General features: G+C 42.6%; 3 protein-coding genes across 4 annotated transcripts; all 3 read right to left on the minus strand.

Annotated features, from left to right (window-relative positions):
* Window positions 1-911: 911 nt before the first annotated feature.
* Window positions 912-5,829, minus strand: LOC106583109 (uncharacterized). Its single transcript, XM_014166936.3, has 3 exons — window positions 5,681-5,829; window positions 3,576-4,704; window positions 912-2,353 (listed from the first exon to the last, which is right to left on the minus strand). Exons 1-3 carry the CDS (start codon window positions 5,796-5,798, stop codon window positions 2,185-2,187), a joined length of 1,416 nt encoding a protein of 471 aa, XP_014022411.1. The 5' UTR covers window positions 5,799-5,829; the 3' UTR covers window positions 912-2,184.
* A 13,210-nt stretch (window positions 5,830-19,039) lies between these two features.
* LOC106583108 (solute carrier family 45 member 3) lies at window positions 19,040-26,290 on the minus strand. 2 transcript variants are annotated; one of them, XM_014166934.3, is made up of 9 exons: window positions 25,938-26,290; window positions 24,004-24,135; window positions 22,446-23,169; window positions 22,055-22,296; window positions 21,484-21,596; window positions 20,825-21,294; window positions 20,374-20,639; window positions 19,966-20,232; window positions 19,040-19,851 (listed from the first exon to the last, which is right to left on the minus strand). In XM_014166934.3, exons 3-9 carry the CDS (start codon window positions 22,585-22,587, stop codon window positions 19,660-19,662), a joined length of 1,692 nt encoding a protein of 563 aa, XP_014022409.1. In that variant the 5' UTR covers window positions 22,588-23,169; window positions 24,004-24,135; window positions 25,938-26,290; the 3' UTR covers window positions 19,040-19,659. The 2 variants fall into 2 exon arrangements, with proteins under 2 accessions (XP_014022409.1, XP_014022410.1); XM_014166935.3 differs by lacking the exon at window positions 24,004-24,135.
* A 5,615-nt stretch (window positions 26,291-31,905) lies between these two features.
* nucks1 (nuclear casein kinase and cyclin dependent kinase substrate 1) lies at window positions 31,906-44,410 on the minus strand. The gene is given in 8 exon segments (NM_001140155.1): window positions 31,906-33,908; window positions 34,067-34,225; window positions 34,527-34,673; window positions 34,757-34,906; window positions 36,519-36,565; window positions 36,771-36,867; window positions 36,968-37,017; window positions 44,161-44,410. Coding segments are annotated over 8 exon segments (954 nt in total). The 5' UTR covers window positions 44,178-44,410; the 3' UTR covers window positions 31,906-33,621.
* Window positions 44,411-72,089: the final 27,679 nt, after the last annotated feature.

A 72,089-nucleotide genomic window follows, 5' to 3' on the forward strand; every position in this document is an offset into this window, starting at 1 on the left:
AAATGAAGGCTATTCCATGCAAGAAGTTGCCAAGAAACTAAAGATCTCGTACAACGCTGTGTACTACTCCCTTCACAGAACAGAGCAAACTGGCCCTAACCAGAATAGAAAGAGGAGTGGGAGGCCCCGGTGCACAACTGAGCAAGAGGATAAGTGCATTAGAGTGTCTAGTTTGAGAAACAGACGCCTCACAAGTCCTCAACTGGCAGCTTCATTAAATAGTACACGCAAAACACCAGTCTCAATGTCAACAGTGAAGAGGCGACTCCAGGATGCTGGCCTTCTAGGCAGAGTTCCTCTGTCCAGTGTCTGTGTTCTTTTTCCCCATCTTAATCTTTTCTTTTTATTGGCCAGTCTGAGATATGGCTTTTTCTTTGCAACTCTGCCTAGAAGACCAGCATCCCGGAGTCGCCTCTTCACGGTTGATGTTGAGACTGGTGTTTTGCGGGTACTATTTAATGATGCTGACAGTTGAGGACTCCCACTCCTCTTTCTATTCTGGTTAGAGCCAGTTTGCGCTGTTTTATGAAGGGAGTGGTACACAGCGTTGTACGAGATCTTCAGTTTCTTGGCAATTTCACACAGGGAATAGCCTTCATTTCTTAGAACAAGAATAGACTGATGAGTTTCAGAAGAAAGTGCTTTGTTTCTAGCCATTTTGAGCAAGTAACCGAACCCACAAATGCTGATGCTCCAGATACTCAACTAGTCTAAAGAAGGCCAGGTTTATTGCTTCTTTAAATCAGAACAACAGTTTTCAGCTGTGCTAACATAATTGCAAAATGATTTTCTAATGATCAATTAGCCTTTTAAAATGATAAACTTGGATTAGCTAACACAACGTGCCATTGGAACACAGGAGTGATGGTTGTTGATAATGGGCCTCTGTACGCCTATGTAGATATTCCATAAAAAATCTGCCGTTTCCAGCTACAATAGTCGTTTACAACATTAACAATGTCTACACTGCATTTCTGATCAATTTGATGTTATTTTAAAATGGACAAAAAAATGTGCTTGTCTTTCTATAACAAGGAGATTTAAGTGACCCCAAACTTCTGAACTGTAGTGTAAACAGCATGTAATAGAAGTACCCAGACACTTTTTTACAATCAATTGTTTTTGAGAAACTTACACCACCAGCGGTATACTTCCTCATGTTCGTTCTGCAGTTGCAGGGGCGCAAATGAAACATGAACAAAGGCTCCAAAAACATCCAAATACGTCATTTTAGAAACGGCAACGCTCTCAGTATAGTGATGCCGGTCTTTAGATGTTTCAGACATGAAATTGTGTCATTGAGAACTATATCTGCACGTTGTATTCCATTTTGTGCGACTCGAGCGATAATTGTGTAGCCCATAATACTTTTCCACACGGAGAAGCAGCACATCTGCAGAGGGGAAACCGCTTCAGTCGCACAAAATTGAATATAACGTTGCGGATAAAGTTTAGAATGACACAGTATCATGTGTCTGGGCACTTTTACAACATACCATTTACCTTCAAAATACAGATTTGGTTCAAATAAAGTGAACTTCTTCTTGAAGCTGAACAATCACATCCCTGAGATGGCCGTTACCTGTTAGTTCACTGTGTAGCACCAGGACAAGCCCTCATCTGCTCCGGTAGCAGGAGGGAGGGGAGGTGGCAGAGGCCGGTTAGGGTCTGAATCAGATTCAGAGCCCTATCCCAGGGTCCTGGGGGCCCCTCTGGTTGCACATTTTAGTTATTGCCCTATTACTACACAGTTGATTAAACTAACCAACTCATCATCAAGCTTTGATTATTTTAATCACCTGTGTAGTGCTAGGGCAAAAACCAAAACGGGCACCTAGGGAAGGCCCCAGGACCAAGTTTGGGAAACCCTGCACTACGTTCTGGCCCAGGACTGCTTCTATAGCACCAGAGTCCTGATGAGGACCCAGACTCTCTGGCAAGGCCTCCCCGGGGCAGGGCTGGGTGGATGAGTCTCATGAGTCTGTCAGCCCGTGGTGGGGTTGAGATTGTACTGAGCTGGGTTGGGCTGGGCAGGCACAGCCAGGGTAAAGGTAGGGGACCAGGCTGCACTGAATTCTGGATGCAGGTTCTTATAATTCTGCCATCCTGGTCAAGTGCTGTAACAGGGTTAAGGGTGAGTGAGGGTGGGTGGGTGGCATCAGGATCCAGACTGGGCTGGCTGGGTCAGACGGTAGTTCTGATGTTTTTGCCAGGCCGGGGGCTGCGGTGCACCTTGGTGTGTTTGGAGAGGTGGTCGCTGCGGGCAAACTTCTTCTCACACAGAGAGCACTCGTAAGGCTTGACCCCGGAGTGGGAGCGCCGGTGACGAGACAGCTCATCAGAACGAGAGAACCTACAGAGACAGAGGAGCACAGGTCAACACCCAAAGCCCTGCGATAAAACAAGTTGGTGTTTTGATCATTTCTCTGAATTGGAAATGTTTGAGTTAAACATTCAGTCGTTACAGCTAAGTGTGTCAGGAATCCGGTTATTCCCACTGTTTGATAGCTACCAGACTAGTGCTCAGACTCAACTCTGAGGGAAATAGGAACACTAAATGGTGGGTCAAACAGTATTTACAATATACACTGAGTGTACAAAACATTAGGAACACCTTCCTAATATTGATTTGCACCCCTTATGTCCTGAGAACAGCCTTAGTTCATTGGGGGCATGGACTCCACAAGGTGTCGAAAGCATTCCACAGGGAGTCAACATGCTGGCCGATGTTGACTCCAATGCTTCCCACAGTTGTGTCAAGTTGGCTGGATGTACTTTGGGTGGCAGACCATTCTTGATACACACGGGAAACTGTTGAGTGTGAAAAATCCAGCAGTGTTGCAGTTCTTGACACACTCAAACTGGTGCGCCTGGCACCTACTAAAATACCATATTCAAAGGTACATAAATCTTTTGTATTGCCCATTCACCCCAAATGGCACACATACACAATCCATGTCTCAAGGCTTGAAAATCCTTCTTTAACCCGTCTCCTCCCCTTCATCTACACTGATTGAAGTGGATTTAACAATTGACATAAATAAGGGATCATAGCTTTCATCTAGATTAACCTGGTCAGTCTACGTCATGGTAAGACCAGGTGTTTCTAATGTTTTGTACACTCAGTGTAAAAACAACATTATAAGCATATCCTTTCACATCCTCTAACTACCTCAATAACCCTAACCCATTCCTTAGGAAGCTCACTGCAGTTGCTAATAGGGATATTAGAAACTGTGCGTGTGTTGTAATATCTCATATTTGCAGAGCCTCTATATTGTCTTATAAAAGCTCTAATCCCTACCTCCACAGACAGATATAATTTTTCTTTATGCTAAGCTTTGCAACATAATTACAGAGGAATACTGTGTCAACATCCTAACAAGGGGTATAGAGCATTTTTTTCTACTGTCATCATTATACCCACTTCATTTTGAACCAGTCATTACAGGCTTTCTTCTCTCTGTTTTATTATCCTATCACATGTTAATAACTAGCCTATATGATAATGAACTAAACAAACCTAAGCTTCCTGTTTCCTGCATGTTGACTAGCATTGTTATGATATAACCCACCTCCAGCCACAGTCAGGCCAGCTGCAGGTGTAGGGCTTCTCTCCGGTGTGTCTGCGAAAGTGGGCCTTCAGATGGCTGCTCTTGGTGTACATCTTCTCACAGCCTGGATGAGAACACTTGTGCACCCTCAGCGTCTCTGTAGGAGGGGGTCTGTTCACCTTATGTGGGGCCACGGCTTTCACCACGGCCCCTCCACTGTGACCCCCAACCACCGTTGCCCCAGCAAGCCCCCCGGCAATCCTCAAAGTGATCGGTAGAGGGGCAATCTTCACGTACTTCTGGTCTGGAACTCCGGCGTCCATGCTGGCTACGTTGAGAAGGGTGGCTGGGGCAGAGGGCACCTGTGAGGCAAGCAAGGTAAAGTTCTGCCCTCCGTGGAGCCCCAAGACCAGGTGGGCCAATCTCAGCCCACTGGACGCCCCAGGAGGAGAGCCTGTCTGGGGGAGAGGCTGGGCCAGCGGCAGCGACTGGACCTGGAGTACCAAGGGTGCTCCCAGGAGCATTGAGGGGGTGGAGGGGGATGGGGAGGGGCACGGGGCTGCTGGGCTGTGGGTGTGAGGGATGTTGGGGGTTTGTGGGGTGAGGGGTGACAGGGCAGCGCTGGTCCCTGGGTCACTATGTCCTCCTGGGGAGGAGAGAGGTTGTTCCATGGAGCTGGAAGGGGAGGGAGCGGGCTCCTCCATGGGTTCACTAGAGAAGAGAACCCCCTCTCTCACCAGCTCCATCTTCTCCCTGAGGAACTCCTCGATGTCCTCAAGGGTGGGAGAGAAGGGCGAGGGCAGGCGGGGGCTGAAGTCAGGCAGCCTGGGGTCCTGCAGAATGCCTTCTTCTCGCTTCTCCCTATCCCGCTCTATGGGGGTAAAATCATCCTCCTCCTCTTCCTCCTCTCCAGGGCTGAAGCTGAGCCGAGCACCCATGTCCCCGGCATCTGGGCTGTAACCGGAGGCAAAGCTATCTCCCTCGCTCCTCCCCTCACTGCCCTCTCCCTCCACAAGCTCCAGGGACACCACACTAACACTGTCCCTAAAGAGGTCATTATCAGAGACCAGCGCTCTGCTGCTTAACGACACCATTGATACAGTCCAGATACACAGGAGAGATGAGCAGAGAACCACGCTTCTCACTACACCTGCACAGAAAATGTGAGGGATAGCGCAGTTAAAAATGTGAACGGTTAAATATGAATAAGAATGCAATATTTAATACTGATATGCTGTTTAGGAAAGTTGCACCTAGCTGTATTTGAAGGAACAGTGGACATGTGGAATGGTCCAATGGAAATGCGAGTGCAAGGTGAGAGGATGTGTCAGCCAAGGTGGTGTGTGAAAACAGCATAAAAGTGTATCTTTTGGATTTGAAAGATTCTTTCTAGCTTATACTAACGTTAAATTCCAAAGGTTTCCAAAACCATACTGCAAGTGAAGCGTATATGCGTTTAGACAGTTTTGGAATTGTAGTACACATGGAGCCAGCTGTGGTCCATACCATCAGCTGAGAACCCAAAAGTGGGGCCGGCTGTAAAATGTGTATACCCCCATTGGGTTCTCCAGAGCTAGGTAATAATAGGCTGAAAGCTAACAATCAACAAATGATTAGGCCAAACATCTAATCCGAATGGGATTAAGGCCTAAACACATGTGCTAAAACAGAGCAAATATATCTATCATCAAATTAAACATAATAAACCTAATGTGTCATTTGATTTCATTAATTCGACCATCATAACAATAAAGCGACACGCGGGATAATTAAATGGATACATTGTGCACAGTGACGCGTCCAGCGTAAACACTTCCCACATGACGCCCATATGTGTCTCGGGCGCTAAACAACATGGTGCAGGACTGTAATAAATGCGTAATTACACCAAAGTGAATCATGTTATACAATCGAGAAACGTTATTCGACGTCAGCAAACAGTATTATTTAAAACTTCAACTGTGTTTAAACTCAGCGCATGGGCAGGCGAGGCGCATGGCAAGCCACCTGACTGCAACAGCCAGACAGGAATTCATGAGTCTCAAGTTCGGAGGGTTCTATAAATACAAATCTAAGCATCCAGCGCAAACGAAAAGAACAACTAACATCAGTAATGGCGAACTTACCGTCTATAATCATGAAATATATTAAGAGCTTTCGAAATACACCGTCCTCGAAGTTTTTGTCCGTCGTGTTATTGTTGCAGAGAGGGATCCCGTCATTGCCAAGGCTCCATGTTGGCATTCTTTATGAGCCCATCACATGACTGCATTTCTGTACGCTCGGAGGCAAGGATCCAATTCCGGCTGTTTGGTTGGCTAAGGTTACGGAGGCTCGCCCTAAAACAAGAGATTTAATTGGTTTCCGCTTGATGGACGCTGTTTTTCCCCCAATATTTTGGAAACGTCATTGATCTAGGCCTACTGTCCCTATGCCACCGGGAAAATTAGAATTAACGCCACCACAGTTATGTATCCAGTGTTCTCAAAATGATATCGTACATACAACGTGGCTCATTCAGAAACCATGTGTCATGAACTGACAAGATGGCAGAGTTTTGAACTGCAGCAGGTGGTACGATGGACATTTTGTTAAATTATAGCCTATGAATTGCTTAATTAGGATTAAGAATTATAGCCGTTTTCATGGTTAACCAAATGTTGGCGTGTCGGTCAGCTCTGTGGAGAGCACATGTATAAACACTAGACTCAGACTGGTCTCATAGACTAGACATAACATAGTTCATGTAAATCCGGGATACTCAAATTATTATATGTCACGTTTGGTATGGTTACATAAATTAGAAGGTAAAAACGAACGGAGGGTGGTTGGTCGGGGTGGGTGGGTGTATGAAGCAAACATCTAGAAACCCTTGGGGTGGGTGGGGGCGTATAGAGCGAATGACTAGCAAGCCAAAGGTTGTCTCTTGACAACAAGGTAGACGAAATTCGAGCAAGGGTTGCCTTCCAGAGAGACATCAGAGACATCAGCATTCTGGATCATTGCTACTCTAACTTCCGCGACGCATACAAAGCCCTCTCTCGCCATCCTTTTGGCAAATCTGACCAAGACTCCATGTTGTTGCTCCCAGACTATAGACAGAAAATATAACAGGAAACCCTGTGCTCAGGTCTGTTCAACGCTGGTCCGACCAATATGATTCCACGCTTCAAGACTGCTTCGATCACGTGAACTGGGATATGTTCCGGATAGCCCCAGACAACAACATTGATGTATACGCTGATTCAGTGAGCGAGTTTATTAGCAAGTGCATCGGTGATATTGTACCCACGGTGACAATTAAAACCTTCCCCAACCAGAAACCGTGGATTGATGGCAGCATTTACGCAAAACTGAAAGCGCGAACCACTGCATTTAATCATGGCAAGGCGACTGGAAACATGACCGAATACAAACAGTGTAGCTATTCCCTCCACAAGGCAATCAAACAAGCTAAGCGTCAGTATAGAGACAAAGTAGAGTTGCAATTCAACGGCTCAGACACGAGATAGGTGGCAGGGTCTACAGTCAATCACGGATTACAAAAAGAAAACCAGCCCCATCGTGGACACCGACGTCTTGCTCCCAGACAACCTAAACAACTTCTTTGCTCGCTTTGAGGACAATACAGTGCCACTGACACGGCCCGCTACCAAAACCTGTGGGCTCTCCTTCACTGCAGCCAACGTGAATAAAACATTTAAATGTGTTAACCCTGTCAAAGCTGCCGGCCCAGACGGCATCCATAGCCGCGTCCTCAGAGCATGCGCAGACCAGCTGGCTGGTGTGTTTACGGACATATTCAATCCATCCCTATCCCAGTCTGCTGTTCCCACATGCTTCAAGAGGGCCACCATTGTTCCTGTTCCCAAGAAAGCTAAGGTAACTGAGCTAAATGACTATCGCCCCACTTTTGTCATCATGAAGTGCTTTGAGAGACTAGTCAAGTGTCATATCACCTCCACCCTACCTGACACCCTAGACCCACTCCAATTTGCTTACCACCCCAATAGGTCCACAGACGACGCAATCGCAATCACACTGTACACTGCCCTAACCCATCTGGACAAGAGGAATACCTATGTAAGAATGCTGTTCATCGATTACAGCTCAGAATTTAACACCATAGTACCCTCCAAACTCATCATTAAGCTCGAGACCCTGGGTCTGAACCCCGCCCTGTGCAACTGGGTCCTGGACTTTCTAGGACTGGGCCGCCCCCAGGTGGTGAGGGTAGGTAACAACATCTCTACCCGCGAATCCTCAACACTGGGACCCCACAAGGGTGCGTTCTCAGTCCTCTCCTGTACTCCCTGTTCACCCATGACTGCGTGGCCATGCACGCCTCCAACTCAATCATCAAGTTTGCAGATGACACTACAGTGGTAGGCTTGATTACCAACAACGACGAGACGGCCTACAGGGAGGAGGTGAGGGCCCCTGGAGTGTGGTGTCAGGAAAATAACCTCATACTCAACGTCAACAAAACAAAGGAGATGATCGGGGATTTCAGGAAACAGCAGAGGGAGCACCCCTCTATCCACATCGACGGAGCAGTAGTGGAGAATGTGGAACGTTTTAAGTTCCTCAGTGTACACATCACAGACAAACTGAAATGGTCCACCCACACAGACAGCGTGGTGAAGAAGGCGCAACAGCGCCTCTTCAACCTCAGGAGGCTGAAGCAATTTGGCTTGCCACCGAAAACACTCACAAACTTTTACAGATGCACAATCGAGAGCATCCTGTCGGGCTGTATCACCGCCTGGTACGGCAGCTGCTCCGCCCACAACCGTAAGGCTCTCCAGAGGGTAGTGAGGTCTACACAACGCATCACCGGGGGCAAAATACCTGCCCTCCAGGACACCTACACCACCCGATGTCACAGGAAGGCCAAAAAGATCATCAAGGACAACAACCACCCGAGCCACTGCCTGTTCACCCCGCTATCATCCAGAAGGCGAGGTCAGTACAGGTGCTTCAAAGCTGGGACCGAGAGAGTGAAAAACAGCTTCTATCTCAATGCCATCAGACTGTTAAACAGCCATGACTAACATAGAGAGGCTGCTGCCAACATACTGACTCAAATCTCTAGCCACTTTAATGATTAAAAATGGGATGTAATAAATGTATCACTAGTCACTTTAAACAATGCCACTTTATATAATGTTTACATACCCTACGTTACTCATCACATGTATATACTGTACTCTATACCATATACTGCATCTTGCCTATGCCGCACGGCCATCGCTCATCCATATATTTATATGTACATATTCTTATTCATTCCTTTACACTTGTGTGTATAAGGTAGTTGTGAAATTGTTAGATTACTTGTTAGATATTACTGCACGGTCAGAACTCGAAGCACAAGCATTTCGCTACACTTGCATTAACATCTGCTAACCATGTATGTGACCAATACATTTGATTTGATTAGATTAGCGCTAGCTAATGTTAGCATTAGTCACCTAGCTAACGTTAGCCACAACAAATTGGAATTCATAACGTATCATAATTTTTTCCTATTCGTAACATAGTTTACTTTTTCAAATCCCTAACAAATTGTACGAATTACAATTCGAACATATACGAATTGTAATTCATAACATATCAAACGAAATGGATGATGGACATCCACAAATTAATACATACCATACCAAACATAACAGATCATAGTAAATAGATCATAGTAAATAGATCATACTAATGGCTTTACGTACAGAATAATATGAAATGACCTGAGACCACATTGCAAGACCAGAGCCTACCTCCATTATCATGTTTGGGAGTGTTTTAGCAATACAACGGGGACCTCTGCTGGAGATTCAGGATATTGGCCACAATGATCCAGTCTGCTGTGTTTTTAATCCCTTCATTGTGTTGGTGTGGATTTGGGTGGTGTAATCTGATTCCAGCCCAGTCCTTATGAATAACTTCTGTATCAAACATAATGGACAGTCAAATTCAAATAATTTAGTTTACATATGAAAAATAATGTTTGATGTTTAAAATATTTTATTCACAAGATAAAAGGAAGGAGAAAGAAGCTTGCAAATAAAAATGAAATTATGTAAGGCACTACTACGTGCTATTACCTTGTGTAACAACTTAACCTTTCCCTTGATACAATTACAAACTGTTTAAAACCATAAAAATATATAAAACAATCCAATATATTATCAAAAGTGTTTGAGCATTAGGTAAAATTCAATTTATTGGACATGATTTGGAAAGGCACACACCTGTCTATATAAGGTCCCACAGTTGACAGTTTATGTCAGAGCAAAAACCAAGCCATGAGGTCAAAGGAATTGTCCGTAGAGCACCGAGACAGGATTGTGTCGAGGCACAGATCTGGCGAAGAGTACCAAAACATTTCTGCAACATTGAACTTCCCCAAGAACACAATGGCCTCCATCATTCTTAAATGGAAGAAGTTTGGAACCACCAAGACTCTTCCTAGAGTTGGCAGCCCGGCCAAACTGAGCAATCGGGGGAGAAGGGCCTTGGTCAAGGAGGTGACCAAGAACCCGATGGTCACTCTGACAGAGCTCTAGAGTTCCTCTGGCGAGATGGGAGAACCTTCCAGAAGGACAATCATCTCTGCAGCACTCCACCAATTGGGCCTTTATGGTAGAGTGGCCAGACAGAAGCCACTCCTCAGTAAAAGGCACATGACAGCCCACTTTTCCAAAAGGCACCAAAAGACTCTCAGACCATGAGAAACAAGATTCTCTTTGGCCTGAATGCCAAGCACCATGTCTGGAGGAAACCTGGCACCATCCCTACAGTGAAGCATCATGGTAGCAGCGTCATGCTGTGGGGATGTTGGGAGCGGACCGTGTCGGTGGCACTGTGCTATCCTCAAAGCGGGCAAAGGTGTTTAGCTTGTCCGGGAGCAAGACGTCGGTGTCTGCGACTTGGCTGATTTTCCCTTGTAATCCGTGATTGTCTGTAGACCCTGCCACATACGTCTCTTGTCTGAGCCGTTGAATTGCAACTCCACTTTGTCTCTGTACTAACGTTTTGCCTGTTTGATTGCCTTACAGAGGGAAAGATTACACTGTTTGTATCTGACCATATTTCCAATCACCTTGCCGTGGTTAAATGCAGTGGTTCGCGCTTTCATTTTTGCACGAGAGCTGCCATCTATCCACTGTTTTTGGTTTGGGTAGGTTTTAATAGTCACAGTGGACACAACATCCCCTATACACTTCCTGATGAACTCAGTCACCGTGTCTGTGTATACGTCAATGTTATTCTCTGAGGCAACCCAGAACATACCCCAGTCGACGTGATTGAAACAATCTTGAAGCATGGATTCTAAATAGACCTTAGCAATGGTACTTCCTGTTTGAGTTTCTTCCTATAGGAAGGGAGGAGCAGAATGGAGTTGTGATCTGATTTGCCGAAGGGAGGGCAGTGGAGGGCCTTGTAGCTGTCCCGGAAGGGAGAGTAACGATGTTTGAGAGTTTTTGTAGTGCGAGTACTACAGGCAATGTGTTGATAGAACTTCGGTAGTGTTTTCCTCAAATTTGCTTTGTTAAAATCCCCAGCTACAATAAATGCGGCCTCAGGGTATGTGGTTTCCAGTTTCAACAAAGTCCAGTGTAGTTCCTTGAGGGCCGTCGTGGTATCGGCTTGAGGGGGAATACACACGGCTGTGACTATAACAGAAGAGAATTCTCTTGGTAGGTAATACGGTCGACATTTGATTGTGAGATATTCTAGGTTGGGTGAACAAAAGGACTTGAATTCCTGTAGATTATCACAATCACACCATAAGTAGTTGATCATGAAACATACACCACCGCCTTTCTTCTTCCCGGAGAGTTCTTTATTCCTGTCTGCGCAATGTACTGAGAACCCAGCTGGCTGTATGCATGGGGACAGTATATCCAGAGAGAGCCATGACTCTGTGAATTAAAAAATGTTCTGGGTTAAATACTTCAAAGTTGCTTAGGAGCTAGAAGCAAAGCTACCATGTCTTTTGGTGCCATCTTCAGTTTGAGTGCCCATCTTCAGTTGGAGTGCTGAATGAACACTTCAGGAGAAAGTACAGATTAATGGGACAAAGGCATTTTGGAGTCGAAACAGACTCCTGACTATCAAATTAATTGATTTTTGAAAGAAAATTTAAGTGCCAGGTTTAGAATACTGTACCTGATGTACTTTGTGATCTTGGATGTGCTGCCATTAATTATTTCTCTCTCTTGTAAATATTACCTAAGGGACAGAGATGTGCTCGAGACCACCCGGTTTGTTTTTCATTCATCAATGCCCTCCCTTCCTTTGACCTGACTTCAACTTTATCCACTAGGCATCTCCTGCCCTGTCGGCACCATTGAGAGCATCTTGAATGGCTGCATCACCGCTTGGTATGGAAACTGCTCGCATCCGACAGCAAGGCACTACAGAGGGTAGTGCATACGGCTCAGTACATCACTGGGGCACGAGCTCCCTGTCATCCAGGACCTCTATACCAGGTGATGTCAGAGGAAGACTCCAGCCACCCAAGTTACAGTCTGTTCTCTCTGCTACTGCACGGTAAGCAATCAATCAATCAAATTGAATTATAAAGCCCTTCTTACATCAGCTGATGTCACAAAGTGCTGTACAGAAACCCAGCCTAAAACCCCAAACAGCAAGCAATGCAGGTGTAGAAGCACGGTGGCTAGGAAAAACTCCCTAGAAAGGCCAGAACTTAGGAAGAACTCTAGAGAGGAACCAGGCTATGAGGGGTGGCCAGTCCTCTTCTGGCTGTGCCAGGTGGAGATTATAACAGAACATGGCCAAGATGTTCAAATGTTCATAGATGACCAGCAGGGTCAAATAATAATAATCACAGTGGTTGTCGAGGGTGCAACAGGTCAGCACCTCAGGAGTGCATGTCAGTTGGCTTTTCATAGCCGATCATTCAGAGTATCTCTACCGCTCCTGCTGTCTCTAGAGAGTTGAAAACAGCAGGTCTGGGACAGGTAGCACGTCCGGTGAACAGATCAGAGTTCCATAGCCGCAGGCAGAACAGTTGAAACTGGAGCAGCAGCACAGACAGGTGAACTGGGGACAGCAAGGAGTCATCAGGCCAGGTAGTCCTGAGGCATGGTCCTAGGACAGGTCCTCTGAGAGAAAGAAAGAAAGAAAGAAAGAAAGAGAGAAAGAAGAAAGAAAGAAAGAAAGAAAGAAAGAAAGAAAGAAAGAAAGAAAGAAAGAAAGAAAGAAAGAAAGAAAGAAGGTCAGGAAGATCACGTCAGTGCCTCAACCTACTCAAGTGACGCACCCCTCCTAGGGACAACATGGAAGAGTACCAGTAAGCCAGTGACTCAGCCCCTGTATTAGGGTATGCCAGGCAGAGACAGCAAGGGCGGTTCGTTGCTCCAGTGCCTTTCCGTTCACCTTCACACTCCTGGGCCAGACTACACTCAATCAGCGGTATAAGCGTTACTGGTACCAGAGTACCAAATCTGGGACCTAAGTTCTTTTGAACAGATTCTACCCCAAAGCCATAAGACTGCCAAGCAGTTAATCAAACGGCTACCCAGACTTTCTGCTTTTTACCCATACCTAGATGTCCATAGTACTTCAATCACCTAACCAAACCTACATGTACATATTACCTCAATAAATCAACCCAAGTACCTCTTCAGTACACTAACTCATTACCGGTACTCCTTGTATATAGCCTGTATATAGCCTCGTTATTGTTATTTTATTGTGGAACTATTTTACTTCATATTTATTGTTAATTTTCTTACTTTTTAACTGCATTGCTGGGAATGGGCTCATAAGTAAGCATTTTACGGTACAATCAACACACTTGTTGTATTCGACGCATGTGACAAATCCATTTGATTTGATTTGTAGTAACTTTTTAAAAGTTAAGTTGGCACTCTTCTGTAGAAAACATACATAAGGGTAGTCATAGAGACCGGATTGTAGGAACAAATTTCAGTTTTTAATTTTTTATAAATTGGCAAAAAATGTATAAAACTTGTTTTTGCTTTGTCACTATGGGGTATTGTGTGTAGATTAGTAAGGGAAAAAACTATTTAATTAATTTTAGAATAAAACTGTAACGTTACTAAATGTGGAAAAAGTCAAGGGGTCTGAATACTTTCCAAATGCACTGTATTTACATGATGGGTCATGTGACTTGGTTACCATCGTCAGGTACTAGCCAAGTAGCCTAGTCAATCAACAAATCAAATCTATCGCCATCCGTTTCAAAATACTCAAATTATAACCCAATTTATGACATAGCAAGAGGTTTATCAGACCTCAATTGTCACTCTCCATGGACATACGTTTTTTAAAATAGTTTTTATGGTCAGACCTAGCTAGCAGCCAATGCAACTGGAGAACATGCTAGCTAAGCTAGCTAACTTATGCATAAAAAAAATCTACATACATATGATGGTTAATGAGTGTTGAATTCCCCTCCCCACCAAAACATCGAATGGCTTATTTGCTACATGAAGTTTATTTGATCGAATAGAAGTTTCATAATACTTAAGCTGTTTCGAGTGTACTGATATAAGTAGGACATCCCAGCAACTTTGAGAAAAAACACTTTATATCGGAGTTGTCTCAAGATGGCTATGCATATTAATGGCATGAGGTTAGTAGTATCTCTCTCTACTGGCGTTTGACGTCAACAACCCTCATCGAATATTTAAAAAAGGATTACAATAATTAGATGCATGCACCAATCCAAAGAAAGGATAGACGGGAGCTAGACAGCCCGCCATGCCGCTTTGTGGACAATGACTCCCATTGTTAGGGTGGAGAGACATGTATCTTGTCAGTATATCCATAATCTTTGGTGACAGAGTGAGGGCATTGCATAGGCACTTTGTTGAGATTTTTGTGGGACTGGAAAAAAATGCCTGGGACTTAACAGAATATTATTAACTAGTTCCCATGCATTTAAATGAACAGTTATGTTGCGGAACATTATAGATCACTTTCGTTTTTGGTTCGGGTTCTGTTCCTCAAATAATTTTGTTCTTTCCGGTTTATTTCCATCCCTTGCTTACCATATAATTACAATCAGCAAAATGGACATACAGTTGAAGTCAGAAGTTTACATACACTTAGGTTGGAGACATTAAAACTGTTTTTTCAACCACTCCACAAATGTCTTGTTAACAAACTATAGTTTTGGCAAGTCGATTAGGACATCTACTTTGTGCATAACACAAGTAATTTTTCCAACAATTGTTTACACAGATTATTTCACTTATAATTCACTGTATCACAATTCCAGTGGGTCAGAAGTTTACATACACTAAGTTGACTGTGCCTTTAAACAGATTGGAAAATTCCAGAAAATGATGTCAAGGCTTTAGAAGTTTCTGATAGACTAATTGATATCATTTGAGTCCATTGGAGGTGTACCTGTGGATGTATTTTTAGGCCTACCTTCAAACTCAGTGCCTCTTTGCTTGACATCATGGGAAAATCAAAAGAAATCAGCCAAGACCTCAGAAAAAAATTGTAGACCTCCACAAGTCTGGTTCATCCTTGGGAGCAATTTCCAAACGCCTGAAGGTACCACGTTCATCTGTACAAACAATAGTATGCAAGTATAAACACCATGGGACCACGCAGAAGTCATACCGCTTAGGAAGATGACACGTTCTCTCTCCTAGAGATGAACGTTCTTTGGTGCGAAAAGTGCAAATCAATCCCAGAACAACAGCAAAGGATCTTGTGAAGATGCTGGAGGAAACAGGCACAAAAGTGTCTATATCCACAGTAAAACGAGTCCTAAATCGACATTACCTGAAAGGCCACTCAGCAAGGAAAAAGCCACTGCTCCAAAACCGCCATAAAAAAAGCCAGACTACGGTTTGCAACTGCACATGGGGACAAAGATTGTACTTTTTAGAGAAATGTCCTCTGGTCTGATGAAACAAAAATAGACCTGTTTGGCCATAATAACCATTGTTATGATTGGAGGAAAAAGTGGGAGGCTTGCAAGCCGAAGAACACCATCCCAACCGTTAAGCACACCATCCCAACCGTTAAGCACGGGGGTGGCAGCATCATGTTGTGGGGGTGCTTTGCTGCAGGAGGGACTGGTGCACTTCACAAAATAGATTGCATCATAAGGCAGGAAAATTATGTGGATATATTGAAGCAACATCTCAAGACATCAGTCAGGAAGAGCTTGGTCGCAAATGGGTCTTCCAAATGGACAATGACCCCAAGCATACTTCCAAAGTTGTGGCAAAATGGCTTAAGGACAACAAAGTCAAGGTATTGGAGTGGCAATCACAAAGCCCTGACCTCAATCCTATAGAACATTTGTGGGCAGAACTGAAAAAGTGTGTGTGTGCAAGGAGGCCTACAAACTTGACTCAGTTACACCAGCTCTGTCAGGAGGAATGGGCCACAATTCACCCAACTTATTGTGGGAAGCTTGTGGAAGGCTACCCGAAACGTTTGACCCAAGTTAAACAATTTAAAGTCAATGCTACCAACTACTAGTTGAGTGTATGTAAACTCCTGACCCACTGGGAATGTGATAAAAGAAATAAAAGCTGAAATAAATCATTCTCTCTATTATTTTGACATTTCACATTCTTAAAATAAAGTGGTGACAGAGACAGAGAATTTTTACTAGGATTAAATGTCAGGAATTGTGAAAAACTGAGTTTAAATGTATTTGGCTAAGGTGTATGTAAACTTCCGACTTCAACTGTGCATGACAGACAAGTGAGAGTGAAGAGGAGTCTCTGTGAGTACTGTACCACAGAGGTTTTAAACCCAGAAGCGCAACATCAAGAGATGTTCCGGGAACACTTGCAAAACAGACAAAACAGACTAGGCAGGGGTTTGAAATGGTAGAGGTAATTTCTTAGTTGTTAATTTTTTGGAAATCTAAAGCCACATCATAGAGTCGAGCAAATGTCTTAAATAGTTACACATGTTATTCCTCCAACCTCGTGAAAGTGACAAACTGACACGTTTTCACCCCCCCCCCCCCCCCCCCAAAAAAAGGAGTGCCTTTGATTTGAAGGTCTGCTCATACGCAGTTCGGTGCGAGACAAACGTTAGACCCGATGACGTGTTTCTACGCTAGCCAAAGTCACCTACAAGTGTGATTGGAGATTTCTATTAGAGAAGCAGTTTTAGCCTATCTTCATGTTGTACTGTATTTAACTGTACTATGTTACATATGGCACTCCTTATGAGAGTGGAACCAGATAGCTTCCCTGGCAACAGAGCACAGCAGGATCGGATCAGACCAATGATGTTTTAAAACCCTGGTGCTGTATAGAAGCCACCGGGCAGCCATCATGGCACTCCTCAATTGACACATTTATCAATTGACACGTTTATTCTATTACAGACACCTGAATGCATACTTTTAAATTATATTGTGTGCGCTAAACAGTTTTTTTTTGTACTAATATTACTGTCCCCTGTACGACAACAAAATACTTAAATGTAATGTAATTTTGTCCTTGAAACATTTAATTGAAATACTGTAGAATTCCATTCATTCCTATAGAAGACAGCTCCTACTGGGGAATGCCAATATGGCCTACCGGTGTCTTCAAAGCCTCTCAATGGCCAATACATAGCATCGTCAATCGAGGATTTATATACGTCATTGGATCAGACACACTGAGAGGAGTCCCCTGACCCCACCCCCCCAAAATCACACACAAGGAATTATCATTATCATGGAAACATGGGGGGAAAACACACAAAAACACATCACCTCTCCTCCTTACCCCTCAACCCCAATGCAAATAGCAGAGTGGGAGTCATACCCCAACTTTCCCTCTGGCCCTTGGGCTCACATAAATACATACATCCCTACAGTGGGGAGAACAAGTATTTGATACACTGCCGATTTTGCAGGTTTTCCTACTTACAAAGCATGTAGAGGTCTGTAATTTTTATCATAGGTACATTTCAACTGTGAGAGACGGAAATCCAGAAAATCACATTGTATGATTTTTAAGTAATTAATTTGCATTTTATTGCATGACATAAGTATTTGATACATCAGAAAAGCAGAACTTAATATTTGGTACAGAAACCTTTGTTTGCAATTACAGAGATCATACGTTTCCTGTAGTTCTTGACCAGGTTTGCACACACTGCAGCAGGGATTTTGGCCCACTCCTCCATACAGACCTTCTCCAGATCCTTCAGGTTTCGGGGCTGTCGCTGGGCAATATGGACTTTCAGCTCCCTCCAAAGATTTTCTATTGGGTTCAGGTCTGGAGACTGGCTAGGCCACTCCAGGACCTTGAGATGCTTCTTACGGAGCCACTCCTTAGTTTCCCTGGCTGTGTGTTTCGGGTCGGTATCATGCTGGAAGACCCAGCAACGACCCATCTTCAATGCTCTTACTGAGGGAAGGAGGTTGTTGGCCAAGATCTCGCGATACATGGCCCCATCTATCCTCCCCTCAATACGGTGCAGTAGTCCTGTCCTCTTTGCAGAAAAGCATCCCCAAAGAATGATGTTTCCACCTCCATGCTTCACGGTTGGGATGGTATTCTTGGGGTTGTACTCATCCTTCTTCTTCCTCCAAACACAGCGAGTGGAGTTTAGACCAAAAAGCTCTATTTTTGTCTCATCAGACCACATGACCTTCTCCCATTCCTCCTCTGGATCATCCAGATGGTCATTGGCAAACTTCAGACGGGCCTGGACATGCGCTGGCTTGAGCAGGGGGACCTTGCGTGCACTGCAGTATTTTAATCCATGACGGCGTAGTGTGTTACTAATGGTTTTCTTTGAGACTGTGGTCCCAGCTCTCTTCAGGTCATTGACCAGGTCCTGCCGTGTAGTTCTGGGCTGATCCCTCACCTTCCTCATGATCATTGATGCCCCACGAGGTGAGATCTTGCATGGAGCCCCAGACCGAGGGTGATTGACCGTCATCTTGAACTTCTTCCATTTTCTAATAATTGCGCCAACAGTTGTTGCCTTCTCACCAAGCTGCTTACCTATTGTCCTGTAGCCCTTCCCAGCCTTGTGCAGGTCTACAATTTTATCCCTGATGTCCTTACACAGCTCTCTGGTCTTGGCCATTGTGGAGAGGTTGGAGTCTGTTTGATTGAGTGTGTGAACAGGTAACTTTTATACAGGTAACACGTTGAAACAGGTGCAGTTAATACAGGTAATGAGTGGAGAACAGGAGGGCTTCTTAAAGAAAAACTAACAGGTCTGTGAGAGCCGGAATTCTTACTGGTTGGTAGGTGATCAAATACTTATGTCATGCAATAAAATGCAAATTAATTACTTAAAAATCATACAATGTGATTTTCTGGATTTTTGTTTTAGATTCCGTCTCTCACAGTTGAAGTGTACCTATGATAAAAATTACAGACCTCTACATGCTTTGTAAGTAGGAAAACCTGCAAAATCGGCAGTGTATCAAATACTTGTTCTCCCCACTGTATATACATCTAGTAAACTTACTGTACACAAAGGCACAACAGACTTCAGAATACTCTCATGGCCTCAGATAGCAATCATGCTACATTTTAGTTATAACAGTAAACAAAGTGTACTTTGAAACATGTTCGATTGCAGTAACCAATAGCAAACATAATACATGTCAGACATAGCAATAAGCAGTATCACTTTATCCCCCTTTATCGTGTCAGAGGAACAGTGGCCTGTCTCAGTATTCCCCCTGATATGTTGAAGCATCTGTGACCAGCATATATGGTGGCCAATTTAGGAAGGAAAACTATTTTACTGTCCATTACAGTGTTTCCCAGGATTGACCTCCTCTCTTGGTTGTGCCAGCACACTAAACAAGAAGTACCTGTCCTTTCAGTCAGTCAGTCTGTCAGTCTGTCAGTCTGTCAGTCAGTCTCAGAGGTGCTGATGTCAGGACTGCAACCATCAACCCTTGGTTCTTTAACCCCTGATGCATTTGAGGAGTCAGATGGCATATTTTGCAATCTATAGGATTCCATACCGGATTCTACAGGATTCCATACCGGATTCCACAGGATTCCATACCGGATTCTACAGGATTCCGGATTCCATTCGATGATAATGGACAGACAAACTCCAATAGAAATCTGCAATTCCACAACACAGATACATCCACAATGGGTTAACTCTTTAGCCCCGTCAGTGTTGGAGCGCTGTCCTTTGACCCTGTGAGCTTGTGGAGGTCACTGCGTGTGAAGATGACACCGGTGGAGCAGAGCATGGCCATGATGCTGAGGGAGCAGGCTGAGGCCATATAGGCACTGACACTGTGAGACTGCTGCACTATGGAGCCCAGACACAGAGCAGGCAGCACCTGGCCAGAGAAGAGAACACAATAGAATAACCATTATTGTTGAGGCAAATAACACACACTAGTCTGTTCACTGGTCAACTGGTCTAACCTTTAGAGCCTAGCTTTAGTGTTTACCTGTGAAAGCAGGTAGGCACTGTCTAGGATAGCCATGTCTAGACACATCCCTCTCTGAGGCAGGGGTATGGGCTCTCCTTCTCTCTCCAGGGGAAGGGACACGTGGGGGGAGGTGGAGGAGGAAAGAATTGGGGCCCCGGGGAGATTGACCCCCTCTGGATACCTATTGCCATGGACGGAGTCAGGGGGAAGGAGGGGCTTGGAGTGGATGTGGTCATCACTATCTCCTGGGTGAGAAGGTCTGGATTTGGAACTGGAGAAGAAGACCTGAGAGAGAGAGGGAGAGAGGGGGATGGGAGTAAAGACAGAGAGATGGAGAAGAGAGAGCGATAGAGAGAATAGGGTGGGATTGGGCTTATCTACTGGGATCACTTCCCTGTCAGAACATGTAGTGGTAATCTGTCTCACCTGTCTGTCAGAGTGGTACAGACACAGCAGGGTGTAGGGCAGGACCTGCAGCACACAGAAGGTATATCCAGTAGCTGCGGCCATGACAGTGACCATCACTACACTCGTTGAGAAACTCATCACAGCTGTAGCTAACGCTAGCAGGACCACACTGCTAACATACACAGCCCGGGTGCCTAGCAACACTATCCAGCGCTCCATCAGGATGGAGCAGACCACTGAGGTCAGGCACTGCAGGAATAGACCCACACTCGCCATGCGCACACCTGGGGAGATACGGGGGAAAGTAGGTGTATGAGTGTATTGAAATGGATGTATTGACAATCTAATATGAAAATGTTACAAGGGTTTAAGATAAGGAGTGGAAAGGAAAAAAGGAGAAGACAAATTTGCTGCGAAACGTTGCGGTAAATGAAAAGATAAGAATCAAGTTAAAGTCTGTCCATCCTACCTTCATCGTATCGTAGTCTCTCCTGTGTTCCAGGTGTAGCGTTGGGTACTCCCCGGTACAGCCCCACTCCCATAAAATCTGTGTAGAACAGCATGAAGCTCATCAGAGCCATCCAGCTGAACAGTTCGGCTACAAACAGCCTGCGTATGACTGCTGGCACGTGCATACACACACTGTACATGCGTGGCAGCGCCGACACACACAGCGACACACTCCGCCCCACCGCCAGCCGCACACAGTGAGGCTGCGGCAGCAAGGAGTGTGCACAGTATCGGCTCAGGGTGGAGCTAACACTAACATCCTTCCTGGTTGTCTCTCCCCCTCTGGTGTATCTTTCCTCTGAGATGAAGACTGTGCTGAGGAGGCAGGTGAGGAAGATGAGGGTGAGCAGGGCATAGATGAAGGCCTCCTGACCGCCCAGGTAGGCTGCTGTCGGGGCATGGCTCCAGTCCAGGGCTGGCAGCAGGTACCTAGGATGAGACAGAGAGGGATACCACAGGAGGACTCTGGTCTCTTTTATGATATGATCTCTGTCCAATTCACTATCTCAGAGAGATGGAGAGAGTTACCCTGCCCCAGGCAGCACCTAAGGCTGATCTTTAGGGAATTGACAGAGAGAGAGAGTGAGAGAGATAGATAGAGACAGAGAGGTCCCTTACCCCAGGCATCCTCCTAGGCTGATCATCAGTGAGTAGACAGAGAAGGCCCTTCTGCTCTCCTCCTCTCCTGGGAACTGGTCTGAGATCAGAGCTTCCAGCGGCGTGAAACAGGCCTGTGGATCACAACAGTCATTTAGCTGCTATAAACACCACACACGCACGCACGCAGGCACACCGCAGGCACACCACACCACACCACACACACCACACACACACACACACACACACACACACACACACACACACACACACACACACACACACACACACACACACACCACAAACACACACACACACACAAACACAGAGTAAGTAGCAGTTTGAATTCAAATAAAGAATTCAAATATAGTCAGAAACATCTACATCACAATGTTATCTATGTTATCTGTAAACTACAGCAATTACAAGCCTATGAACTACTTCACTTCAACTCAATCAGATTTATTTTTTTATTTAACCTTTATTTAACTAGGAAAGTCAGTTAAGAACACATTTGTATTTACAATGATGGCCTACCCCAGATACAGCACTAGTGTATTTATACTATTTAACAATATATTTTCTGCTCTACCTGCCCAGAGAACTCCAGCAGACAGGCTGACCCTGCCAGCAGGACCCTCTCCAGCCAGCGGGGGTGCTGCGGGTAGAGCAAGGCAGCTAGGTGAGAGGCCTGGGGCATCACCTGCAGGCCCAGCAGAATCCCCACACAAAGGAGCCAGATGAATGGCCGCCGCCGACCAAAACGTCCACGCCACGAGTCACTATACAAACCGATCATGGGCACGAAGATCAAACCCAGAACTGGCCCCACTCCTGAGAGAGCGAGAGAGAGAGAACGGGAAGGGAGAGAAGGAGATCTACTTCAGAGCTGGAGAACAAATCATTTATTCAAACCATGGTCATACAGTGTTCACACTACAGTCATTCAAGAATGACAATATGGTCATAGAGTGTTGACTCACCCAGCACCATGGTCATGTAGCGTTCCTCCATGCCGGCCTGCAGCAGTAGAGGGGGGATGTAGAAGGTCCCTGCAGCCATACACACCTCCAGACCACAGGTCAAAGCATTCACCAGCAACAGCTGACACACACGGCCCTGCATGACTCAAAGATGCTTCCTCTGTCTATACCTCTATATCTATCTATCTCGCTCTCTGGTCTATCCCCTACTTTCTGTCTCTCTCCCACACAGTTTCTGAGACAACACAGTTTCTGAGACAACTGTGATACAGGAGTTTATAGTAACTGTGTGGACAGGACAGAATGCTCTTCTCTATCCATGTGATCTAAGGGTCTAGGCTTACAGGGGGTAGTCCTTGAGTGACCTGCGTATGTAAATGAGTATGAGGGGCAGGGTGAAAGGAGGCTGGTGTTTGTGTCCCATGCTGCTGCCCGGAGGTCCCAATGTCTCTTTACTCAAGATAGTGGATAACAGACAAGATAGCTGACTGGACGGCTTCCCCATGTATAGTGTTGTCTGTACTCACATTGCACTTCTGGCAGACAGAGATAGTGGGAGAGTTGTATGTCTAGCTCCGTCTATTTCTCTCTGTCCTATGGAGGTAGTAGAGAAGGGTCAGTGAAGATAAAGGGTTCCAGTCTTGTGGTCATGCCTGGTGAGTGTAGGTGTAGTTAACTCAACTCTGCCCATCGACAGAGAAATCCACACACGGAAACATGGGCCCTGAGAGAAGTAAGGGAGAACAGGCTAACATGAATAGTCACAACATGATAAAGGATAAAATATCATAAGTCATACTGGACGCAACAAGCTTCCAAATTATTTCTACAGTCATTTCTACATGTGTTTCCCTACTGGTGGGCCTGGACTCGGGACTCATTGGTGGGCTTTAGATGGGTCACAATGCTGAAACTTTAGTAACCACTGGAATAAACTGGTTCTAAACAGGTGTGGAGTTAAGCTACAGCTTAACACTTATGACAGAGAAGAGGGGGGAGAGCAGGGTTCCATGTATCTATCTGCCTCATCCTGTAACTCGCAGGAAAAACAGGATGGAAAACAGTTGATTAAGATTCCAAGATGTGATATATTCAAATAAGACACTTCAGGTGAGCTGGAAAATACTGTACCTTCCCAAGAAGGAATCAAATAAATCACTGTGTACATACACCCTGCCAGCTTTATGTACCTTCAGTCACCTGACATTTAACTTACAACACATTGTCCAGATAGAAATGTCTGCTTTAAAGAACTGAGGGACAGGATTTACAGTTGATCCAATGTGGGAGCGTCACATGTGTGTGTGTGTGTGTGTGTGTGTGTGTGTGTGTGTGATACTTCTGTGGATCAGCTCAGTCATTTCCTAAGTAGATGAAATTTCACTTCCTTATGTTATAAAATACATTTTACCAAGACAAATAGGATTCTTCATGTTCTGAATCATTCAGTGTGGCCTTTCTCTAACATATCATTAACATTATATGCCAAAAGTCAGATTTAGACTTTTTCAATAATAAGCACTGAGCTCGAACCAGGGACTGCAGTGACGCCTCTTACACTGAGATGTAGTTCCTTAGACCGCTGCGCCACTCGGGAGCCCTCGGGAGCCCTGTTGACAGTGCGGTACTGCTTTTTCGAAGTAACATTTGAGGGTTTTACATGTTGTGGTGGTCATCTGCAAAGTTGTTTCTGAGGGTCGCAAAAAGCTAAATCAGCATGACACAAGCAGACTTAAATATAAAAGGCTTTGAAAAGAAAAAGCTTGCGGTATGCTCAATGCTCCATTGACATTTCACAGAGATAAGATTGTTTGTGTGAGATATCCTACAGTGTGCACACTGAGGTGTGTCCTCCTCTTTCAGCCTGGCTGCCAGCTCACCTCACACACAACGCAATCAAACCCTGACACAATACTTGGTGTCTGACTTATATCAGGAACAAGAAACTGACTTATAAAGACTTGGCATCACAATTGAGACAACTTGACAAATTAAATGAGGAATATACATAGTCCTGTCATGTCAAACTATGATTTTTTTCTGTATGTTTTTGTTTGTGACATTGAGGAAGTCAGGAACATTTTAGCAGATCTCAGAAAGCAGCTCTCTGCTTGAAATTAAGATTTCATATACACCACCATTCAAAAGTTTGGGGTCACTTAGAAATGTCCTTGTTTTTGAAAGAAAAGCACATTTTCTGTCCATTAAAATAACATCAAATTGATCAAAAATACATTGTTAATGTTTTAAATGACTATTTTAGCTAGAATTGGCAGATTTTTTATGGAATATCTACATAGGTGTACAGAGGCCCATTATCGGCAACCATCACTCCTGTGTTCCAATGGCACGTTGTGTTAGCTAATCCAAGTTTTTCATTTTAAAAGGCTAATTGATCATTAGAAAACCGTTTTGCACTTATGTTAGCACAGCTGAAAACTGTTGTTCTGATTAAAGAAGCAATAAAACCCTAACCCTTCTTAGACTAGTTGAGTATCTGGAGCATAGAAGGCCAGCATCCCGGAGTCGACTCTTCACTGTTGACATTGAGACTGGTGTTTTGCGGGTACTATTTAATGAAGCTGCCAGTTGAGGACTTCTGAGGCATCTGTTTCTCAAACTAGACACTCTACTGTACTTGTCCTCTTGCTCAGTTGTGCACCGGAGCCTCCCACTCCTCTTCCCATTTAAGTCAGAGCCAGTTTGCACTGTTCTGTGAAGGGAGTAATACACAGCGTTGTACGAGATCTTCAGTTTCTTGACAATTTCTCGCATGGAGTAGCCTTCATTTCTCAGAGCAAGAATAGACTGACAAGTTTCAGAAGAAAGTCCTTTGTTTCTGGCCATTTTGAGACTGTAATCGAACCCACAAATGCTGATGCTCCAAATACTCAACCACTCTAAAGAAGGACAGCTTTATTGCTTCTTTAATCAGAACAACAGTTTTCAGCTGTGCTAACATAATTGTAAAAGGATTTTCTAATGATCAATTAGCTAATCCAGGTTTATCATTTAAAAGGCTAACACAACGTGCCATTGGAACACAGGAGTGATGGTTGCTGATAATGGGCCTCTGTACGCCTATGTACATATTGCATTAAAAATCTGCCGTTTTCAGCTACAATAGTAATTTACAACATTAACAATGTCTACACTATATTTCGGATCAATTTGATGCTATTTTAATGGACAAAATGTTTTGCTTTTCTCTCAAAAACATTTTCTACGTTTTCTAAGTGACGCCAAACTTTTGAATGGTAGTGTATATATAATAAGATTTCACAGTAAGCTCTCTGTGTCTATCATTTCATTATTATATACAGGTAAATCAATTATTTATTAAAAACATCTTGACATTTCTAATTCCCACACTTAAATGATTAAATGAATAAAGACATTTTATAGTTTACACTTCTTCAATTCTGTTAAGTTTGGCCTGATCCATCACTTAGAATATTTACACTGTAATGTCAATACAAATACAAAACTCACAGTCTTACGTTCCTCTGGGTCACTCGTAGAGCTGTTTCTGTCCACTCCTCATGTGCCTATGTCTGTCAACTCTCAGAAGGAAGTAAGTCCTGTGTGTGTGTGTGTGTGTGTGTGTCATTTCCGATAAGCCACGCAATGCTAGGCGTAATCAGAAATTGACCTAGGTAACACACCTGTTGTGATGTGTGTCGCACCTGTGGTGAGGTAACACACCTGTCTTCAGCTGACGTGGGAGCTGTCAGGAGTGCCAGGCTCAGGCTCAGGTTGGAAACTGGAATATCAGCATTCCCATTACATGTCCTGGAGAATTGACTTGTAGGGGCGGGGCTAACCACCACAAGACAGTGTCAGCCAAAAGCAGAACAGCGGCTGTCACTAATAGTGGAAAACACACTTCTCAGGACACATACTCCTAGGAACACATCGCTTAGGACAATGGTTTCTAACCCTAGTCCTGGAGAGCTTTAGGGTGTGCAGACTTCTGTTCCAGCCCAACACAACTTCTGTTCCAGCCCAACACAACTTCTGTTCCAGCCCAACACAACTTCTGTTCCAGCCCAACACAACTTCTGTTCCAGCCCAACACAACTTCTGTTCCAGCCCAACACAATTTCTGTTCCAGCCCAACACAACTTCTGTTCCAGCCCAACACAATTTCTGTTCCAGCCCAACACAATTGACTCAAAGAATCAAGGTCATAATGATTGTTTGACTAGTGCTAGGCTGTAACAAAGGCCTACACACCCTGTAGCTCTCCAGGACCAGGTTTGGTGACCACTGCTGTAAAGGCAGACAGACTCTATGTATCTGACTCTCAGTTTAAAGACCTGATTATATCCCAGCAGAGAGGTAAAGCAGTTGTCAGTCAGTCACTACACAGCATGCCCGGAGTGGCTGTTTACTGAGGCCGCTATAAAGCTGAGAATCACATCCCGGTCCCACACCTGCCAGCGAAGCGTATCAGTGACAACAACAGGTAAGTAACCTAAACCACCAGGACAGTCAGTCGGAGGTCACTGCTTCAATAAATCCAAAATGAGAGGGATTTAATAGTTATTATGTTACAAAAGAAACAGCTCTGAGCCGTATCTACCTTTGACTGGCACAGAAATACCAGATGGACATGAATAATGTTCAAGTCAGGATAATCAAGAAATGTCTAACATGAGCAGAGAAATGAGTCATGTAGTAGGGCAAATCATGACAGTGCTCAAGCTGAAACAAGCACTTTGAAGGAGAAAAACACATCAAAGTGTTCATGCGCCAGCAATTAAAAGTGCTGAATTAGGCATTTCCAGTGTTAAAGAGGAGAAGGGGAAACAGCACATGAGGTCAGTCACACACACAAACAAACAAAGTCAGTTAAATGGAACCATGGGTGTAGCAACGCAGGCTTCTCCATGTCTGCGTGTGTGTGTGTTTACCCCCTCCACACAAAAAGGAGAGGGATAACTTGCTCACAGCACCCTGAGGTTTCATCAGTGTGAACGTAGGCCAGTATATCAGCCCCCAATGTGCAGTGAAGTGTTTAGATACACCACTGTAGTCCAAAGTGCATCTTCTGAGTTGTGACATTCTGGCTATGTGAGAAAGGACAGAGGTCTGGCACTCTAGCTACAAATGCCATTAAATCAAGACAGACTGAAAATGCAGAGAGAGTTCGGTAAAGCAGAGATGATGGATGGCCGAGCCACTGTCTGAGCAAAACATTTCACTCATCTCAGTATATTTGCCAACATTCATATGGAAGAATTGTACAGCCTATAATAGTCCACATGACTGTAGTTATAGCCTACTTTCTCTAGCCTCTATGTGAAATGAGCACAACTCACATTCATTGTGAATACTAACCCACCTTGTCTGCTCACAAAGTTGTTATAAAACACCTGTTTTTAGTTCCTCATTCACACAGACAAGAGCTTATTCTGGAAATCGTGATGTCAAGAGTAATCCTTCTAACCCCCCCCCCCCCCCCCTTAAAAGATTTAGATGCACTATTGTAAAGTGGTTGTTCCACTGGATATCATATGGTGAATGCACCAATTTGTAAGTCGCTCTGGATAAGAGCGTCTGCTAAATGACTTAAATGTAAATGTAAATGTAAGACATTATACACTGAGTGTACTGCTCTTCGCATGACAGACTGACCAGGTGAATCCAGGTGAAAGCTATGATCCCTTATTGATGTCATTTCTTAAATCCACTTCAATCAGTGTAGATGAAGGGGAGGGCAACTTTGATGGGGGTGGGGGCAACAAAAAAACAACTCATCCTGAGGGGCCACAGTGGCTCATGGGTCTGCGTACCCACATCCAGTAAAAAAAATGTTACCAATCTAAAAACGTTTTGCTGACATGGACTAATTGAGTGACTGCTGATGCACAACCACATTTTTGAAATTGCACCTTGTGAATTCTACTATTCTAACTCTCAACAGTAAGTTGAGAACACAACTGAGTCCCCTCCCCTAAAAAAATAAGGTCCACAGGCCTACAAAAGTGGGATGTTCTTAATGTTTTCTACAGTGTATAGGCTAAAGCATTATAAAAACGTGCCTAATAAACCAAGATCACAAACAGTACATCAAAACTAATGAAGAACAAAATCGCTGCCAGTAAAATGATAATAGACTGTTTGAGCTCTAGGTTAACTGACTGACTGAAGTGCAGTATATCCACACCGCATCAAACTCTACAACATTAGAGATGCGTTTAAAGTTACTGTACGTTTTAAACCCCAGTGGTTGAACCTGCAGCTTCATTCTGCAGAGGTCGTGGAGACAGTGCGCGTACTTGGAGATGCTTCCAAGTTTTGTAGAGTAACAGTCTGCCTGACTGTCTACTGCAATTGCATTGGGGGGAAAAGGTAAGTTAGATAACAAAATACTTTCCATATCAATATGCACAAAACATTTGATATTGATAGGCCATGATAACAGAATGATTGACATACCGGTACATTGTCTGCAAAAGCAGAGCTTCTGTATAGTGGAATGCCCTCTTTATGTCCAGTCCTATTGATGTGAAATGTCCACCAATGTATTTGCAGCTGCCAATCAGATGTTTCTGTTTCATGGTTGTTCAATCAAGTTTAATGATTCAGATTGGCAGGGCATAGAGGATTCTAGTCTATTGATAGGGTGCATCTCAATAGCCTACTCAACAGTGGTTTGCTCTTCTTGTCTCCTCTCCTTCCCTTCATCTGTACTGATGACTAGACAGGTGATATTTCCAGTGGGAATCTACCATATTGTTTTCACCTATTCTGTGACTACAAATTAGTGTTAAAGAAGGGGATGAGGCCATTAGACTAGATTACTGTGATGCACCCGTAGACTGCATGGAAACAGTGCCACTTTGTGGCTAACAGTGTGTAGTGCTGAGGTTGGGCCCTTGGAGAAAAGGTCCCCTGGAATAGAGCCCCGCAGTGAAAGTTCATAATATCCATAAAACCTAGCTGTCAAACAGGGAAATGGTTCCAATCGTTATTCCACCATTCATTTATCCTATAGGGAATTGAGAAAACATTTAAATAAGGGCAGTGTTTCCTGTAGGCTTACCCTGGCGTGATGTTTTGATAACCGTGTAAATCTCTCTCGGACAAGGTGACTTTTATCAAAATATTCGGCACTATTTACTCTCAGATTCGAACATTCTAATTAGCATAAAAGTAGGCATGCAAGACTACAAATCCCTGCAAGCTCCTGCACATCATCTCTATCTGACACCTTTGCTAAGAGGTATTGTTTCAATTTAAAACTTGCATAAGGCATTTCCCAGAATTGTCCATTTAAAGAAATGTAGCAAAATGTATTCATTACTAAATTTAGCTAAAATAAAATTGTTAATCCAGAGAATCTTACCTTTGGCTCGATTTGGAAGTCTCATCATGACATTTGTAGTTCTTTATGACAGCCACATTAGCATTTAATTTTTGTCGGGTAAATACAGGCAAATATATTAATAAAAGTCACCTTGTCCGTGAGACATTTACATGGTTATCAAAATGTCACACCAGGGTAAGCCTACACAAAACACAGGCCTTATTTTAATTGTTTCTAAAATCCCCTATGGGAAAAATGAATGGTGGAAAAATGATTGGAACCATTTCCTTGTTTGACCGCTAGGTTTTGTGGGTATTATGACTCTATGAGCCCCACATCACTCACACATAAAACACAGAGGTCGACATCAGAAAACAACTAGTTAAATCCATATAAAAAGTAGGTTGCCTTTATTAGAAGCCGGGAAACCAAAATGTCTTCAACATCATTGTTGTCAATATTTTGTAAGACCACAATATTGTTTTCTTCATCATCATCACTGCTTACTTTTCCACAACATGCAAAAGATTCAACAGTTCAACGTTCCCTTTCCACACCACTGACAAAGCTTCTCAGCGCCATCACCTGTAAGAATCACAATTTTGCTTAAATTGTACTAGCAATGTAAATGTAAGCTACATAGAAAATACTAATGAAAAGCAATATAAATGCAGGGATACTGAAGAAAGCATGGGAAAGAGCAAATCCATGATTTATCATGGTTATGTCTTCATGTTAAACAGGGGGATTCAAATCTGGCCCCAGCACTGCTTGTTTTCATCCTTCCCCTCTAATAAGGGCCTAATTCAGACCTGGGACACCAGTGACAATCATTCGGTTATGGAGCATAAAAAAAGCCCAGTAGTATGGATCTCATACTCCTGTGTGGGAGCCCCTGCTGCCTGAACACAGAAACCCCATACAGTACAAGCATTCAGTGACATTCAGGAATATGATAGAAGCCCTATACTAAGATGACCAATCTAAATGAACTCCTAACCCCAAGGCCTTTGTGTAGAAAAGGATTGAATTAGGTATAATCAATATGGTCAAAGGGCTAGGGGTCGGTTTGAAATTAGGCAAATAAACTTATCCACTGCAGTCAGGAGGGTAACAGTGAAAGTGCACCAAAACCAAGGTTCAGTTTGGGTCTGCTCAAACAGCTTCTAGGGCATGTGTTTATAGTCTTGGGGTCTTGCGTGATTTGGTATTGGTCAGAACACATCATTGGGCATGAAGGATAGGCCAACAAAATATATACAGTCCTCCCCTGGTATAATGACAGCTTCGATCTTGGTCAGCTAGGTCTTTTATTTGATTACATGTCAGACACCCCCTCCTCATCCTCTTGTTCTATGTCAGATCTATGGCTTCAGTTGGTCATCAGAGGCAGATCAGTCATTTGCTGAAGTCCAAAGCGACCCCTAATGCCCTAGGCAGTACTGTAGACTGGGTGAAATCATTTCAGATCTACAGGATTGTCTGAGGATTAGGGGGCTAGGGATTGGTTTAGTATTCACCCTAAACACAATAACATCCCCTCCAATCCACATGTATCACACCATACACAGTGCCTCCTCCAGTTCAGCAGGAAAGGGAAAATAAGGCAATAAGAAACAGATTCAATCTTTAAGCATCCAAACTCATTTTAATAACTGGTAGAGTTAATTCTCAGCTAAAACAATAATGAATCCATATAGACCAAGAACACTTTTTGATACCATAGGTTTGGCTCAAAAGTTTTTCAACCCAGGGAGGAGTTGAAAAACAGCACTCATTTCATGCCGTCTCTCACCTCTGCACTATTTGCAGATCAGAAACAACCAGGAAGGCAGAAGCAGTGGTTTGACCTATATTCCTTCATATTGCTGTCACCTATCCAGTCATATCAGATCTCTGCAGGGCAGAGTAGGGGAAATACAGCTAGTGTTTCTTGGGTGTGGAGGAGAGCAGAGGTGTGGAGCAAAACATTAGCTGGCATCAAGCTTCTGTGAGAGGGAGTGAGTATGAACTGAATGAAGGAGCAGGAGATGAGAGAGTAATAAAATGAGAGAAAGGAAGTGAGTGGAACAGAAAGGAGGGATTGCTGGGTCTGCTCTCCCAGACAGTTATAACACAGCAGAAAAACAGATGGATAGGGTCAACTTTTCTTTAAAATCAAGATAAATTTTATTTCTTTTCTTAAAAAACAAACATTACAAAAAAATCTGAATAGAGAAGTAAAGCAAACCAACAAAAAAACATTCCATTTGGGGACTAAAAAAACAAAAACACTCTCGATTCAATTTAAAAAAGCTTGGGGATGCCTGGCACAAAGGGTTGAACAAGAGAGGATGCTCTGTGTGTATGCGTCATGCCCAGCACAGAGGCATCCAAAGCTTCTAACATCTCTGAACCACAAACCAAAGGTAGAGGGCATAGGGTGAGGAAACACCAAATCCCTTGAGCGTGTGCGCCATCACACCCTCGCACTGTAGTAATACTAGCACACAGTAAAGACACATAAAGAAGAGGTTCTCGGAGGGCTGATCTAGGACCTGCTTCCATGACCCCCTCAATCACCACATCATTAACTGTTTACAGCTCATAGCAGAAGCTCAGAGCACTCACTCTGTCTAAAGCACAATAACACACTGCTACGCCAAAGCAGTGATCTTCAACTCTGTTCCTTCTAGCACATTACTGAACCGTTACATATTCAATAACAAAACAAGCTTTGTGTAGGTGTTAAACTGAAGGTCCTTGACACAGGGCCAGGGCATAACCTCAGAGTAGGGGGAAATATAACAGAGCATTAATTCAACTAAGTTAACATTAAAATAACAACCATAAAACCTTCCTGTTAAAACATGTGTTTGAGAGAGTTTCAAAAGCACAGTGTCTGTCTGCACAGTGCTATGGGGTTAGTTGGCCTAGGACCTCAGTGAGGGCAATCTAGATAAAGGGAAATAAACAGACAGGAAACACAGACATCATATCCTCCCTCAAGAGTCTCCAGTGTGGCCCTCGCTGATTTGTCAGCGGTGGGTTCCGACTGAACCAATGGGTAGTGTTGCACAGTGAATAAAGTGCTTTGATTGAACACCAGCAGTCCACTGACAAACCAGGATGGAGAGGGAGACCCTAACCCAGACTGGCTGAACAAACCCAGGGATCAGTTAGTAATCCCTGATCTAACACTACTGGATAGGCAAAAGCAAGAGCTACACTACATTGCTTTCACCTATCCAGTCATGTCAGACCAGAGATTACTTGAGGGGGAGAGGGGAGACGGAGAACAGGAGTAGAAAGAAAATGGCTGTAGAAAGTGTATTTTTTATAGAAGGCTCACTTGCACACACACACACCTGCAGAATGAAAACGAACGACTCTACACACCAAGCGACTGTTGAGGACGGATCCCTACTAGCACTGAGCTCTCAGAAAGGCAAACTAACAAAGCCGAAATAAACTGTTTTCTGATATTCACACAGACTTGTGTAGGAAAGACTAATGCAGTCACTGCAGAGAAGGAGATGAGAAATGAGAGGAAAAGTGAGCCAGTGGAGGTGTAGCTGAACAGAGCGGACAGTGATGGGGGGATGGGACAGAGAGTCAAATCTCACGTTCTTTCCTTCCATCCCTCACAGCCATATGGTGGTATACATGTTCTCATGCACAGACACTGTCCTCAGTCAGTCAGTCATTCATTAGGGGAAGATAAAAACTAACACTAAACAACAAAACCACGAGGTTCAAACCATTGAGCCAGGCCACCACGGAAACCGAAATAAAACCCTCTAAACCAAGAGAAACAAAACAAAAAACGTAAGGTTAAGAGAGAAAGATGTGGAAGGGGAGAGAGGTGGAACTTCTGTGGGGCTAGTCTTCCCCAGAGGGCGCGTCCTCTTCCGAACCGTCCTCCTCTTCTTCCTCCTCCTCCTCGGCGTCTTCCTTTTCCTTCTTCTCCTTCCCAGGTGTCTCCTTTGTTTTCTTGGGAGCGGGGGAGGAGTCTTTCTTCACCACCTCCTCCTCCTCCTCTTCTTCTTCCTCCTCCAGAGGGCTCTCTGGCTCCTCCTCTTCCTCCTCCTCTTTGGGCGAGCTCTTCTCTGGGGCCTTGGCGGCGCTTGGGCGACCTTTACCCTTTCCTTTCATTGGGCTGGGGGTCACTGGGAGAGGAGGCAAACACAGTTAGGGATACACATTCATTCAATTATGTTTTGAGGCTAGGAGGATACAAAAACGTCATCGAAAACCAGCCTGTACAACAACCTATGCCTTTAGTTCCGAAGGATATGGGTGATTGATTCATAGTGAGCAGTCCTACCGGTGGCCTTTAGTCTTGGTTTGGGGGATTTCTTCTCCTTCCTCTCCGGCCTGCTCCGTCTGATCACCTTCTTGCTGCTCCTCTTGCTCTTGGAGCGGCCGTAGTCACTATCATCATCATCCTCAACCATGAAGTCTTCATCACTGCCCGACTCATCAGCTAGAGAGGAGGACGAGCTAGTGATTGTCATTTCACCTGACAAATGTCACTTTCCATATTGGTTTAATTTACGCTCCATGAAAGCCATTCATGTGGTTTATTTATAGTTTATAAAGCACTGTGGTTGATATACGCTCAATGTAATACTGAGTGGTTGACTTATGATCCATGTAGGCCTGCTCAGTGCTGTGTAGATAACTTAAAGTTTCAGTTTTTCATTTTTGTGGTTGTGTCAGTAGGACTATAGTGTAGAGTGGTTGACTTATGGTCCAGGTAGGTCCGTTTTGAGTGGTTGACTTACGGTCTGGGAAGGCCTCCTCTTGGTCTTCGCGTTCCTCGTCCTCGCTGCCTCCGTCTCCCAGCAGGATCTCTCTCTGTTTGGACACGGCCTTGGTGGCAGCCTGGCGCACCGTACGCACCTTACGACTCACCTCCTCATCACTGTCATCTACACACAGAAAGATGTAGTCAGGTTATAACACAGTCGTTATAACCGACACACACACACACACCTCAGTGTATGAGTCTTACCAGCAGGTCGTTTTCTCTTGGGTGTCCTCTTAGTGGGCTTTGCCACCTTGGCCGTTTTTCCCTTTTTCCCTCGTTTAGCTTCAAAGTCACTCCCTCCATCCTCGTCATCCTCCTCTCCAAAGTCGTTGCCTTCATCACTACCAAAGTCATCTGCACCCAAACAGAAATATTCACCACTAGCACGGTCCCAAAACATCTATCCCTAATCCCCTTTCAATAGCCCATACACCTAGTTAGACCCAAACCCCTATAACCTTAGCATCATCGATTTATCAGAAATGAAGATTTAACAAACATAATATTGTTAACCTGTTGGGGCTAGGGGGCAGTATTTTCACGGCTGGATAAAAAAACGTACCCGATTTAATCTGGTTACTAATCCTACCCAGTAACTAGAATATGCATATACTTATTATATATGGATAGAAAACACCCTAAAGTTTCTAAAACTGTTTGAATGGTGTCTGTGAGTATAACAGAACTCATTTGGCAGGCAAAACCCTGAGACATTTTCTGACAGGAAGTGGATACCTGATGTGTTGAATTAGCTTTAAGCCTATGCCATTGAAACACACAGGGGTTGATTAATGTTTTGGCACTTCCTATTGCTTCCACTAGATGTCACCAGCCTTTACAAAGTGTTTTGAGTCTTTTACTGTGAGATCTGACCGAACAAGAGCCATGGAACGGTGATGGCCGATTAGACTCTGGCGCGCGAGTTCATGTTGGGTACCCTCGTTCCAATACGTTATAAAAGAGAATGCATTTGTCCACCTTGAATATTATTCATGTTCTGGTTAAAAAAGGCCCTAATGATTTATGCTATACAACGTTTGACATGTTTGAACGAACGTAAATATATTTTTTCCCCTCGTTCATGACGAGAAGTCCGGCTGGCTTAGATCATGTGCTAACAACACGGAGCTTTTTGGATATAAATGATGAGCTTTTTTGAACAAAACTACATTCGTTATGGACCTGGGATTCCTGGAAGTGACATCTGATGAAGAGAATCAAAGGTAATGGATTATTTACATAGTATTTTCGATTTTAGATCTCTCCAACATGGCCGTTTGTCTGTATAGCAAAGCATATTTTTCTGGGCGCAGTGCTCAGATTATTGCAAAGTGTGATTTCCCAGTAAGGTTATTTTTAAATCTGGCAAGTTGATTGCGTTCAAGAGATGTAAATCTATAATTCTTTAAATGACAATATAATATTTTACCAATGTTTTCTAATTTTAATTATTTAATTTGTGGTGCTGACTTGACTGCCGGTTATTGGAGGGAAACGATTTCCTCAACATCAATGCCATAGTAAAACGCTGTTTTTGGATATAAATATGAACTTCATAGAACTAAAAATGCATGCATTGTCTAACATAATGTCCTAGGAGTGTCATCTGATGGAGATTGTAAAAGGTTAGTGCATCATTTTAGCTGGTTTTATGGTTTTGGTGACCCTGTCTTTGAAATGACAAAACATTACACACAGCTATTGTCAATGTACTCTCCTAACATAATCTAACTTTATGCTTTCGCCGTAAAACCTTTTTGAAATCGGACAACGTGGTTAGATTAAGGAGATGTTTATCTTTCAAAGGGTGTAAGATAGTTGTATGTTTGAAAAATTTGAATTTTGACATTTATTTGGTTTCAAATTTGCCGCTCTTGAAATGCACCTGCTGTTGATAGGGTGCACCACGGGTGGCACGCTAGCGTCCCACATAGCCCCAAGAAGTTAATCAACCAGAATGGCTTACCTGCTGAATCATTTTTGGATTTTGAGAGCTTTTCATCAGAATCCTCACTGAAACCAAAAACAACAACTGAGCAACAAGCACAAAAGGAGGCAGATACAGTTCCTCTACACATCAAGGCCGGATATTATAGAACCGCTTAATCTTGAGTTGAGCCCTCAACTCGTATTTCTAAATAATACTTGATGACAACGTGAGATGTTCACTGAAGTGCGAGTTAGGATTCAGCCTTGTGCTGCTGTTCTCTGGGCTCACCTGTCCTCCTGAGAGTTCTTTGAACGCTTGCGCTTCACCTCACGAGGAGCCGCACGAGGCTTCTTAGGCTTGTCTGAGTTCCTCCCATATTCCTCATCTACAAGGGAAGGAAAAAGGGGTTACACACTCACAGTTTAGCTACAGGGGAGAGGGTTGCAGTTGTACACACACATACACACACTCTCTTGTCCTCTCACCTGCATCATCAGACTCTTGGAATTGTGAGTAATTCACCACCTTCTTGTTCCTGTGAAGTAAACAAACAGCCAATCAGAAATTCCCTTTCCTGTTTCTAGTCAGTTAGGAGGACTGTTGTTGTAGGACAAAACATGCAGATATAATAATCGTCACAGCCATTCACTACCGTACGGGTTACATGTTGTCAGGGGAACGCAGTCATCTTACTCAGCCCTCTCCTCACAGAGGATACAATAAGGCTAAAGGGTACAAATTAATCGTCTAATGTGGTTATTCATCTGCACCAATCTCAACACACCGGGTTGATTAAAGATAAATGGAGGATCATGTCTTTTGAATGTCCAATGCTTTATGTGAGTGCAGATGGGCTCAATTATATAATGTTAGCTATGTAGGCCTACCTAGTTCACAAATACACTTTTCACAAAATCATGCTGCTCTGAACAATACCGTGCTGGCTGGAATATTGGCCTGATAATATCTTGTGGTGGTGACTCAAGACCATGCTAGCCCACTGATTTTATGATCGGCATTGGCCCTAGGAACTAAGAGAAGTCTTCAGATTAGACAAACATAACACTATGAACCACATCTGGATCATATAAAATGCCCAACTCTATATGGTTCTTATCTCTAGTAAGAGGATAATGTGCGTGAAAATGCAGCCAAAGATTTCAGACGCAACAGGGTTATCAAATCTCAGCTCCCTCTATTCTACCACACTCAGCGGTATGTGTTGCAGCATGTGTTGCATGCGTTTTAATAATCAAGCTCCCTCACACAGACAGGGAGTTTTAGTAAACTGGTGTCCCACTTCTCCAGTTTCAAGGGCTCATTTGGGAATGTGGATGAGTGGAATGGTTGAACGCACACACACACACCCCACATTCTGAATTAAATGTTTGCACCCCCAGTTCTATCATTGCACTGTGATACAAAAAGTGGCATCTGTGCCTTAAGAGTGGTAGGATAGGCTGTTTGGCAGTATGAGCTGCCTGGATTTAAGATGGACACCCCAGAATGTGCGAATGGCAGCTGTTGTCTGTGTGTGTTGTGCTTTTTCTCTGACGTGTAAAAGCAAGCATAACAAAAACTGGCTACTTTTATTTGACTGATGTAGCTGGCAAGGTAACTGCTGTTTGACATAACAGAAGAAGAAATAAATATTTCCAGTGCTGAGTTAGTAGTGTAACTGACATGTAACATTAGCTAATGCGTTACATGTTTTACACCCTCTCGACTGAAGTTCTGTCTGAAGTGAATTAACTAGTTTGCTAGCTAGTAGCTACCACAGCCAGTTCAGCTCTAGCCTCTAGCTATCTGTCAGGTAGTAGTATCTAACAGCTGTTGTGTGCATGGAAATGTTTTGTAGCCTTCGTTTTGTCCTGTTTCAACAGAAGTAACTAGCCAAGTTAATTTTTCACCAGCTGATGTACCATTAGAGCTAGCCAAAAGTTGTCTAATGTTAGCTAGCTAGCTCACTAACTTTAGCTATTATTTTAGCCTCAATCACACTAGACCTGAATCAAACTATGAAACCTGCAGCCAAATGATTGAAGACCGATATTCTGACATTTGACAGAGCAGTGTGAGTTTTTATTAGAAACAGCAGGGTCAGGCAACCACGGAAGACCAGTCTGACTGCGCTGAGGCAAACTTTTGCAGGTTACATTTCTATTTAACTAGGCAAGTCAGTTAAGAACTAATTCTTAATTACAATGACGGCCTACCCCGGCTAAACCCAGACCACGCTGGGCAAATTGTGCGCCACCCTATGGGACTCCCAATCATGGCCGGTTGTGATACAGCCTGGATTCGAGCCAGGGTGTCTGTAGTGACGTTTCTAGCACTGAGATGCAGTGCCTTAGACCGCTGCGCCACTCTCTTTGCATCTAACACTGGACAAGCCAAAATATTTAAAGATTGAAACTATTTTAAGGCAGTCTGACAAAAGTTGATTTCCAAACTGTATCAAGGGTTGATAAGCTTTTTCCAATGACACAAAACAAAAATCTGAGGAAGACACTATTAATGATAATGAATGGATACAGATATGTTGGAATGCCCAGTCATGTCCATATAATCTCAGACATAAATGACTGCAGTTTAAGACCATCCATTACCTCGACTAACCGCTACCCCCTGTATATAGCCTGGGCATTGTTATTTTACTGCTGCTCTTTAATCATTTTGTACTTTTATTTATTTTTTTCTTGTTTGTATTTTTCTTAAAACTGCATTGTTGGTTAAGGGCTTGTAAGTAAACATTTCACTGTAAGGTCTACACCTGTTGTAGTCGGGCGCATGTGACAAATAAAAATTGACTTGATTCATATATGCCAATGAAAATGAATATCATGGACTCAAATGTAATTCCTCTGCTGGAGGTGTAAAACACAAAAAGGGACATATCTGCATATGTTATGCTCTTGTGAAGGCTGGCTGAATTCTGGTAAAGGGTATGTTCTTTTATCGAAGCATGTTTACAGATTCTCCCTCCCCCCCATTTTTGTTTGCTTGGAAATGTTGATACTGGAGATATCAGAAGTGTAATCTAGGATTTATAGTGGCTAAGAAATGCATTACCATTAAATTGGAAGGTTGGTTATCCTCCCACAATGGATGGCAGAAATGTAATGCATCACTAGATTTGATTCATTACAACATTAAAGGTATACTGTGCAACTTTCATAAGGTCTGGATTCCTTATATGGAATACTGTACAACAAAAGGAGTCCGTTTTGAAAACATGCCCACTTAACCTGTTGGGGCTAGGGGGCAGTATTTTCACGGCTGGATAAAAAAACGTACCCGATTTAATCTGGTTACTAATCCTACCCAGTAACTAGAATATGCATATACTTATTATATATGGATAGAAAACACCCTAAAGTTTCTAAAACTGTTTGAATGGTGTCTGTGAGTATAACAGAACTCATTTGGCAGGCAAAACCCTGAGACATTTTCTGACAGGAAGTGGATACCTGATGTGTTGAATTACCTTTAAGCCTATGCCATTGAAACACACAGGGGCTGATTAATGTTTTGGCACTTCCTATTGCTTCCACTAGATGTCACCAGCCTTTACAAAGTGTTTTGAGTCTTCTACTATGAGATCTGACCGAACAAGAGCCTTGGAACGGTGATGGCCGATTAGACTCTGGCGCGCGAGGTCATGTTGGGTACTCTCGTTCCAATACCTTTTAAAAGAGAATGCATTTGTCCACCTTGAATATTATTCATGTTCTGGTTAAAAAAGGCACTAATGATTTATGCTATACAACGTTTGACATGTTTGAACGAACGTAAATATATTTTACCCCCTCGTTCATGAAGTGAAGTCCGGCGGGCTTAGATCATGTGCTAACAACACGGAGCTTTTTGGATATAAATGATGAGCTTTTTTGAACAAAACTACATTCGTTATGGACCTGGGATTCCTGGAAGTGACATCTGATGAAGAGAATCAAAGGTAATGGATTATTTACATAGTATTTTCGATCTCTCCAACATGGCCATTTGTCTGTATCGCAAAGCGTATTTTTCTGGGCGCAGTGCTCAGATTATTGCAAAGTGTGATTTCCCAGTAAGGTTATTTTTAAATCTGGCAAGTCGATTGCGTTCAAGAGATGTAAATCTATAATTCTTTAAATGACAATATAATATTTTACCAATGTTTTCTAATTTTAATTATTTAATTTCTGGTGCTGACTTGACTGGCGGTTATTGAAGGGAAACGATTTCCTGAACATCAACGCCATAGTAAAACGCTGTTTTTGGATATAAATATGAACTTGATAGAACTGAAAATGCATGCATTGTCTAACATAATGTCCTAGGAGTGTCATCTGATGGAGATTGTAAAAGGTTAGTGCATAATTTTAGCTGGTTTTATGGTTTTGGTGACCCTGTCTTTGAATTGACAAAACATTACACACAGCTATTGTCAATGTACTCTCCTAACATAATCTAACTTTATGCTTTCGCCGTAAAACCTTTTTGAAATCGGACAACGTGGTTAGATTAAGGAGATGTTTATCTTTCAAAGGGTGTAAGATAGTTGTATGTTTGAAAAATTTGAATTTTGACATTTATTTGGTTTCAAATTTGCCGCTCTTGAAATGCACCTGCTGTTGATAGGGTGCACCACGGGTGGCACGCTAGCGTCCCACATAGCCCCAAGTTAAGGGGAGATACCTATTCAGGCAATCCCTAACTGCTGGGCTGCCCAGTCATGGCCCTGGGGGTTTGCCGTACTGTTAGTTAATGAATGTTTCACTAAGACCGTAAAGCTGAGTTGGGGCGCTGCAGGGTGGTGGATCCCTAGGGGCAGGACAGGGCAATCCAGCTATATAGTGTTCACAAGTAAAAACAGCTCTACAGTACTATTAGGCCTATATGAATTACAGTACCCTCCATAATTATTGGGACAGCTAATCATTTTTTCTTCTTTTGGCTCTATGCTCCAAGTTTGGATTTGAAATCAAACAATGACGTTTAAGTGCAGACTGTCAGCTTTAATTTGAGGGGGTATTTCCATCTGTATTGGGTGAACCATTTAGAAATTAGAGCACTTGTTGTACATAGTCCCTCCCCATTTTAGGGATCAAAAGTATTGGGCCAAATTCACTTGTATGTATATTAAAAGTAGTAAAAAGTATTTGGTCCCACATTCATAGCACACAATGACTACATCAAGCTTGTGACTCCACACATTTGTTGGATGCATTTGCTGTTTGTTTTTGGTTGTTTCAGATCATTTTGTGACCAGAAGAAATGAATGGTAAATAATGTATTGTCATTTTGGAGTCATGTTTATTGTAAATAAGAATAGAATGTTCCTAAACACTTCTACATTAATGTGGATGCTACCATGATTACCGATAATCCTGAATGAATCGTGAATGATGATTACAGTAGTGAGAAAGTTAGATGCACAAATATCATACCCCTTCAAATGCTAACCTCACCTGTTGTTGTAAAGGTGAGGAAAAACAGCTCTACAGCTCAGTATAAAAAAAAAAACATAACCTTTATTTAACTAAGCAAGTCAGTTAAGAACAAATTCTTATTTACAATGACGGCCTACCCCGGCCAAACCCAGACAACGCTGGGCCAATTGTGCGCCACCCTATGGGAATCCCAATCATGGCCAGATGTGACAGCCTGGATTTGAACCAGGGACTGTAGTGACACCTCTTGCACTGAGATGCAGTGCCTTAGACGGCTGCACCACTCAGGAGCCCGCATCTATACTTTCTCACTCATCATTCAAGATTATCCATAATCATGGTAGAATCCACATTCATGTTGAAGTGTTTAGAAACATATTATGCGCTTAATTACAATTAAAGTGTCCGCAAACTGGTCATATTAGACTGTGTAGAAATGCTAAATTATCTTTAGATGCCCAAGAAAATTCTGAGGGAGGACCCCTGTCAGGTTATGCCCCCCACTTCTAAAACCAAAGTGTTGCCTCTGCACACACACTACAGGTGACAGACACACTGCTGACCACAGGCCATGCTCAATGTAATACACACCTTCAGAGCTGTGCTGTAATATACACACAGGCATACAGAACCTACATACAGTTGTCTTGCTCTGGTAAACGTACACACATGGATCAGAACCATAAACCTTGGATTTTGTATTATATTTTGCCGCCACCCTGACCTCCCAACACACAATAGTGACTGGAAGCACCCTTATTGTAATAGTATAGGCTAACAGTACCATACATGGTTAAATTAGCTAACGGGAGCGAGGAAGAGTCGTCAGGGCAATAAGTAATTTTACAAGCGGTTAGATTGCAAGGGCAGGGCCTGTCGCCACCTACCACAGACAGACAGGCCGAAAGCTGACCACCACTAGAACAGTGACCGTAATGAGCCAACATATCGAGGGACTGGGACCCGCGAATTACCTGGAAGGAATAGAGCCTGGGTTACCTGCGACACCACATCGCCACTTTTTTTTTTTTGCATATCAGTGGGCGCAATATCGGTTTCATTGTTTGTGGAAGCCAACTAAACTCCACGATTTACGACGGAATTGAGCGGCGACTAGTGTGGGCAGACTGGACCGATGTCACAAATGTACAAACACGACTGATTTCAGCACCCCAAAATAGCCCGCAGTTACACACGACATTGTTCAGTGTAATTGGGGCCTGAAATCTGTGTTATATATATCAAAATGTAATTTTATGCGCCCTCTGCCGTCCACACTAGTCGCCGCTCTAATCATCAAACCGTGGAGTTGAGTTTAATCGGCTCTTTGCGGTTACAGTGTTGCAACATTCCGCTAGCGCGTGCTTCGCTTCCGATAGCATGCTACATTGTATCAACAAGTATCGTCCATTTGTTAGTGGTTATCATGAGATACAAAGACGATTTTATTATTCGTTCAAACGCGACCCTTTCGGTCTTTTCAGGCAGTGAAGAGCTAGGCATGGGGGGGTGTGGTGACTTCTAAAGCCACTCCGCCCCCTCTGACACACTTCCAGTGTTCATTTACTGCCATCAGTGAAAATGTAGTTCCTCCGCTCTCCCCTTCTCCTACCGCGTTTTCACTGAAAACCAACAAGGCTGCCTTCGGCCTTTTAAAAAAAATGTAATTGTTCCCTAGTAATAACACCATTAAAATAAGACAATTGCATTTTAAATGCAGATATTTGGAGTTAGTGTAGACGTCGCAAGGCTGCGCGCTAACAATAGCACATCCCATGAGCCGATGTCTACCTCCAGCCCTGGTTTTTATTAGCTTTTCAGAGTCTCCCGTCGATGAATGGGTAGCCATATTCCCCAGTCTGTCTCCTTCCCCTTTCACGCAAAATACCAGGCCATGCCACAGTCCAGGGACATATAAAACAATGGTAAATCTGACAAACATAAGGTTAGTGCACCAAATGATGCTCGCGTTGGATCGTTTTTTAGGCATGATTTGCACCAGATGCACGCACACTCGCAATACAGACATTTCAACCCAACCATGGCAAACAGTCCACATAGTAAGGAATCATGCTATCAAGTGCGTGCACGACAAGAAAAAAAAACATTTACATAAATGTTTAATCAAATAAACGCAACGGTGACCAAAATGCACAACATGGTAGCGACGTGCGTGTTGCCTGCGAAAGGCAACGTGCACACCGTGCAGCCTCAGCGGAGGACATATTAGAAAAACCTACCTCACTGGTCTTGACATTTTGCAGAAATACTGTAGAGGTTAAGAATGTAAGAAAGGGGAAAGGAAATCCAGAAAAATAAAAACAAAATCGTCCCGCTCTGCAACTCCAAAGGGCGCAACGAGACCTTGCAACTCCGACGCCCCGGCTACTGCGTAAAACTAAATCTACGGCAACGATTTGTCTTCCAAACGCGATTTTAGTTTAAATTTTTACCTTCAGCTACTCAAAATGGTGAATAAAACAAACTGAAACTGCAGCCTATGCGCAACCTAACAGGTGGCCCTTGGCATAAAGGACCGCCCATCGTCGCCGCTGAGAGGAGAGCATCAAGACTCCAAAGCTTCCATTGGGCAGTTTGAATGATAATTTACTTTTTGGTTGGATGTTTTAGTTGCTCATCAAACCCAGTGGTTCAACCCATTTACCCTCCCCCCTTTCAATGATAGGTTGAGAAGGCACTGCTAAGAAAACAAAAAGAGGCCCTCTGTGTGGATGTAAGTTGCCCGAATTTGTGTTCGAAATGACCACAATGTAACTTTCTACTGGGAAATATGCCTGCCAGCGTGTAGTTACATGAGTGTCTATAGAAGGCTATGCATTTGCAATGGTTTTATTTTCCACTGAGGAGGGCTTGGGGTATGGACACTGTATCCCCAGGCACTAAATTGTAAGCTTAATTGCACAGAAGACAGACAGGTAAAAATGTGGTTCTACTGTTTGAAAAATAGTGCAGAGTAATAGCCACCTCGCCAGTATCAGAATGTCCAAACAACTATCTGATGTTAAATGCAAAGAATTTGAAACAGAAAAATATACATCAGGTTTTAGGCTACATCTACAGTATAGCTTTTCCCTGTCAATATTTGAAGGTGAGGGACATGGGCTGTGCCTACAATAAATCCCTTAATTTTATACTGATGACACAATACAGCTTGAAGGGGGGTATTCTGATACTGTCTTTAGTCATAGTTTTTCTTTGTTGACAAATATCCTTGACATTTGAAGAGATTGTCTCATGATGAATGAGAGGATTGTGCTGAGACTGTTTGATTGTTAGAATATGTGTAGTATCTATTTCACGTGTGTTTTTCTCCGTCCATAGCAAAGTGAGGAGCTGGAATTATTGTGGATCTCCAAGGACATGAATCCATTAATTGCTTGAAGGCCTCCATTACCTGCATTTAGCCTCCACTACACAGCCACAGAGCACTAGTAATGATAATGTAATTCATTTCAATAGAGAACATTTAGAATTAGAATAAAGAGAACTCCACGGAGGATGCACAAGTAGGATGGACTGAGAGTTGTTTTCTGGGAAAAGGGGATTTTAAATAACCGATGTCCATCACTAACAACCCAATGGGCACACCACGTAATTTCAATGTAGAGAATTGGGTAATATTTGGTAGATAGGTTGATCAATGAGATTCAAACCTATTTTTACCCACTCAAAAAAACTGCCTAAAGTTTGTTGAATTCCCAATGTGTTATCGCTATGCTTTCAACCATCTAACAGCGCAACCAAATTGGAATGGAAAATCTATGTAGGATTTCTGGTTTAGTTGTCACCAAAATGTGTTACCACAGTGCTTTCAACCATTTAAAAGCACACCAAAGTTCAAATGGGAGTACAATGTCAAATATTTTGTAAATTTATACAACAACTTAATGTGTTATCACTGTGCTTCAAATTATAACACAACCAAATGGCCTGGATTGCAATTGAGATTATTAAAGTACATGGTGCAAGTTCTCAAAGCCATTTGAGATTCTGTGCAGATTATTATAGCAATTGTGAAGATTTCCACACCCCTGCGACCCTGAACATGCACACTTTCTATGATTACATAAGAAGACATTTATTTTTCCAGTAACCTCAAAATGTGGCCAATGATGTGCTACTCATTTTAAGGTTAAATAAATACTGTTACATTAGTTTATAAGACAGCCTTAAAGGGATACTTCAGGATTTTGGCAATGAGGCCCTTTATCTACTTCCCCAGAGTCAGATGAACTATGAGATACAGTCTTTATGTCTCTGCGTGCAGTTTGAAGGAAGTTGCTAACTAGCCGCTAGTGCAATTGCTAAATTGTAGACTAGCAGTCATTGCGCTAATGCTAGTTAGCATTGGACACAGTGACATAAAAATGGTATCTACAAGTTCATCTGACTCTGGGAAAGTAGATAAAGGGCCTCATTGCCAAAATACTGAAGTATCCCTATAAGATTAGGCTATTTACTGTCTTACAAAAGTAAAATTGAATTTTGTTTGGTTGACAATGCAACTAACTAACAACATTTAAAGGAGATGTATCTACTGCTTGAATAGTTACATCTGAGCCACTGGCTTAATCCTATTTTCTTACTTTTACTTTTGGTTGAGATGGAGACGTGAAACCATCATATAATTTGTTAACTTGTTGACACGTTAATAGGCTGTTTACCATATTGCAAAAGTGACATTGAATCGTGTTTGTTGTCAACGCAACAAAATATATATACACTTTTGAAAGAGATGTATTTTCTGCTTGGATAGCTCCATATGTGCCACTTAGTGTGGTTTTATTTCCAGTTTGTTTACAAATTAATAATTGATATGTTGGATTCAAGTCTCCATTTCAACCAAAAACTAAGTTAAAGAATAGGATTAAATCAAATCAAACTTTAAATGCACTTATATAGTTTGATTTGATTCAAAACTATTCTTTAACTTGTATTTTTGGTTAAGATGGAGATGTAAATCCAACATATGTATTATTAACTTGTAGATTCCATTTGAAATCAACCAAACCTTGAAACCCTAGGCCTATATGTATTGTTTATTTTTAGTTGAATCCTGGCCTGAATTTAAACAATAGTTGTTGATGACTTCCCAAATGCTGTATAGGCTTAAATAGCATCATTCACGATATAGGATTGATAAAGTTTGGTTACATTTCATTTGCTCTGTTGAACCTACTGTTTAGAATGACTTCGATAGCAACAGTTAATCTATTAAGTGTAGATTGCTCAACAATCATTCTCATAATAGCACATTGGTAATAGTCAGTGACAAATATCAAAGCTAAGCAGGAATGGGAGAGTGATGGGGTAGCTGTAGATTTATCAACTCTCTAGTTGGAGGTGCTGCCCAGCCAATTTTTTATTTTTATAGTGGGTATTACGTTGAAGATCTGACGTTGTTTCAAAGGTACAAATTCAGCATATTTTATACAAGCTTTGTCTATGCTGAAAATTGGTTACCATGATGATGTAATCCTATGGTTGAAATTTTACCCTCAAAACAACACTTGAGGACTTTTTTCAAATCCAATGTATTTTCCATATAGATTCCACATCACAATACGTTGACATTTACCAATTGCGTAGAAACAACGTTGATTAAATCATTTTGTGCCCAGTGGGAATGTCCCAAAGGGCTATGTAGTAGAGGTTTCAATAACTCAGGGTCAAGGGCCTGTTCAGGGGGATGTAATGTTGCACAATGTCATTCAGATGTAGAACAAATATGGGTATTTTTCATAGAATAGGGAATCATGTCAGCTCCATTCATTCTATTTCTATCTGCATCTTTTACGTTCCACATCACTAAACACAGACCTAGTTGTTCTATTTGATTTGTCCCATGCCAGATTTGGTTGGATTTTGCTTGTGTGTAAAATTAATAAGCTCAATTGTTGAGCACAAACGTTCCCAATAACAGCCCCAGGAATCAGTGGAAGAATAGAGGGCCAGCCATTTTACTTTACCGTTAGGAGCTAGTAACACAAGCATTTTGCAGCACCCACTACAACATCTGCTAAACTTTATACTTGACCAATACACTTTGATTTGATTTGTTGTAAAGTCATACCATTATAAGGGCAAATGGACCTCTGCTCTCTCTCTCACCTTTCATTTCTCTAACCTCTGGTGTCAATCATTGTTGTGCACCAGTCATGGATGAATCTGAGATATGCTATGAATTATGTCAAATACCGATTAATTACCCACAGCTAGATGTAACATAGGACCTGGAAAAATAATATGAATAAAGTACATTGCCAAAAAGGGAAGTGAATCCTTCCAAGCTGGTCCCAAGGGTCAAACATCTTTATTTGAGCTTTTGATACAACTACTATAATTCACCAAATAAGAAACTGTACATAGTTCTTGTGTGGTTCCAACAGCACATTCCCTCTGTGTGATGACATTTTGAAGCTGGTCTAATTTAAGTGTAGTACACGTGTAGTAATGAAGAGTAGGGGCTTTGCTCAAATTGTAGACTATGTGTTGGTTTGGAAAGGGAAGTGTTGTCTGTGTGTCTGTGTGTGTGTGAAATGTTTTCAGTAAGAGTTTGAAGTTGTGTAGAGCTGAGAACTGGGTGACACTGGTGCAGGGGTGTCACGTCCTGACCAGCAGATGGAGCTGGTGTAGTAGTTTGGGGGTCAGGACGTGGCAGTCTTGTGTGTGTCTTGTGACTCCTGATCAGGAACAGCTGGGAATCGTTGTTCCTGATTGGGAGTCATATATGTAGGAGTTGTTTGTCACTGGGGGTTGTGTGGAATTGTTTGTGTGCACTGCGTTGGTTTGAGCCTGCCGCACTGTTACCAGTGTAAGTACTGTTTATTGTTTTTTGGTGGATACTTTGCCTGTTTTTTTTGTAAATTAAAGAAACATGAGTGTCCACACTTCCGCTGCGCCTTGGTTGTCCTTTCATATCCACGATGGAAGCCGTGACAAGGGGTGACCGATATTATTATAACTATTGTATGTAGTGCACTGAGTAACAGCGAAGAATAGATCCATGACCAAGATACAGTTGTAGAAAATAATGTTGTGACACAGGGAATTAAACCATAGTATTGAATAAACAATTAATTTACTTATACATGACAATCATTGAGGGGTGTTTCAGCGTAGTCAGAAGCATTGTGTGGTGTGTATGGAAGGTGTGTGCATGATACCTGTGGGTTGTAAATGTATCAGGTGAAGCAGCTTTAAAAATGCATGCTGTCTGTCTTCTGTGTGAGATCAGACGGACCTCTGTCTCTCTGGGCTTAGGGATGATACTGGAATAAGGAGAAGACATGTTTCCATGGTAACCAGGTGAGAGAGTTTCTCCCCTCGACATCATCCCTTATGCTTTTTGTCCATTCCGCAATGCTCCAGCATCTGAGATTAAGCTTACCTAAAATGGAAGGAATTAGATGCCAAATCTTTCTAAAGGTCTTCAGATTTCTCAGGGAAAAAAATAAACATTGATTTTGCGGTGTAAGGTTGCTAAAGGTTGTATCCAAGGTTGCTAAAAAATAAACAGTTTGTCACTTACCCAACATGCCAAAGCAGAGATATTTCATTGTTTCAGCTTTCTGTAAACCTCAGGTACATAGAAAATGAAATTGATCCTCTCTGCCACCATGCCTTGCATCCAGAGCCATTTCATACTTCAGCCTCTATGGATTCTTGAACTACAGGGAACAGCTACTCCATTTCACGATGCACTAATACCCTCACAATCCTTCTGCCTCAAATCAGCTACAAATTCAGGCCAGGGAACTGTGGCAATTTGTGACATTAATGGATGAAAGCCAGTTCCCAACGGCAGGAATTTCCTACCCCTGGACTAAGAGCTATGTAAAGTGGCTAGAGACAGGAATAGAACCAGGCCAGCCACAGTAGAGTTCAGGATCAGTAATACATCTGCCGGTGTTGTACTGCTATCTACTGGTTAGAGAATGATATTACAAACCATCCACAGAAACTGTCCGATCTTGTACGTGAATGCTCTTTTTTCAAGTTGAACGCACATAACAATGAAATCACACGGGGGCAGTGCCAGAAAGCCATTGGCAATGTGCATAATCAAGTTTCTTCCTACATCCCATAGCCTGACTCACATGATAGCTGACCTGAGAAGATTCTGGGTTATCTGTACCCATTAGTGTTTGCAACATGTTTTGTGCTGCTACCATGTTGCGCTGCTGCTATGTTGTAATGCTACCATGTTGTTGTCATGTGTTGCTATCATGCTGTGTTTTCATGTGTTGCTGCCATGTTGTCGTCCTAGGTCTCTCTTTATGTAGTGTTATGGTGTCTCTCTTGTCGTGATGTGTCTTTTGTCTTATATTTTATTTATTTTTCATTTTTAATCCCAGCCCCGTCCCAGCAGGAGGCCTTTTGCTTTCTGGTAGGCCGTCATTGTTAATAAGAATTTGTTCTTAACTGACTTGCCTATTTAAATAAGTAAAATCAGGGTTATCTGTTGATAAGCTTCAACTTGTCTTTCAACACCTTATGTCTGTGTCCTCCTGGTGGAGAGAGTGAGAGAGAGAGAATGAAAGAAAGAAAATGCTCAGGGCTAAATTAATTTCCATGAATGAATTTCCTATTTAAAGACTTACAGTTGAAGTTGGAAGTTTACATACACTTAGGTTGGAGTCATTAAAATTTGTTTTTCAACCACTCCACAAATTTCTTGTTAACAAACTATAGTTTTGGCAAGTAGGTAAGAACATATACTTTGTGCATGACGCTATTAATTTTTCGAACAGTTGTTTACAGACAGATTATTTCACTGTATCACAAAACCAGTGGGTCAGAAGTTTACATACACTAAATTGACTGTTCCTTTAAACTGCTTGGAAAATTCCAGAAAAAGATGTCATGGCTTTAGAAGCTTCTGATAGGCTAATTGACCTCATTTGAGTCAATTGGAGGTGTACCTGTGGATGTATTTCAAAGCCTACCTTCAATCTCAGTGCCTCTTTGCTTGACATCATGGGAAAATCAAAAGAAATCAGCCAAAAAATTATAGACCTCCACAAGTCTGGTTCATCCTTGGGAGCAATTTCCAAACGCCTGAAGGTACCACGTTCATTTATACAAACAAAAGTACGCAGGTATAAACACCATGGGACCACTCAGCCATCATACCGCTCAGGAAGGAGACGCGTTCTGTCTCCTAGAGATGAACGTACTTTGGTGTGAAAAGTGCAAATCAATCCCAGAACCACAGCAAAGAACCTTGTGAAGATGCTGGAGGAAACAGGTACAAAAGTATCTATATCCACTGTAAAACGAGTCCTATATCGACATAACCTGAAAGGCCGCTCAGCAAGGAAGAAGCCACTGCTCCAAAACCGCCATTAAAAAAGCCAGACTACGGTTTGCAACTGCACATGGGGACAAAGATCGTACTTTTTGGAGAAATGTCCTCTGGTCTGATGAAACAAAAGTGGAACTGTTTGGCCATAATGGCCATCATTATGTTTGGAAGAAAAAGGGGGAGGCCTGCAAGCCGAAGAATACCATCCCAACCGTGAAGCACGGGGGTGGCAGCATCATGTTGTGGGGGTGCTTTGCTGCAGGAGGGACTGGTGCACTTCACAAAATAGATGGCATCATGAGGCAGTAAAATTATGTGGATATATTGAAGCAACATCTCAAGACCTCAGTTAGGAAGTTAAAGCTTGGTTGCAAATGGGTCTTCCAAATGGACAATGACCCCAAGCATACTTCCAAAGTTGTGGCAAAATGGCTTAAGGACAACAAAGTCAAGGTATTGGAGTGGCCATCACAAAGCCCTGACCTCAATCCTATAGAAAATGTGTGTGCAGAACTGAAAAAGTGTTTGCGAGCAAGGAGGCCTACAACCTGACTCAGTTACACCAGCTCTGTCAGGAGGAATGGGCCAAAATTTACCCAACTTATTGTGGGAAGCTTGTGGAACACTACCTGAAACGTTTGACCCAAGTTAAACAATTTAAAGGCAATGCTACCAAATACTAATTGAGTGCATGTAAACTTCTGACCCACTGGGAATGTGATGAAATAAATAAAATCTGAACTAATTCTCTACTATTTTTCTGACATTTCACATTCTTAAAATAAAGTGGTGATCCTAACTGACTTAAGAGAGGGAATTTGTACTAGGATAAAATGTCAGAAATTGTGAAAAACTGAGTTTAAATGTATTTGGTTAAGGTGTATGTAAACTTCCTACTTAAACTGTATGTAATTTATTCTGGCAGAGAAGTTGTTTTTTTATCCCTTGCTTTTTCTGTTCCATCCCTTACTTTCTCAGTTCTTCCTCTAAATGAGTTGCTCTGGGGGGGTTATTGGACTAGTGGACCCTACTTCAGAAGATAGAGTGGGGGAGCGAGGGACATGAAGAGAGTGAGACAGAGACAGAGACAGAGTTCTGTGTGTTTGTTTCTGTCACAAGGAGAACTCTGCAGTTTTATGAATTCAGCTAACCAGTGTTATGACAGGGATTGCATCCCCTGCCGAGAATTGCTATTCTCATCATGTCACCAGCTCTCCATTTAACCCTTCCATTCTTATTCTAGTACCAATAATAAATATACTGGACAAAAATATAAACACAAAATGTAAAGTGTTGGTCCCATGTTTCATGAGCTGAAATTAAAGATCACAGAAATGTTCCATATGCACAAAAAGCTTATTTCTCTACAACTTTGTGCACAAATTTGTTTATATCCCTGTTAGTGAGCATTTCTCCTCTGCCAAGATAATCTATCCACCTGACAAGTGGGGTATATCAAGAAGCTGATTAAACAGCATGATCATTACACAGGTGCACCTTTTGCTGGGGACAATAAAAGGCCACTCTAAAATGTGCAGTTTTGTCACACAATGCCACAGATGTCTCAAGTTTTGAGGGAGTGTGCAATTGGCATGCTGACTCCAGGAATGTCCACCAGAGCTGTTGCCAGAGAATGTAATGTTAATTTCTCTACCATAAGCCGCATCCAATGTTGTTTTAGAGAATTTGTCAGTATGTCCAACCAGCTTCACAACCGCAGACCATGTGTACTGAAGTCCAGCGTCGTAACCGACTTCAGTGGGGTTATGCTCACCTTCGATGGCCACAAGCAAGCTGGAGAAGTGTGCCCTTCACGGATGAATCCTGGTTTCAACTGTACCGGGCAGATGGCAGACAGCATGTATGGCGTTGGGTGGGTGAGCGGTTTGCTGATGTCAATGTTGTGAACAGAGTGTCCCATGGTGGTGGTGGGGTTATGGTATGGGCAGGCATAAGCTACAGACAATGAACACAATTGCATTTTATCGATGGCAATTTGAATTTACAGATATACCGTGACGAGATGAGGCCCATTGTCGTGCCATTCATCCGCCGCCATGACCTCATGCTTCAACATGATAATGCACGGCCCCATGTCACAAGGATCTTGGAAGCTGAAAATGTCCCTGTTCTTCCATGGCCTGCATACTCACCAAACATGTCACCCATGGAGCATGTTTGGGATGCTCTGGATCGATGTGTACGACAGTGTGTTCCTGTTCCCGCCAATATCCAGCAACTTCGCACAGCCATTGAAGAGTAGTGGGACAACATTCCACAGGCCACAATCAACAGCCTGATAAACTTTATGCGAAAGAGATGCATCAGGCAAATGGTGGTCACACCAGATACTGACTGGTTTTCTGACCCACACCCCTACCTTTTTTTAAGGTATCTGTGACCAACAGATGCATATCTGTATTCTCAGTCATGTGAAATCCATTGATTTGGGCGAAATTGATTTATTTAAATTAACTGATTTACTTATAGGAACTGTAACTCAGTAAAATCTTTGAAATTGATGCATGTTGCATTTATATTTTTGTTCAGTATGGCATGTGATGTCCTTTGTTAAACTTTCAAATAACTTCTGTTCTAATGAATCACTGTGTGAGTTTGACTCCAGTATGAGGATGAGGCCCATTCACTTTCTGTAGAGAAGGGATGTGTATACTCCTTTCAGTATTTATTTGGAGTGAAGACACTTTTTTAAATTTGGCTCTATAGTCCAGCATTTTATATTTGATATAAAATGTTTCATATGATGCAACAGTACAAAAGGTCAGTTGAGGGTATTTTCATACATATATCATGACACAAAGCGAGACCCAAATGCAAACATAGGAGGCAGATGGTTGGAGTCTTACAATATTTATTAATCCAGTTGGGGAAGGCAAGAGAATGGTCATGGACAGGCAAAAGGGTCAAAACCAGTTCAGAGTCCAAAAGGTACCGAAGAGCAGGCAGAATCAAGGTCAGGGCAGGCAGGATGATCAGGCAGGTGGGAAAGTAATCCAGAGTCAGGCAGGGGTCAGAACCGGGAGGACTATCAAAAAGAGAATAGGAAAGGGAGTATGGGAAAAGCACATTGGTTGACTTGACTAAACATACAAGATGAACTGGCACAGAGAGACAGGAAACACAGGGAAAAATACACTGGGGAAAATAATCAACACCTGGAAGGGGTGGAGACAATCACAGGAACAGGTGAAACAGATCAGGGCGTGACACATATCTGTCTTGCCGTTTAGAAACGAAAGCACTTTATATATATAGTCCCCCCATTTGACAAAATATTTGGATAAATTCACTTATAGTGTATTAAAGTAGGCAAATGTTTAGTATTTGATCCCATGTTACTAGCACGCAATGACTACATCAAGCTTGTGACTCTACAAACTTGATGGATGCATTTGCAGTTTGTTTTGGTGTGTTTCAGATTATGTTTTGCTTGATAGGAAGTGGTGAATAATGTATTGCGTCATTTTGTAATCACTTTTATTGTAAATAAGAATAGAAGATCAACTAGCCTGTACCCCTACACACTGACTCTGTACCGGTGCCCCCTGTATATAGCCTCGTTATTGTTATTGTGTTACTTTTTATTATAACTTGTTATTTTAGTCTACTTGGTAAATATTTTCTTCTTCTTGAACTGCACTGTTGGTTAAGGGCGTGTAAGTAAGCATTTCAAGGTAAAGTCTACACTTGTTGTATTCGGCGCATGTGGCAAATAAAGTTTGATTTGATTTGAAGATGTTTCTGAACACTTCTACATTAATGTCGATGCTACCATGATTATGGATAATCATGAATGAATCGTGAATAATGATGTGTGAGAAAGTTAAAGAGTAACAAAGATCATACCCCTCCAAAAACGCTAACCTCCCATGTTATTGGTAATGATGAGAGGTTAGCATTTTTTGGAGGATATGATCTTTGTTCCTCTGAGTCAAAAGCTTGATGTAGTCATTGTGTGCTATGAATATGGTACCAAATGCTAAACTTTGACTACTTTAATACACTAAAAGTATGAGTCAAAAACGTATGAATTTTGTTTTACTTCAAATGGGGGGACTAGATAGATAAAGTGCTTTCATTTCTAAACGGTAAAACAAGTACGTATGTAAATACTCTCAAATAAAACGTGACATTCTGTACAGTCGCCTCATATGAAACATTTGATCTCAATTCCAAAATGTTGGAGTATAGAGCCAAATTTAAAAACATTTGCTTCACTGTCCAGATAAATACGGAGGGGAGTGTATGAATGGTTGTCAGGTTTTCTCAACTAAAGATAAGGGTGTATTCAGAGATTCATCCTCATCATCATCTTATCAACAACATGATAATATATACAGTCGTGGCCAAAAGTTTTGAGAATGACACAAAAATAAATTTTCACAAAGTTTGCTGCTTCAGTGTCTTTAGATATTTTTGTCAGATGTTGCTATGGAATACTGAAATATAATTACAGGCATTTCATAAGTGTCAAAGGCTTTTATTGACAATTACATGAAGTTGATGCAAGAGTCAATATTTGCAGTGTTGACCCTTCTTTTTCAAGACCTCTTCAATCCACCCTGGCATGCTGTCAATTAACTTCTGGGCCACATCCTGACTGATGGCAGCCCATTCTTGCATAATCAATGCTTGGAGTTTGTCAGAATTTGTGGGTTTTTGTTTGTCCACCCGCCTCTTGAGGATTGACCACAAGTTCTCAATGGGATTAAGGTCTGGGGAGTTTCCTGGCCATGGACCCAAAATATCAATGTTTTGTTCCCCGAGCCACTTAGTTATCACTTTTGCCTTATGACAAGGTGCTCCATCATGCTGGAAAAGGCATTGTTCGTCACTTAACAGTTCCTGGATGGTTGGGACAAGTTGCTCTCGGAGGATGTGTTGGTACCATTCTTTGTTCATGGCTGTGTTCTTAGGCAAAATTGTGAGTGAGCCCACTGCCTTGGCTGAGAGCAACCCCACACATGAATGTTCTCAGGATGCTTTACTGTTGTCATGACACAGGACTGATGGTAGCACTCACCTTGTCTTCTCCGGACAAGCTTTTTTCCGGATACCCCAAACAATCGGAACGGGGATTCATCAGAGAAAATGACTTTACCCCAGTCCTCAGCAGTCCAATCGCTGTACCTTTTGCAGAATATCAGTCTGTCCCTGATGTTTTTCCTGGAGAGAAGTGGCTTCTTTGCTGCCCTTCTTGACACCAGGCCATCCTCTAAAAGTCTTTGCCTCACTGTGCGTGCAGATGCACACACACCTGCCTGCTGCCATTCCGGAGCAAGCTCTGTACTGGTGGTGTCCCGATCCCGCAGCTGAATCAACTTTAGGAGACGTCCTGGCGCTTTCTAGACTTTCTTGGGCGCCCTGAAGCCTTCTTCACAACAATTGAACCACTCTCCTTGAAGTTCTTGATAATCAGCTAAATTTAGGTGCAATCCTACTGGCAGCAATATCCTTTTTGTGCAAAGCAATGATGAGGGCACGTGTTTCCTTGCAGGTAACCATGGTTGACCGAGGAACAACAATGATTCCAAGCACCACCCTCCTTTTGAAGCTTCCAGTCTGTTATTCGAACTCAATCAGCATGACAGAGCGATCTCCAGCCTTGTCCTCGTCAACACTCACACCTGTGTTAACGAGAGAATCACTGAGAATGATGTCAGCTGGTCCTTTTGTGGCAGGGCTGAAATGCAGTGGAAATATTTTTGGAGGATTCAGTTCATTTGCATGGCAAAGAGGGACTTTGCAATTAATTGCAATTCATCTGATCACTCTTCATAACATTCTGGAGTATATGCAAATTGCCATCATACAAACTGAGGCAGCAGACTGTTAAATTAATATTTGTGTTATTCTCAAAACTTTTGGCCACGACTGTACAGTATATTTCAAATGTTTAACTTTGGTAGTTTAGATACTCCCCACTGGGCAAAACTGGTTGAATCAACGTTGATCGATGTTGTTGCCATGTAATTTCAACCAAAACATTATATATGAGGACGTTGAATTAACGTGGAAAACTGATTGGATTTGCAAAAAGTAATCAACATAAGGGAATTTAAAAAAATGTTTTACCCAACTTTTAACCTAAATCCAATGACATGGTGCATTGTTTTGTACATTTTTCATTGAATTCACATTTATTTGACAACTCAACCAAATGTAAGTCAAAACTATACATTGCACTGACGTCTGTGCCCAGTGGGTCAGTTGTTGTGTGCAGCTTTGATCAACTACTGACCTTATGGTGTAAATCCCTGTTTAACTGCAGTAGTTTGATCTCTATTTGATCTTCATTAATGCTTGATACATGAGTTACTGCCGTTCCTGCAATACTAAAAGGAATTTAACTTACAGATTTTTTTTATCGCTTTGGTGCATTTTCACAAGTATGTGGTACATTTTCTCAACTCTTAGTACAAAACTAAAAACAGATCATCAAAAAGACAGATGTAACAAAACTGTAAGCACATTTTCAATTGACTACGCGCAACACACAAAATCATAAGGTCCTTTTCACCAAACGTGATCAGTGTTTCGTCTAGAAATACATATTTCACATAGCAAGACATGTTAATATAAATGAATTGCCTTGCTCACATTACTTTTGATATGAAAGGGAAAAGGGAAAAGGGGATACCTAGTCAACTGAATGCATTCAACTGAAATGTTTCTTCCAGATTTAACCCAATCAGAGAGGTGCGGGGGTCTGCCTTAATCGACATCCACGTCATCGGCGACCGGCGAACAGTGGGTTAACTGTCTTGCTCAGGGGCAAGATTCTCTTCTCTTTTGCTAAAATACATTTTCCTATCACTTAATCTGACTTCTCTCAATTGATGATCACTTAAACGTTTGGTAAACCCAAGGGCGCAACTTTGGTTTTAGAAGTGGGGGGGCATCATTATTTTAGAATTTGTATTTTTATCCAATTGGCTAAACACTCCAAACAGCCTACCCGACCGCTCGAAGGAGTCCGCATGGTCCTAAAGCATACCGTTGTATCGTTTTGTATCACATTCCAATGATAAACCTGGGGGGACAAAAATGCATGTTAACTGGTAGAAAAATAAAAACATATGATATACACTACTGGTCAAAAGTTTTAGAACACCTACTCATTCAAGGGTTTTTCTTTATTTTTACTCTTTTCTACATTGTAAAATAATAGTGAAGAAATCAAAACTATGAAATAACCCATATGGAATCATGTAGTAACCAAAAAAGTTTAAAATCAAAATATATTTTATATTTGAGTTTCTTCAAATAGCCACCCTTTGCCTTGATGACAGCTTTGCACACTCTTGGTATTCTCTCAACCAGCTTCACCTGGAATGCTTTTCCAACAATCTTGAAGGAGTTCCCTCATTTCCTTCACTCTGCGGTCCGACTCATCCCAAACCATCTTACTTTGGTTGAGGTTGGGGATTGTGGAGGCAAGGTCATCTGATGCAGCACTCCATCACTCTCCTTCTTGGTAAAATAGCCCTTACACAGCCTGGAGGTGTGTTGGGTCATTGTCCTGTTGAAAACCACTGAGCACAAGCCAGATGGGATGGCGTATCGCTGCATAATGCTGTGGTAGCCATGCTGGTTGAGTGTGCCTTGAATTCTAAATAAATCACAGGCAGTGTCACTAGCAAAGCACCCCCACACCATAACACCTCCTCCTCCATGCTTTAAGGTGGAAAATACACATGCGGAGATCATCCTTTCACCCACACCGCATCTCACAAAGACACGGCGGTTGGAACCAAAAATCTCCAATTTGGACACCAGACCAAAGGACAAATTTCCACCAGTCTAATGTCCATAGTCTGTTTTTTTTCCCCCAAGTAAGCCTCTTTTTCTTATTGATGTCCTTTAGTAGTGGTATCTTTGCAGCAATTCAACCATGAAGGCCTGATTCACACCGTCTCATCTGAACAGTTGATGTTGAGATGTGTCTGTTACTTGAACTCTGTGAAGCATAATATGGACTTGGTATTTTACCAAATAGGGCTATCTTCTGTATACAACCCCTACCTTATCACAACAAAACTGATTGGCTCAAACGCATTAATAAGGAAAGAAATTCCACAAATTAACTTTGAGCAAGGCATACCTGTTAATTGAAATGCATTCCAGGTGACTATCTCATGAAGCTGGTTGAGAGAATGCCAAGAGTGTGCAAAGCTATCATCAAGGCAAAGGGTGGCTATTTGAAGAATCTCAAATATAAAATATATTTTGATTTGTTTAACACTTTTTTAGTTACTACATGATTCCATATGTGTTATTTTGTAGTTTTGACGTCTTCACTATTATTCTACAATGTAGAAAATAGTACAAATATAAAAATATCCCTTGAATGAGTAGGTCTTCTAAAGCTTTTGACCGGTAATGTAAAACTCAAATGTACTACTATGATGATGACTATTATGATTTTACTTTACAGTAAGTTAAAAAATACATCTGATATTGACAAGATCATAGATGTACTGTATGTAATAAAATCAAATGTCACTGCTTTACAAAAATTGCCTTGGCTAATACCTTAATATATGCCATTTATGTAGCAGACACTTTTTAAAGTGACAACAGTCCACACATTTTGGTATGTGACCCCAGTGGGAATCAAACCCACAACTCTGGTGTTGCTAATGCCATTCTCTTATGAACTGAGCCACTTACAGGACCACTGCAATACATAAGTATAATATAATACTGTAAAATACAATACACGATTACAATACAGCTGGAATATGTTTGATTGCCACCTCCATGAGTGTACCATCCTCTATCAGGCCATGGATGAGACATGCAATGATTTCAATCCAAACCTACACTACTGTCAAAAGTTTGGGGGTCACTTAGAAATGTCCTTGTTTTTGAAAGAAAAACACATTTTTGTCCATTAAAATAACATCAAATTGATCAGAAATACAGTGTGGACATTGTTAATGTTGTAAATGACTATTGTAGCTGGAAACGGCTTATTTTTGATGGAATATCTACATAGGCGTACAGAGGCTCATTATCAGCAACCATCACTCCTGTGTTCCAATGGCACGTTGTGTTAGCTAATCCAAGTTTATCATTTTAAAAGGCTAATTGATCATTAGAAACCCCTTTTGCAATTATGTTAGCACAGCTTCTTTAGACTAGTTTAGTATCTGAAGCGTCAGCATTTGTGGGTTCGATTTCAGGCTCAAAATGGCCAGAAACAAAGTACTTTCTTCTGAAACTCGTCAGTCTATTCTTGTTCTGAGAAATCAAATCAAATCAAATTGTATTGGTCACATACACATGGTTAGCAGATGTTAATGCGAGTGTAGCGAAATGCTTGTGCTTCTAGTTCCGAACGTGCAGTAATATCTAACAAGTAATCTAACAATTTCACAACAACTACCTTATACACACAAGTGTAAAGGAATGATTAAGAATATGTACATATAAATATATGGATGAGCGATGGCCGAACGGCATAGGCAAGATGAAGTAGATGGTATAGAGTACAGTATATACATGTGAGATGAGTAATGTAGGGTATGTAAACATTATATCAAGTGGCATTGTTTAAGTCACTAGTGATACATTTATTACATCCAATTATTAATTATTAAAGTGGCTAGAGATTGAGTCTGTATGTTGGCAGAAGCCACTCAATGTTAGTGATGGCTGTTTAACAGTCTAATGGCCTTGAAATAGAACCTGTTTTTCAGTCTCTCGGTCCCAGCTTTGATGAGACTGAAAAACAGCTTCTATCTCAAGGCCATCAGATCAAATAAAGGCTTTTCCATGCGAGAAATTGCCAAGAAACTGAAGATCTCATACAACTTTGTGTACTACTCCCTTCATAGAACAGCGCAAACTGACTCTAACTTGATTAGAAAGAGGAGTGGGAGGCCCCGGTGCACAACTGAGCAAGAGGAAAAGTACAGTAGAGTGTCGACTTTGAGAAACAGACGCCCCAGAAGTCCTCAACTGGCAGCTTCATTAAATAGTACCCGCAAAACACCAGTCTCAACATCAATAGTGAAGAGGCGACTCCGGGATGCTGGCCTTCTAGGCAGAGTTACAAAGAAAAGGCCATATCACAGACTGGCCAATAAAAATAAAAGATTAAGATGGGCAAAAGAACACAGACACTGGACAGAGGAACTCTGCCTAGAAGGCCAGCATCCCGGAGTCGCCCCTTCACTGTTGACGTTGAGACTGGTGTTTTGCTGGTACGATTCAGAGACTTGTCCTGAAGCCACCCCTGCATTGTCTTGGCTGATTGCTTAGGGTCGTTGTCCTGTTGGAAGGTGAACCTTCACCCCAGTCTGAGGTCCTGAGCACTCTGGAGCAGGTTTTCATCAAGGATCTCTCTGTACTTTGCTCTGTTCATCTTTACCTCAATCCTGACTAGTCTCCCAGTCCCTGCTGCTGAAAACAACTGACCCACTGGGCACAGACGTCTTCCGGCACTCTGGTCTTCCGGTGGACGTCGTTTCCGATCGTGGCCCCCAGTTCAAATCGCGGGTATGGAAAGCCTTCATGGAGAAGCTGGGGGCCATAGCCAGCCTCACATCCGGGTACTGGCCTCAGTCCAACGGACAAGTGGAGAGAAACAACCAGGAGCTGAGGAGGTTCCTTTGGAGTCACTCCTAGGACCAGCAGGAGGAGTGTGCCCGGTTCCTTTCATGGGAGGAACGCCTTGAACTCACTTTGTCACTCCTCCACTGGGCCTCCCTTCCAGTGTGTCCTGGGGTATCAGCCGGCCGTGGCCCTGTGGACCTAGAGCCAGACCAAAGCCCCTGCGGTGGACGAGTAGTTCCGGAGCACAGATGAGGTTTGGAGCACTGCCCACGTGAGGCTGCAGCATGCCGTCCGCCGCCAGAAGGAGCAGGCGGATCGCCACCGCAGTGAGGCTCCTGTGTTACATCCCGGTGTTTGCATCTCACTCTCCACCAGGAACCTCAAGCTCCACCTGCCCTTCCAGAAGCTGAGCCCCTAGTTTGTGGGGCCCTTTAAAGTCCTCCAGTGGATCAATGAGCTAACTTATCGCTTTCAACTCCCCACCAACTACCGGACCTCACCCTCTTTTCATGTTTCCCTCCTCAGGCCAGTGGTTCCTGGTCTTCTGGCTGGTGCCAGGGGACCAGGAACACCCCACCATCTCCCCTGGACATTGATGGGACCCCCCACACCAATGCTGTCAGGTCCCTCCTGGACTCCTGATGTCATGGGGGTCGGATCCAGTACCTGGTGGACTGGGAGGGGTACGGCCCAGAGGAGCTCTGTTGGGTCTCGGCGACCGACATCCTGGACACCAATATCATCCTGGATTTCCATCAACACCATCCGGACCGGCCCGCTCCTCGCCCTCGGGCCGTCCTCCTGGCCGGCGTTGTACTTTGGCTGGGGGGGTTTACTGTCACGCCTACTCCCCCTTCGGTGCTCGATGTCACCAGTCTACTAACCAGCCATCACCTTGATTACTTTCCCTTTATGTTTGTTCACATTCAGTATGCTTCCACTATTTTGTTTAACAGCCTTTTCTTATCATTAAATATTCACCTTCTGCACTTGCTTCCTGTCTCCCAGCGTTTTCGTTGCTCACTCCTCTCAGACTGGCTTCCAGATGCAAATCAAATCAAATCAAAGCTCAGTTCAAGAAATAGAGTTAAGAAAATATTTACTAAATAAACTAAAGCAAAAAAATATATATTTTTTTAAATAACAATAACGAGGCTATATACTGTCAATATCCGGGGGTACAGGTTAGTCGAGGTAATTTGTAAAGTGAATATGCATAGATAATTAGCAGCGAGTAGCAGCAGTGTAAAAACAAAGGGGGAGTGGTCAATGTACCTAGTCCAGGTGGCCATTTGATTAATTGTTCAGCAGTCTTATGGCTTGGGGTAGAAGCTGTTAAGCCGTGCGGTAGCAGAGAGAACATTCTATGACTTGGGTGACTGGAGTCTTTGACCATTTTTTGGGCCTTCCTCAAACACAGCCTAGTATATACAGTAGGTACTGGATGTCAGGAAGCTTGGCCCCAGTGATGTACCGGGCCGTACACACTACCCTCTGTAGCGGCTTACGGTCAGAGGGTGAGCAGTTGCCATATCAGGCGGTGATGCAACCGGTCAGGATGCTCTCGATGGTGCAGCTGTAGAACCTTTTGAGGATCTGGGGACCCATGCCAAACCTTTTCAGTCTCCTCAGGTGGAGAAGGTGTTGTCATGTCCTCTTCACAACTGTCTTGGTGTGTTTGGAGTTCTAGTTTTTTGGTGATGTGGGCAATAAGGAACTTGAAACTCTCGACCCGCTCCACTTCAGCCCTGTCTATGTAAATTGGGCCTGTTCGGCCCTCCTTTTCCTATAGTCCACGATCAGCTCCTTTGTCTTGCTCACATTGAGGGAGAGGTTGTTGACCTGGCACCACACTGCCAGGCAACTGCCCTCCTCCCTATAGGCTGTCTTATTGTTATCGGGGATCAGGCCTACCACTGTTGTGTCATTAACAAACTTAATGATGGTGTTGGAGTCGTGCTTATCCACACAGTCGTGAGTGAACAGGGAGTAAAGTAGGGGACTAAGCACGCACCCCTGAGGGGCCCCAGGGTTGAGGACCAGCGTGGCAGATGTGTTGTTGCCTACCCTTACCACCTGGGGGCGGCCCATCAGGAAGTCCAGTATCCAGTTGCAGAGGGAGGTGTTTAGTCCCAGGGTCCTTAGCTTAGTGATGAGCTTTGTTGGTACTATGGTGTTGAATGCTAAGCTGTAGTCCATGAATTGCGTTCTCACATAGGTGTTCCTTTTGTCCAGGTGGGAAAGGGCAGTGAGGAGTGCAATTGAGATTGTGTCATCTGTGGATCTGTTGGGGTGGTATGCAAACTGGAGTGGGTCTAGGGTTTCCGGTATGATGGTGTTGACGTGAGCAATGATCAGCCTTTCAAAATACTTCATGGCTACCGACACGAGTGCTATTGGGTGGTAATCATTTAGGCAGGTTACCTGTCAGTGAAGACACTTGCCAGTTGGTCCATGCATGCTTTGAGTACATGTCCTGGTAATCCGTCTGGCTCTGTGGCTTTGTGAATGTTGACCTGTTTAAAGGTCTTGCTCACATCGGCTATGGAGAGCGTGATCACACAGTCATCTGGAACAGCTGGTGCACTCATGCATGCTTCAGTGTTGCTTGCCTCAAAGCGAGCATAAAAGGCATTTAGCTCGTCTGGTAGGCTCACGTCACTGAACAGCTCGCGGCTGGTTTCCCTTATTAGTCCATAATGGTTTTCAAGCCCTGCCACAATCGTCTAGCATCAAAGCCGGTGTAGTAGGATTCAATCTCAGTCCTGTATTGACACTTTGCCTGTTTGATGGTTCATCTGAGGGCATAGAGGGATTTCTTATAAGCGTACGGATTAGTGTCCCGCATCCTTAAAAGCAGCAGCTCTAGCCTTTAGCTTGGTGCGGATGTTGCCTGTAATCCATGGCTTCTGGTGGCATATGTACGTATGGTCACTGTGGAGATGACGTCGTTGATACACTTATTGATAAAGCCGGTGACTGAGGTGAGGTACTCCTCAATGCCCTTGGATGAATCCCGGAACTTATTCCAGTCTGTGCTAGCAAAACAGTCCAGTAGCATAGCATCCACGTGATCTGACCACTTCCGTATCGTCACTGGTACTTCCTGCTTTAGTTTTTGCTTGTAAGTAGGAATCAGGAGGATAGAATTATGTTCAGATTTGCCAAATGGAGGGTGAGGGAGAGCTTTGTATGTGTCTGTGTGTGGAGTAATGGTGGTCTAGAGTTTTATTTCCTCTGGTTGCACATGTGACATGCTGGTAGAAATTAGGTAAAATGGACTTAAGTTTGCCTACATTAAAGTCCCCGGCCACTAGGAGCGCCACTTTTGGATGAGCATTTTCTTGTTTGCTGATGGCCTTATACAGCTCGTTGAGTATGGTCTTAGTGCCAGCATCGGTTTGTGGTGGTAAATAGATGGCTACGAATAATATAGATGAGAACTCTCTTGGTAGACAGTGTGGTCTACAGCTTATCATGAGGTATCCTACCTCAGGCAAGCAATACCTCGAGACTTCTTGAATATTAGACATCACGCACCAACAGTTATTGAGAAATAGACACACATACCAGCCCCTCTTCTTACCAGACATACTGTAGCTGCTCCCTCTTGCCAATGCATGGAGGAGCCAGCCAGCTCTATATTATCCGTGTTGTCGTTTATCTACGTTTCGGTGAAACATAAGATATTACAGTTTTTAATGACCCGTTGGTAGGATATTCTTATTAATCATAGATCATCCAGTTTGTTTACCAATGATTACATGTTGGCCAATTGTACGTTTGCCCACTGACAAAGAAATTATTAGTCTATAATTTTAATGGTAGATTATTTGAACAGTGAGAGACAGAATAACAACAAAAACATCCAGAAAAACGCATGTCAAAAATGTTATAAATTGATTCGCATTTTAATGAGGGAAATAAGTATTTGACTCCCTCTCAATCAGAAAGATTTCTGGCTCCCAGGTGTCTTTTATACAGGTAACGAGCTGAGATTAGGAGCACACTCTTAAAGTGAGTGCTCCTAACCACAGCTTGTTACCTGTATAAAATACACCTGTCCACAGAAGCAATCAATCAATCAATCAGATTCCAAACTCTCCACCATGGTCAAGACCAAAGAGCTCTCCAAGGATGTCAGGGACAAGATTGTAGACCTACACAAGGCTGGAATGGGCTACAAGACCATCGCCAAGCAGCTTGGTGAGCAGGTGACAACATTTGGTGCGATTATTGGCAAATGGAAGAAACACAAAAGAACTGTCAATCTCCCTCGGCCTGGGACTCCATGCAAGATCTCACCTCGTGCAGTTGCAATGATCATGAGAACGGTGAAGAATCAGCCCAGAACTACACGGGAGGATCTTGTCAATGTTCTCAAGGCAGCTGGGACCATAGTCACCAAGAAAACAATTGGTAACACACTACGCCGTGAAGGACTGAAATCCTGCAGCGCCCGCAAGGTCCCCCTGCTCAAAAATACATATATTTCATGCCCGTCTGAAGTTTGCCAATGAACATCTGAATGATTCAGAGGACAACTGGGTGAAAGTGTTGTGGTCAGATGAGACCAAAATGGAGCTCTTTGGCATCAACTCAACTCGCCGTGTTTGGAGGAGGAGGAACGCTGCCTATGACCCCAAGAACACCATCTCCACCGTCAAACATGGAGGTGGAAACATTATGTTTTGGGGGTGTTTTTCTGCTAAGGGGACAGGACAACTTCACCGCATCAAAGGGACGATAGACGGGGCCATGTACCGTCAAATCTTGGGTGAGAACCTCCTTCCCTCAGCCAGGGCATTGAAAATGGGTCGTGGATGGGTATTCCAGCATGACAATGACCCAAAACACACGGCCAAGGCAACAAAGGAGTCTGACCTCTGTGATTGCCAACAAGGGTTTTGCCACCATGTACTAAGTCATGTTTTGCAGAGGGGTCAAATACTTATTTCCCTCATTAAAATGCAAATCATTTTATAAAAGTTTTGGCATGCGTTTTTCTGGATTTTTTTGTTGTTATTCTGTCTCTCACTGTTCAAATAAACCTACCATTAAAATAATAGACTGATAATTTCTTTGTAAGTGGGCAAAAGTACAAAATCAGCAGGTGATCAAATACTTTTTCCCCCCACTGTACCTACTAGTCTGCGAATTCTTACAAGGCACCCTGCCCTCAGCCCCCTTTTTCTCCGTCTATTCTTCATGCGGATTACGGGGATTTAGGCCTTGTCTCGACGAAGTGGTATATCCTTTGCGTCGCTCATTAAATTAAAAATCTTTGTCCAGTTTGAGGTGAGTAATCGCTGTTCTGATGTCCAGAAGCTCTTTTCGGTCATAAGAGACATTAGCAGCAACATTATGTACAAAATGAGTTACAAACAATGCGAAAAAACAAACAAAATAGCACAGTTGATTAGGAGTCCGTAAAATGGCAGCCATCCCCTCAAGGACCATTAGTCCAGTAAAAAAACAAAAAAGCTAATTATTATGCTCAGTCAGCTGTGCCACACAAGTAATACAAAAATGTATCTATTACCACTGTGATCATATACCAAACACTTTTTAAATATACTTTCAAAATGGTCGGAGAAGAACATCATTGGCAGGGCAATTCAAGCATAGCCAATATGCAGTGACAATGTATTGGGTCTATAGCCTACTGCACAAACCTCATTGCTACAGAACTGTTTTTAATTGGTTAACATTCCACTGCATTGGGCAGTAAATCAGTGTCACACAGAGTGTTTCTTGGTAGTCTTAAACAAATCCATTTTGAAACCAAGTATACACATCACACATGGTTAAGGATGGAAAAAAGAAGGCACCATGTCAGATATTGAGTTGAAATGTATTCAACTTTGAATTTGCATCCCAATATTACACTTTATATGCATCACAGAAGAATGAAATATAACAAAACCGTTTGATGTAGAAATACCGGATTTTTGGTAGATAAAAAAAAAAACATGTTGATTCATTATGAAATTATAAAAAATATGAATAAGATTCCATCCATGAGGCTGCTAGATGGCGATTTGGTAATTTGACTGCAGGAAAGGGTTTTAATGTTGCATAGGCTTATGTTTTTAAATAATATTTTATAAAAATATGAACTTTAGATCTCGGCTTGCGTTTTGACTGTAATCTTGACTCAGAAAAGGTTGGTGACCACTGTTGTAGAGGAATGGCATGTATGTCTATCTGTGTACGCGGTAGGGTGCGTGGGTGGTTGGGTGCGTGCGTGCGTGCATATGTACGTGTGTGCCTGTGTATTCTGGAGAATGTTTTGCATTTAACCCAGCTCCAGCACTGTTTGATGCCACACGTCTCACCTCATGATAAGCACTTCAAAATATCTCTCTTCCCCCTCTCCTCTTTTCCCCCTCTCTCTTCTGTTCCATCTACTCTCTTCTCCCTCTTCTCTCTTCTCCATCGCTCCAGATTGTTGAGGAGCTGTCATCTTTCCCGCGCATCTGCAGGGGCGGATCAAAGAGGGGCGGGGTGGAGAGAGAGAGGGAGAGGAAGTGTGTCTGTTTTGGGATAAAAGAAAGGACACGGTGGCTCTCTAACAGAGATACAAAACCCAGCAGCAGATGTGTATTGAAGAGTAGCTGCAGCTTCTATAAACCTGTTCCTTTGTACCTTCATATACCAAACTAAGGGAAAGCTTGATTTAAAAATGGGGTCGCAAAAGAAACTAAACTAAACATTTTAAATCGTGCTTGGTTCACAGACCCTTGTTACGTCAGAAACCTCAGGTAGCCGCTAGAAGCTGTTGTAGTAAACAGAGTGGTTTCTGTTTTCTTCCTACAAATGTGGCTCTGTCCGTTGAATGGTTTAAGCTACAAAATATTATGACCTCATCACTGAAAGATAGGACTCTCAGGAATATGCATGTGTGTTCTGTTTCTCTTTATAATGTCTACAAGTTGCACAGGACTTATTAGAACAGAGTGGAAAAGACAAGGCACTAAATCAGACTGAGGGAAAAAGAACATCTCAGAAGATCATACAAAATGATTTCCTGATGATCTTCTGAACTTCCCAATACCTTTCTGATTCTGATTTTGTCGTGGAAATATTCAGTCAATAATATTTCCCAAATACCGGAGCTTGTGAGTTCAAATAGACTTTATTACAAAGTAACAAGAGCCGAGCTGGTTCATGAAGCAACTGCCTCTCCAGCCTCGGCACACACTTTTTATACAGTTTTCATCCTTACGTCACACACATAGTAACTCCTCTTTATGTTAATGATTCATCTCATCTGGCATTTAGCCATTATCTTTTTGTCTTGCACCAATTTTAGCTTGTTTTCACATTAAGGCATAGATTCCATTGGTGGCATAACCATAGCAACAATAAACAGGCCATAGCAAGGGTACAAAAATAAACAGACATGCACACTCCCAAGGCAGGTGCATGTCTAATGGCGCTTAAGTAATACAAACCTATGCTCCTAATGCACGTCACTGGACTAGGTAATGGCTTCCTTAGCCCAATGACCTAGACACACATATAGAGTGCACTTATTCTGATTACATTTTAGTCATTTAGCAGACGCTCTTATCCAGAGCGACTATCAGTAGCGAATAGATACATTTCATTTTCATTTCATGCATTTTTTTAGATTTTTTTTTTTGTAAGATGTATAATGTGCACACATGTAATGGAAAATTACCAATAATTTCAGTCACTTAAAACCATACTTCCTTCAGATTGAAATACTTTCAAAAGTATTGTCAGACTGATTTGTAATAGACTGTCATAGCCCCAATTTTAAAAAAAGTATTTCAATCTGAAGTATGGTTTGAAGTGACTAAAATCAAAAGGTATTGCATATTTCTTTTTACATGGTGGGGTCACAATTAGTTTTTAATATAAAAATGGGGTCGCGGACATAGCCACGGGAAGTAGGGGTGCTGAGGGTGCTGCAGCACCACCTAAATGACAATACAAAGATAAATAATCTGAAAAATTAAAAAACAAAGTCACCAAATTAGTGCACTGGGCCTTTATTACTCCTGCATGAGCCCCAAATGCTTTAACCCCTTCAGGAGAACCAACCACATAACGCTGTCTGTTGTTGAGGGTTCCAATTGATCCTGATTTATGACAGTGGGAAGCTAACCCAGGTCCTTATGGATGTATAGAGGTTTGGGATAAAACACTGAACTCCATTTCAACTGTTCTTTATTGAGAAACTTTAACCTGTTATGGATGGGGGCAGTATTTTCACGTCCGGATAAAAAACGTACCCGATTTAATCTGATTATTACTCCTGCCCAGAAACTAGAATATGCATATAATTATTAGCTTTGGATAGAAAACACTCCAAAGTTTCTAAAACTGTTTGAATGGTGTCTGTGAGTATAACAGAACTCATTTGGCAGGCCAAAACCTGAGAAGATTCCTTACAGGAAGTGCCCTCTCTGACCATTTCTTGGCCTTCTACACTCTCTTTATTGAAAACTGAGGATCTCTGCTGTAACGTGACACTTTCTACGGCGCCCATAGGCTCTCAGAAGGCGGCAAAACGCTGAATGATGTCTTTGCAGGCCCTGGCTGAAAAACAGTAGCGCATTTGGATAGTGGTCGATCAGAGAACAGAGACTGAGGCGCGTGCACGAGGCGACACCATGTTTTTATTCTTTCGTCTTTGAACGAAAACAACGACTCCCGGTTGGAATATTATCGCTTTTCTACGAGAAAAATTGCATAAAAATTGATTTTAAACAGCGGTTGACATGCTTCGAAGTACGGTAATGGGATATTTAGAATTTTTTTGTCACGAAACGCGTCGGGCGCGTAACCCTTCGTCACCCTTCGGATAGTGTCTTGAACGCACGAACAAAACGCCGCTATTTGGATATAACTATGGATTATTTGGAACCAAACCAACATTTGTTATTGAAGTAGAAGTCCCGGGAGTGCATTCTGACGAAGAACAGCAAGGTAATCCAATTTTTCTTATAGTAAATCTGAGTTTGGTGAGGGTCAATCTTGGTGGGTGTCAAAATAGCTAGCCTGTGATGGCGAGCTATCTACTCAGAATATTGCAAAATGTGCTTTCACCGAAAAGCTATTTTAAAATCGGACACCTCGATTGCATAAAGGAGTTCTGTATCTATAATTCTTAAAATAATTGTTACGTTTTTTGTGAACGTTTATCGTGAGTAATTTAGTAAATTCACCGGAAGTGTTCGGTGGGAATGCTAGTTCTGAACGTCACATGCTAATGTAAAAAGCTGGTTTTTGATATAAATATGAACTTGATTGAACAAAACATGCATGTATTGTATAACATAATGTCCTAGGCGTGTCATCTGATGAAGATCATCAAAGGTTAGTGCTGCATTTAGCTGTGGTTTTGTTTTTTGTGACATTATATGCTAGCTTGAAAAATGGGTGTCTGATTATTTCTGGCTGGGTACTCTGCTGACATAATCTAATGTTTTGCTTTCGCTGTAAAGCCTTTTTGAAATCGGACAGTGTGGTTAGATAAAGGAGAGTCTTGTCTTTAAAATGGTGTAAAATAGTCATATGTTTGAAAAATGGAAGTTTTGGGATTTTTGAGGAATTTGTAATTTGCGCCACACCTGTCATTGGATATTGGAGCAGGTGTTCCGCTAGCGGAACGTCTAGATGTAAGAGATAACATTAAATAACCACACAAGTATGATCTTTGTTAAAAACAGTGTTGAGTGTTAAAAACAGAACAGAGCTTAAAAAGATAAAAGCATAATCTATAGTGAATCGGGGGAAGAAGGGGGGGGGATAGACAGTAGAGAGAGCGAGAGTACAGAGGGAGGAGATGGAGAGGAGGAGGAGGACCCTTCAACTACAGCTTTGATACATTAAGGATTCAGACGAACATGAATCCTGATAACTAAACAAACAATGCAACAGCAATCCTCAGTGGTGGGGGGAGGGGGGGGGGGGGGTTGGCATCATAGATGGATGATGGATCTCGTTTCTCTCTTTTCCCCTAAATGCTGCTAATTCACCCATCCAGAAATCCCACCTGCTGGGAACAAACTGATTGAATCAACATTGATTCAATGTAATTTGTCAACAAATTGTGACATGGAATCTACGTAGAAAATACATCAAAATCTAAATAAAATAAAATGTTATTTGTCTTGTGTCGAATACAACAGGTGAAATGCTTACGTACGAGCCCTTTACCAGCAATTTTTGAAATATAACAAATAATTAAGGAGAAACAATAAAGTAACAGTAGCGAGGCTA

This window comes from Salmo salar, chromosome 22 (assembly GCF_965601325.2).
Source record: "Salmo salar chromosome 22, fSalSal1, whole genome shotgun sequence".
Lineage (NCBI taxonomy): Eukaryota > Metazoa > Chordata > Actinopteri > Salmoniformes > Salmonidae > Salmo > Salmo salar.

Excerpts from the sequence above, each read along its gene's own strand:
- LOC106583109 (XM_014166936.3), bottom strand. The coding sequence starts at position 5,798 with ATGCCAACATGGAGCCTTGGCAATGACGGGATCCCTCTCTGCAACAAT. Across the intron at positions 4,705-5,680 it reads ATATTTCATGATTATAGACG|GTGTAGTGAGAAGCGTGGTT; the intron begins GTAAGTTCGCCA and ends TTTTCTGTGCAG. Across the intron at positions 2,354-3,575 it reads TGGCCTGACTGTGGCTGGAG|GTTCTCTCGTTCTGATGAGC; the intron begins GTGGGTTATATC and ends CTGTCTCTGTAG.
- LOC106583108 (XM_014166935.3), bottom strand. The coding sequence starts at position 22,587 with ATGCAGGGCCGTGTGTGTCAGCTGTTGCTGGTGAATGCTTTGACCTGT. Across the intron at positions 22,297-22,445 it reads CTACATGACCATGGTGCTGG|GAGTGGGGCCAGTTCTGGGT; the intron begins GTGAGTCAACAC and ends TCGCTCTCTCAG. Across the intron at positions 21,597-22,054 it reads TGCTGGAGTTCTCTGGGCAG|GCCTGTTTCACGCCGCTGGA; the intron begins GTAGAGCAGAAA and ends TGTGATCCACAG.